Source organism: Ylistrum balloti, unplaced genomic scaffold (assembly GCF_031769215.1).
Source record: "Ylistrum balloti isolate Yb309-2 unplaced genomic scaffold, AGI_CSIRO_Ybal_v1 Utg370278, whole genome shotgun sequence".
Classification (NCBI taxonomy): Eukaryota; Metazoa; Mollusca; class Bivalvia; order Pectinida; family Pectinidae; genus Ylistrum; species Ylistrum balloti.
In genome coordinates, this window is record NW_026782214.1 from 375547 (window position 1) to 447635 (window position 72089).

Here is a 72089-nt window from a genome sequence, read left to right on the forward strand (position 1 = left end):
TGTGAAGCTTGTAAGGTTTATCGTACATGAAGACACGTAGTTTTTGATGCTGTGAAACATATTCTTTCACACAATAGGTCAACGTCATTTAACCCTTTTATATACACAGGGAAAATTATAACTGCCAAAGTTTGAATTCGCTTTCAATAATTTTAAACAATTTACTTGCAATGGTTTAATCCTTGTTATCATGAAATGGTGACTTATTTGATTAATCCTTGATATGATTTATTTTCTTTCTGAAAATAATGTTAATTACATATACGTATACTCAACAACGTACCCACTTAAGTATTATCCTCAGTATACTTGCACCTCAATTCAATATGCAGATGTTTACTTATTCTAGGACTTTTCTAAGATTCAGGAAATGGCCCTAATATAATAAGGCTAGGATAATAATAATGATAATAATAATAACAACAATAATAATCATTAGTCAGAGTGAGAACAGACAGTATAAAATCTCAAAACATCAGTAAAAAGAAAAAAAGAAAAGAAAAAAAAGACTGCAGTCCAAACATAGGATAATCCACTGTTACAATAAAAAAACAAAAACAAAAATCGTTATCCCACAAAGATATTCTTGAACTTATAGTGTTCCATACGTCACTTCCTGTATTGACCTTTCTAGTATAAACACGTGATTTCTACGTTCGTTTTGGTAGGTCTTGTTAAAAATATTGGAGAAGTGTAAACGTCGGTTCTATTGTTTTAAACAAACTACATTTCATGATTAATGTATAAGTACGGGCTTACCTCGTCAATAACATTTAAATCTAGTACTCCTAATAAGATTTCTATTTTGTTTAACACTAAAATATAGTACTTCTAATAAGATTTCTATTTTGTTTGACATTTAAATCTAGTACTCATAAAAAGATTTCTATTTTGCTTAACATTTAAATTTAGTACCTCTAAAAATATTTCTATTTTGCTTAACATTTAATTTAAAGATGAATTACTAATGTACAATATATCATGACCATTTTATATTCAAATCAATCATGATACGTTTTCTTCTAAAACATGTTTTGAATAGAAGAGTGGAATTATGAAAGAATGATAAAATACCAATAGACATGTTGGCTTATGTGCATTTCTATTGTATCTTAATTAAACCTTCACAATATCCCACTAACAATTATTTGTCGTCAAAAACTGATTATAGCATTCAGCTTCTTTGTTTTTAGCAGTCAGTTTTGTGAACATTAGGATACTTTATGAGCTTAACCTAACTTTTTCTTATCAATTAGAAAACAACAGGATGCTTTTTTGAAGTTGACATTCTTAGCAAAATAAACCATGTTGTTGATTTTCGAACACGTGCTTTTCTAGTAGTCCACATCACTCCACCCGAATTTCTATTTGTCATTTCGAACACTTCAGTGTATTTATATTTTATATCGAATAAGTTTCCATTACGAAGATCCTTCCATGATATACGATGGTCGTGATACCTGTACATTTCGTGATAGACATTTCCAACAATATTTAGTGCTCCACTTCAATACATGGTAACAATTGATTTCTTTCATCATTACCAACAGACGTAAAAACATGTGATGGGATAGGTAAAGAACGTCAATCTCAATAGGACTAGAGACGTTTCGTCTAACTGTATGTACAGATCAAACGCCATGACTTATAGCTAGTTAATACTGTGGGCGGTAGACTGTATGGTATACGCCATTCATCTCAATAAGACTTTACGACTTCTCCATAGACTCCTTGTCGGCGAAACCATAGACAAGACACTGCTATAAATCTACATGACATTTAAACGTTGGTACGATTAATTCTCGGATTTTTTGGTAGCCTCGTTATGAGGTTCGTTGACGACATTTCAACAGACTGATTTACGGCAGAGTCTAGCTCTTGCTCTGTCCTACTCCACTGGAGATACGTTTTATCACCCATTGAGGAACAAGACTGTCGACATATTCGAAGCCATTAAACCAACTCTTTTTGATAAAAAATAAAATGAAATCTCTGAAGTCTCGCGAACACTTCGTCTCAGGTGGTGCATATAGAGGAGGCACATTTTACGGTGAGGTGTCGGGTTGACTGTGTGGGTAGCGGCGCCTTTTGCGGTAGGTCCTCGGTAGGATACACACAGGACAGGATTGATAGATGTTTCTTATACGTTTGACCTTGGTAATAAACTCAAATTGTCAACAGATTACCAATAAAATATCTGATTTATAAAATATATTTCATCGCAAGAGTTCTCATGCGTTGAGAATACTCATGTTTGCCAAAATATTGAATTTCATTGCTTAAATCACACAGCTTTAATTTCCTTTGAAAAAGCGAACATGTCTGCTATGCTTCGTGAGATTACATGTTGACCAGTCAAAGCTGAATATTTCCTTTGATGTAGAAACTCTGAAACATAGCGAGTTTTGAGTTCAGTGAACGGTATTACTTAATGCATTAAACTTATGATGATAATCTCCAGAAGTCGTTAAGTCTCTTTTTCTTTGGTATGATATTTGAAGAAATACATTCTTTCCGGAGAAATAAAATATAAGCTGTCTTGGTACCATTTAGAAACTTATTTTCTTTCTCACAAATAGAATTTCCTGTGTACATGATTAGACCTGATTAATATTCAACACCAGTAATTAATATCACTTTTTAAACATGTTCTTGTATTGCTTTGATTTATAGATTACTACGTCGCGATATTTGGGCATGTTCACCTCATAAGGATCAAAAGATTGTTTTTTGCTCAAAGGTTCTGCAATGTAGTTTGTTCATCAAGCCATAATCTAATATGAAAATGGTCAAACACACAGAGAGTGGACCAAGAGAAAATATCAAGGATAACAAGATAGATTTTCCAGAAAGGTAAGATTTCCTTAATTCGTCAGCAATACCTACCAGGTAAAATATATATCTATCCAGGTACGTGATGACCGAAAATATAAAAATCTCCAGAATTGATATCCAGAATTTGAAAAATCATGACAGAGAAGTCGAAATTATCACGCATATTATACAACTAATTTGAAAGTTGTTTCCGTTGTTTGCACTCTTGTTGAAGATTCAACAATGTGTATTTGTTCCACTTCTAATTGTACTTATATGATTGACCTGCAGCAATTAAATATCGCAACAAACCGTGGACACTTTTTTAGAGAGTGGAACACGATTATATACTGGACAAAATAAGTTAAGGATCATAAATTGTGACCATAATATCTTTAAAAATTCAAATCATGTATTGCCGGTAATTGCACTCGTAGTTTCTCCAATATGTACCTAAAGTCATGTCAAAGGTGAAAGCACGTGCATCTGAAGGTCTTGCCGTTCCGCTCTAGTTAACTATGGTGGTGTGAAAAACTGACTGGTCTATTACTACAGAGGAATCTTGCAGGTTTTGATTCTGTTACTTCTAAGCTAAAAAAAAGTTGAATTTGGAAACATTTAATCAATTTGTAACGAAAACTTGAAAAACTAATCATGCGAAGACATTTAAATGATATGGAAGCCGCGCGAGCTATAGGACTCCTTCAAGCTGGTCAAACTTACGAAATGTGGCGGCACAGCTTCATGTTTCTCAGAGCGTGATTAGTAGGCTATGGAATCGCTATCAACAGACAAATAACGTCCGTCAACGCCCCAGATCTGGACGACCACGCTGTACGACAGCCCGACAGGACAGATTCATTTGCATCACGGCACGACGTCAGCGGTTTTTGAGTGCTCCTGTCTTGAATCTTCAGTTTCAGCGTGCTACAAATCTAAGGATTTCATCCCAGACAATCAGAAACAGACTCCATGCCTCTAATTTACGAGCTAGAAGACCAGCAGTCCGACCAATTTTATCCAGAGGTCATCGACAATCCAGACATCAATGGGCCACTCATCATTTGAATTGGCAATTACGTCATTGGAGAAATGTTATGTTCACAGATGAGTCTAGGTTTTGTGTTGACTTCCATGACGGTAGGAGGAGGGTATGGAGAACCCAAGGAGAGCGCTATGCAGACTGCTATGTTGTCCAGCATGATCGCTTTGGTGGTGGGTCAGTGATGGTTTGGGCAGGGATCAGTGTTGACTTCCATACAGACCTCTACATCATAGACAATGGATCTTTAACAGCTGTTCGATACAGGGACGAGATTCTACACCCTATAGTAAGGCCCATTGCAGGAGTTGTTGGCCATGATTTTATTCTGATGGATGATAATGCTCGTCCTCACCGTGCTCGTGTGGTCAACGACTATCTTCAACGTGAAGCAATCGTTCGCATGGACTGGCCAAGTCGTTCTCCTGATCTGAACCCTATCGAGCATGCTTGGGACACCTTGCAACGCCGGGTTTCAGCTCGACCTAATCCGCCACAGAACCGCCAACAGCTTATGATTGCTCTGCAAGAGGAATGGCAGCGCATCCCACAGATCAGCCACCGACGACTAATAAGGAGCATGTGCAGACGTTGCAGGGCAGTTATTGATGTCAACGGAGGTCATACTGCCTATTAAACTGCCAATTGCAGTTTGATGAGTTTTCCTTGTCTACATGATTAACTTGCTCTACTTCCTCTTACACTTTGATTTCAAGGGTGCTGTTACTCAGGGTTATCTGCTCTTGGTAGCAATTACCACAAATGAATTTGTTTTGTGTAATTAAAGACTAAAATGAATGTTCTGTCATTAAAATTTAAAATATAATCATATTATTATTTGTATGTAAAACTGCACTGTTTCAAGTTTATGATCCTTAACTTATTTTGTTCAGTATACTATGAAGTATAACGGCAGGGTCGCCTTTATAATGATATATGAAGCTCAAGGCTACGATCAACATACAAGATATTAGATTTTTTTCATTTTTCTCATGAACTGTAATCGTCTTCATCAACATACATGTAACATCTCCAATAATTCTCTTGATTCCGTCAAATTAGCGCCTCCACGTGCTTATCAAACATTTCAATTTATCAATAAGAAAGGTGAACGGCGGTACAAAATAAATGGTTGTAAACTATGCTTAAGCGTATTTCGTAGAAAATCCATCCAAACCTAGAAGAAATATACATGATCTTAATGATCGAGTATCTGGAAGACAACATCGTCATCGCGGTTGGTGTTAAGATCCCCATTGGTATATATTTGGGAACAGACTGTGTTCCTCTGTCTGCTGACTTGTTTTTGTTTTCCTATAAAGCTGAATTCATCGAAGTGCTATTGGAAACAGGTCACAAAGACCTTGCAAAGTCGTTTAATTTTACTTTCAGATATATTGATCAAACACAACAAAAATAGTGACAACTCATCACTTCGAATACTGTCAGTTAATGTGTTACAACGTCGTTGCTGACCTCTCGTACTACCAGTCCAACTGCTGCAAAGTCATGGCTTCGGAGACTGACAGTTCGAATTTATATGTAACAAATTTAGGGCTGACCTCGGTGACTTAAAGTCTATCTTCTACAGAGTCATGGCCGTCCTTAAGGTTTGAGACCCTACCTTAAACAAATTCATAGCTGACGGTCTGCTAGCTGACTTAAACCAAATTGAAAAAAAAAACAAACAAAAAACAAACAATAAAATAGAAAAACAACGGAAGCACTAATTGCAAGTTGGTAAACAAAACTTAAAATGTAAACAATCTCTACACTCTATTGCTGTTCTTTAACATATTACTCATTAGTAGAAACTAAAACAATGAAAATTCAGAAACGGTTTCGGAAAATATCAGAAAGGATAGCTGAGGATAAACAGGCTGAGGCTTGATAGGTGGAAGGGAAATAACTCTCAAACAGTCACGGTTAAAGTCGTTACATTTAGTTCCCTTTTGCTGGTAGGTTCAAGTCTCTGAATACGTTTGTCATTGCAAAAGCAATAATGGAGTTCAAGGGAAAAATCTTTGAATTTGGTTTGGTGTCAAAAATAAGCAGGGAAACTGTTCTAAGTTCATAAAAATTCGTGAATCTTCGATTTTCAATAAAACGACATCCGATTTTGCAGTTTAATGTTTTTCTTGTTACATCACTAAGAAGCTTTGAGTTATATATTTTGGACATTGTAACACAATTAACGAAGGAAGACCATTTTGACTTGTGTCCTGTCCGGGCCTACGGCACCAAATCGACAAGCTAGGAAATTCCAGACTGCCTAACCATCACACCACCAAGACATCCCCAAAAAAGGAAGTTTTGTAAGTTTTACAAATAGACAGCTGGAACTTTCTCGTCATGACCTTAGTGGCAAATTGTCTAATTACGTGATATGAACACCTGACAACAATTCTGAATTGCTTTAATGAATATTGAGACCTCGTTGGTAAGGATCCAGATCTAGACGTGCATATATACATAAACATGTTTATGTTATATGTTTGAATACTTCATTTTGTTCTTATTCATATACCAGTTATCTATTGAAATTATTACGTATCCAATTATTATATCTATATTCACCTTCTGATCTATCTGCAATGCATATCAATAGTTTGTGAATGCACTGGATTTAATCATTCATAAGTTTACATACCTTGAAGTCATTGACTCTGAAATTTAGATGCCGATTCTTACCTTTCCGGGTCGTTGTTGGTCCGGACGATTCAACTAAACGCACCCGTTTCTTGATTCATTACAGAATGCTTGAGAATGTGACGTGTAATCGATGTCACACATATTCACGTACAGCTTTACTGATATACAGTGGAAATCTGAAAAAAAAGAAAAACGATTACTCATTTAACACACGTACGGATATAAACCATAACCTAATCAATATACCGTACTTGAGAAGTAGGTGTCAAAATCAAGCAAACAGCACGAAGAAAAAAATGAAAAATCCCTTCATACCGACCCATATTTTTCAGGCAGAAATTGGAAAGGCATATATATTTTTTGTCTGATCAGAAACAGGGTAATTGAATAAAACGAGTTTCCTTAAAACTTTCAGTAAATATAATGAACAAAATATTTATCATTATTAACTTTCATTACTATGTATAACTTGTAGATAGTTACTGATTCTATAATACCTAAAAATCCACTTCTGTAAGTTGGATGTAATTTCTGTGTGACTTTAATGAGAAGTCTCATCATGATGGACTGTAAGAGACAAATATCGTGTGGGGTGTTAGACTTACATTCCTCCTCAATACCATCATTTACAACAACAGATGCTGCTAGGAGCACATTCGAAACATCCTGCTGTCGAAGAAAATAATAGTTAGATTTATGTATTGAATGGATGATCATATCACACAACCAGTTAGACAATATTTATGTATGATAGTTTACGATATCTATTAAATGAATTAACGTTTTGTTTACATATATCATTGTTTAAATTAACTAAACCTTTTAGATACAAGTTAAATAAGATATTTTTGATTACGTTTACTTAAGTAATTCCATTTAAATGATGTCAATATGACTGAAACCTCGCCTACTTTTTTTAAAGCAAAAGGTCAATTAAAGTATTTTGTATTAAATTTTACCTCTGTTACTGCATTCGTATGATACAACACTTCTCCCACGGAGAAAATGGTCTATTACTAGAGGAGCGGTATGCATCATCAGAAGATGAATCATATCCTTAGTGACAACTGCCTAGTTTTAGATCTATGTCTGACTCTGAAGATCCAGCTTGGTCACTGTAGGTCTCTGTAGGCTAATCCTGGTCACTGTAGGTCTCTGTAGGCTAATCCTGGTCACTGTAGGTCTCTGAAGGCTAATCCTGGTCACTGTAGGTCTATGAATGAAGGCTAATCCTGATCACTGCAGGTCTCTGAAGGCTAATCCTGATCACTGTAGGTCTCTGAAGGCTAATCCTGATCACTGCAGGTCTCTGTAAGCTAGCCCTGGTCACTGTAGTTCTCTGAGGGCTAATCCTGGTCGCTGTTGGGTCGTAAACCATGTCCATTAGGTGCAGAACAAAACAAAATTACTGGCTATATGGTAGCTGAATCGAATATCAGTGTCAGATGTGACTCATAGATCATTTTTCTTGATCTCCTTGTTGAATTAAAGTTCAGACACTTTTTGGATAATTCTCCTAGGTTGTCAAGGTCATTTTATAGTTCACCCATGTCCTTGTTGTCGTTGCTTGTTCCACATATCGGAGTCAAAAGCTTTTTGAAAATCTGAATACATTATCTTTGTCGTATTTCCCTCGCCCTTTTTTCTTTGTTATGTCATCAAAACCTATAATTTCGTTGGCCTATCTTTGCGGAATCCATGTTGATCATTGTCCAGCCGGTTGTTATGCTCCAAGTATCCCATAATGCTGTCCCTCTAAATTCAGTCCATAATTTTATTCTATCCTGTCAAACTAACAGGTGTAAAGTTAATCGGATTCTTTTTACCACTTTTTTTCAAAAATATCAGTAATGTTGGCTTCCCGTTATGTTTGAAAGCTTCACTTCCTCAACAAGTTTGTGAAGTATAATATTCAAGAGTTTGTATAGTATGGCTCTTTTTTCATGAAGTATTTTGTTATAATTTCCATCTGCTTCTACTTTTGATGCATCCAGTCTTGATAATTATGTCAATACTTTTTTCATCGTTGATTCTTACCTGTCTTATATTCATTTTTTGATTACTAGTTTGTGGTGTGCAAAAACACCAGCTGAAAACACCTGATTTATCACTGTCATAAGTTAAGAACCTACCATGGTCTGCCTTTGATGACGGAATGCCTATTTTTGTTTTCGTCTTCAGAAGCTTTTAGGGTTTGTCTTGGATTCGGTGGCTATCTTTTATTCCCACTGTTTAGCAGCTTGTAGTTGTACGCTAGTGGAGCGATTTCTTGCACCTTTATTGTTTACTATGGTGTTTTCAATCATGTTACCTCTGTACTTATGTCATGCCCTTCTTTTTCGCGTCAGGTTTGTATTGTTGTTTCGTTCATCCATGGCTTTTGAAGTCTTTCATACCTATTTTTGTGTACCGGTTTACATTTTATCAATATTTTGTCAACACAGTATAGGTCAATGATTCCTTTAGATCCTTTTCATTCATCTCTTCTCAGTTTCTTTTCACCCATCTCTAAACACGTATTGCATTTCCATAGTGTGTATTTGACTGCTGTTCTGCAATACAAAGATTCACATTGAACGTTAAGCTAACATGGCCATTCTTTCATATTTGCTCCAACTATCAAATCCTCCACCATTCCTTCCTCATTTGTAAATACCATTTTTACAACTGATGGTATGTTTCCATGTCTGTATCTTGTATAGTAAGTTACATGGGTTGGTGTCGATGCATTAGAGACTTTTATAAATGTATGTCCTTTTATCTAGGCCACTTGAATTATTCTTTACCAACGTCTCCGTGAATGCTACAATAGCAGAGTTTTTCATACTGATAATTGATTTCAATTCGCGCCACTTATTTCGGATGCTATCTACATTGCTGTATACAGCTCTAGATATGAAAACTGAAGATTTTTCTGTCCATTTTCTTTCCTTTTTTAAGATGGATAAAACTTGCGTCCTCGTAGGGTAGCAGAAATATTGCTTGTAAGATAGAAATTCAGTTTCGGTATAATTCAACTTTATTTGTTATAAGGGATAAATATATATAAGGGAAAAGAAAATGTGAAGGAAAATACTGTCTCAGCTGAGGTTCGATATTGTATGCAATTGGAAAATCTCGCTACCTATACTACAGTTATTGCATTGTTGATAAAGCAAGAGATGCTCCGAAGGGTATTACTTGTATTCCGAAATCCAAAATGTCTGCGCCCTTGGCACGTTGGACTTTGGTCTAAGATATGAAGTTTACCTGCGATCGTGCTATATAACGCCTGTGCTTCCTTCGATCAGTGACCACAGATGTTCCGTTTAGCCAGGATGAGCGTCGATCGCTCAATACGCCGGTTAAAGGTATATGAATGACACATTTCATACAAAAGACATTTGTTTACGTAACTGACTAGGACACCTGTATACTGCTAAGGCACTTAATAACAGTGGAAATGTCAAGTTACATCTTTTCTTTCTTGTTTATTCATCTTGATGCTATAATAGTTCAACATTTATATCAAAACGGCAAAGCCTTGAAAGAATGTAGAACTTGTAATTCCCTGCATATATGTGTACTGTTACTAATTACCGAAACCGGCAGATATATCACGCTAAAACAAGGCTTTTAATCTACATGTATTTAAAGCAAATTAAAAGTAACAAGGTTAATTTCGGGTTGATGTACATATAATGGTTAAATTGTGTATAATTATTAATTGGTTGTAAGTGATTTTCGACTGCTTTCCTATATTTTCATCTCAGAGATAATAGGCAATATTCTGTTGTCCGACCAGGGACATATAATACAGTATAATACAGTATATATAGTTGCATCTTTATATTTTACTAATTGCATTTGCTTATTACAAAATGAATATTGAATTTTAGATTAACTCTATTTTATGTTGTTTTCTCCTCTAGTCTAATTTTTCAAGGGTCAGGTTCAACAAGAATATATCAAGAGTTAGTCAAATATTGCTTCTGACTTTCGGACTATCACAAAAAAATAATACTGAAAATAAAAAGGAACATAGAATAGAGAGAGAGAAAAAAGTAACACATATGGGAATGAAAGTAACTCTATCAAGTCTGTAATTTTAAATTTGCAAACTCTCTAGTCTCAGGAAAGCTTTGTAAGGGCACCTCAGTATATAGACAGCTGACATATTTTTAGTTGTAGGAAAATGTTGTGATGATCATATGTTACATGAAGATGTTACTTTATGCTGGTAGTTTTTTCTATAATAAATGTTGCACAACTTTAGTTAGTTATCAACAATTGCATTGTTCATGTAGAGGTTAATAAAAGCAAGAGTTTAAACATTTCCTCTGTGGAAAATCTTCTTGTTCTAGGCTTCTGACATAGTTTAACTTATTTTCCGATACAGGTCCTTATGATCCTCTCCACCAGACTAGAAAAATTGTTACAGTATAAATGCAATACATAAATTGAAATTTGATATCACATTGTCCATTAAACCTGAAAGCTAGTTATATGAAATAAAAAAAAAATGTTTGGTGAATTGGTCTAGTGATATGATACATGCTGTTCACTGAACTCACTGCTGTTTTAATGATGTTCATATCATTTATTTTTTTCTAAATTTTTTAATTTGCTGTATTTGTTATGGAGTAACTTTATCTTACATATTTTACACAGTGGTTGTCATTCCTCATCAACAACATTTTTGTGAACAAAATTAGATTTCAACACAAAGGGGTCTCTGATGGACACTTTAATAGTGTAATCATACTGAAATCATATAACTAGGACATACAAAATGTAACATGTTAACCCATTCCATCACGCTATACTGACAAAGAATATGGTGGAGAGTTTAGAGTGATGGGCCACAATCAGCAATTTTAGAGCACATAGCATGACTGTAATATGTAAATGACATGGGGACTGATCTTATGAGCCTTCTTCCTTTTGCCTGACGCTCAGCTCATAAGCCAAAAGTGAGTTTCATCCAGAAGAAACATTCCATATTAAGTTGCCTCTTAAAATCCTGCCATTGGGGGCAGCAATTAGCGTTAATTAATATTCTTACTCTCTACCTGCTTTATGGTGTGTATGTATGTGTCAGTGTGATCTAAACCTCATTCTTACCCTGATCTACACATTGATAAAAAGTGAACTGGGTTCAAGGTATATAAGTATATGTAAATATGTATATGCTAAAAGATTCTGAAGGATAGCACTTTCTAATTTAGCTGTGAAATAGTCGGTATATCACTTGTTTAATATTTATCCAAAATGTATATTTATTGACCCAGGTAAGTTTTAGTACTTAGAAAATGTAGAAAACATAGAAAAGTTTAGAATTAGAAAATACATTCTTGAAGTATGATGGTGATGGGAAAGGGAGAATATAGGCAGTAATTTGTAGGATCTTTAAGGCATTTCCAGAACACTGTTTCAAAGATTTTGATGAGTTCCAGTACTAAGATATATAGGCGGGTCCCATAAGAAAAGCAGGAGTCAAGGACCCTACCCGGTAATATCTGAGTCCCAAAAATCACTGCAAGGCACTGTAGCAGTTAGAGAGATTTGTGTTGTTTCAGCATACCTGTATAGAAAAGTACACAACATCTCAGATTTCTTGAGAACGGTAACATAGGTGTCTTATAGTTCAAGACAAGTAATATCTGTATATAAAATGCATATAATATCTATGTCTCTATATCTCTGTTACTTGGTATAGACGTATTCACTTACACACCTACCATGAGGTATACAGATCATTGATATACCTGTAACTGACAGTGTTCTATATATTGACCCCAGTGTTCTATATATTGACCCCGGTGTATATCAAGCTGTATATTATGTACCTAAAGAAAGAGTGTCGCTGATATGTTGCCTGATGTAATGAACCTATTATATATGATGATAACATAAATCAGTGCATTACATCATTTTTCAAATTTTCTTACTTTATCTGATAGCAGCTATGAAATAAACAGTATCAGAAGCAATTCAAGACATCTGTTTCTGCAGCATTGTAAAGTAGTCTGCACGTAGTCAAAATATGGAACAACAACCTAAAAAAAGTTACAGTTTAGATAAACAAACAGAAAATCAAGATCTCATATAATTATAAGTCTGAAATTGAAAAGAAATTTTAACTGTTGTCAGGATCAGTTTATTTATTGTATCATTATTATTGAATATTTGAGTCCAATATAAGAAATCTCAAATGATCCTGTACTGGTAATAAATTTTACAATTTTTATAAAGAATAAAATAAAAAAACAACAATCTATTTAATACCATAAGTACTTAGTTTTAATTGGAAATATGTGTGACTGATTATCAACTTTGTCACCACTATATTTGATTTGTATGACTGTCTCATTGGAAAAATAATTCTAATTTAAAATTTGACCGTTGCAGTTAACTGTAGTTAGATTCCATAACTGGATGTATTAAGGCTCTAGAATCTGTTGTTCATTGTAAAAGGCAGTGATGGAGGTCAGCAATTTAATTAGTTCAATTGAGATATTTCCTTGTTTTACTCATTTTTGAAGTGAATATGTTTGCTTACTGTATACCTGTACATAATCCTTTTAAACATGATCAATTTAGACAGATATTGAAAAGAATAGTCATCTTCAATTCATTCTTTCAATCACTTCTAACTATTTTTCAATGTTCTGCTCTAAATCTTATGCCACCAATGCATTCTGTTAGTGTGTGACATCATATCCTTATTCAAACCTGATCTTGCAATGTATTATATGAAACATGTGTGATATACAGAAATATTACATGGGTATGTTCACTGAATAACAAGGCAATCATGTGATAAATGTATAAAATTATATGTATGTATGTATTAATTTTATCTACCGCTGCATTTTGCAACAGCTGCAATCATAGTACTTATCATTCTTTGTATTTAAGTGTTAAAGGCTTTACTGTAGGTGGAAACAAGAGTACTCTGGGAAAACCCATTTGATCAAGTGTACCTTTTCACATCTGACCATTACCAATATCAGATCATAGATATAATCAGCTGAAAGGACCTGATGTTAATATCAACTGTAATTTTCAGGTGCTCCAGACGATCCTCCATGATGGCTACGCTAGTAAAGACGCCTTACTTGCCATTCGCTGGTGTTCTGACAGTGCTACCAAAGAGGGCGTGGTCAGTATCGGGGACATAACTTTGCCTCTAAGGGCGGGGCGTGCACCTGAACTGATCCCAGTGAAGTATTTGCCTGAGAATCCACCTCAGTCAGTGCTGCGACACCTCCGATGGATCATGCAGAAGGATGCTATTGGCCAAGATGTCTTCCTCATTGGTGGGTGATATATATTGACAACCTATGCTGATTCATAGATAAACAGGTGTTTAGACAAAAATTCTCAGTCACAATACAAAATAATTGTTCCCTAATCTTTCAAAAAGTTAGACAAATGTTGCCCAATTATTCTGCTATCTTATAAGTAGATATTTGAAAACACACCTTCTTTTAAACATCTAGCTCTTACAGATCACGTGTCTTGATGAGAATGCTTGGATTAAATTTACCTCCCGCAATTGTTTGGTGAAACAGCCAGCAAATAATTAAACATCACATACTTAATTCTATATATGATATGAAAGACTAACTCAGTATGTGTTTGATAAGATACTCTACATCAGTAAATGATGCTGAAATGTTATTCATCTTGTCTTGATGCTCTGGACAACAGGGATTATGTCCCTTGGATTGTTGTAAGAGTTACAGTTAATTTTCACTATATTGGTTGTGTACATAGTGTTTGACACAAAACAAATGAAGCACATGTATGTCTATGTGTACAAATACACTTTATACACCAATGATGAACCTGTTAGATGGGACTTTAAACAATCCGTTTCTGACCACAATACAGAACACTGACGTATGTCTGTGCGACAATACCTAGGGATAGGAAGCCATGGTTAGGTAAAATCTGTAACCAACCAACAAACAAACCAAACAACAATCAACCAACCAACTAACCAATTAAAAAACCAACCAACAAACAACCCACCAACCAACTAACCAATTAAAAAACCAACCAACCAACAACACACCAACCAACTAACCAATTAAAAAACCAACCAACCAACAACACACCAACCAACTAACCAATTAAAAAACCAACCAACAAACAACACACCAACCAACTAACCAATTAAAAAACCAACCAACCAACAAACAACACACCAACCAACTAACCAATTAAAAAACCAACCAACAAACAACCCACCAACCAACTAACCAATTAAAAAACCAACCAACCAACAACACACCAACCAACTAACCAATTAAAAAACCAACCAACAAACAACCCACCAACCAACTAACCAATTAAAAAACCAACCAACCAACAACACACACCAACCAACTAACCAATTAAAAAACCAACCAACCAACAACACACCAACCAACTAACCAATTAAAAAACCAACCAACAAACAACACACCAACCAACTAACCAATTAAAAAACCAACCAACAAACAACACACCAACCAACTAACCAATTAAAAACCCAACCAACCAACAACACACCAACCAACTAACCAATTAAAAAACCAACCAACAAACAACCCACCAACCAACTAACCAATTAAAAAACCAACCAACCAACAACACACCAACCAACTAACCAATTAAAAAACCAACCAACCAACAACACACCAACCAACTAACCAATTAAAAAACCAACCAACAAACAACACACCAACCAACTAACCAATTAAAAAACCAACCAACCAACAACACACCAACCAACTAACCAATTAAAAAACCAACCAACCAACAACACACCAACCAACTAACCAATCAAACAATCTGCCAACCAATAATTTACATACTTGATATTGTTTTACATCATTAGTTTATGTTGTTGTTTGATTATCAGTTAATATGACTAAACCAATGATATTTTCATGTTATCCAACCTTGCATCTTCTTTTTTAATGGACACCATGTTGATACATGTTTAGACTAATTTCTTATTTCTGTAGATAGTGTCATTGATCAAAGTTTGTATTAAAAAAACAAATGATTTTTATTATATCATAAAGGTAAATTGAGAGAAAACCCAGAAAAGCAATCTGATTATTTCTAATCAACCACAAAGCAAAGAGTAGTGTCAATTTTATACTGCTGAACATGCTTATGTTTTTGCAGATGCATCCATCTTTGAATTTGTCAGTTTTACATGAAGGTTGTTGTTACTATTTCTTGAGAAGTACTGGATAAATCTTTCTTTTCCATATTTCATATTTATGTTCTCCTTCATCCCTACCTGTCGTACTTCTTTACATTGAGACTGAGTCATAAAACAATATAGTTGACTGGTAGCCATCTTGGATTTTGACTATTTACTTGTTTTACTTTGTGATAGCTATTTCTTGACAGGAACTGGATGGATCATGCTCAGATTTCATACGTAGGTTCCCTTTTGTCTTTGGCAGTGCACTGGCCATTTAAGACTGCTTGATTAGAAAAAAACAAAATGGCCGACAGGCAGCCATAATGAATTTGACTGTTATAGTTTGATATACCCGTATTATTGAGAAGTATTGGATCAATCTCAAATCTAAATGTAGGTTCCTAGTGGTGTGTTTTTCGTTACTTATCAGAAAATCAAAACAGATGACAAGCAGACATCTTTGATTTTGAATATGACAGTATTTTATTTGAAAGATTACTAAGGTCCTGTGTTGAGCAATGACCGTTTTTGGACTGATCGAAAGAAGGTTTTCATCTTTCAGTTTATTATCAGTTTGTTTGAGAGATACTGGATGGATCATTCTCTACTTGGATATAACGTGTAAGTGTAAATAAAAGAAAAAGAGCAGCAAAGGGTAAAAATAAAAAAAGTCAACTAGTAAGGAGTTATATGTGGTAGGGGTCATACAGTGCTGCGTGTGAGTCCTAAAACTCTGCTGGATCTCTTCTGCCAGTAAAACTTCTAGTGTGACAAGATTTTACGTGTACCAACCAAAAGAAGTATAAAACCTCTGTCTGAAAAGGTGTGACATTCTATAATCTGTCAGTCTTATAAGGTTTAACTATCTATACCAGTGAGTCTGTCAGTCCTACATGTTATAATTGTCTGTATGTTAAGAGGGAAACACTCCGTCCTACATGTTATAATTGTCTGTATGTTAAGAGGGAAACACTCCGTCCTACATGTTATAATTGTCTGTACGTTAAGAGGGAAGTACTCAGTCCTACATGTTATAATTGTCTGTATGTTAAGAGGGAAACACTCCGTCCTACATGTTATAATTGTCTGTATGTTAAGAGGGAAGTACTCAGTCCTACATGTTATAATTGTCTGTATGTTAAGAGGGAAACACTCAGTCCTACATGTTATAATTGTCTGTATGTTAAGAGGGAAGTACTCAGTCCTACATGTTATAATTGTCTGTATGTTAAGAGGGAAACACTCCGTCCTACATGTTATAATTGTCTGTATGTTAAGAGGGAAGTACTCAGTCCTACATGTTATAATTGTCTGTATGTTAAGAGGGAAGTACTCAGTCATACATGTTATAATTGTCTGTATGTTAAGAGGGAAACACTCAGTCCTACATGTTATAATTGTCTGTATGTTAAGAGGGAAGTACTCAGTCCTACATGTTATAATTGTCTGTATGTTAAGAGGGAAACACTCAGTCCTACATGTTATAATTGTCTGTATGTTAAGAGGGAAGTCCTCTGTCCTACATGTTATAATTGTCTGTATGTTAAGAGGGAAACACTCAGTCCTACATGTTGTAATTGTCTGTATGTTAAGAGGGAAGTACTCAGTCCTACATGTTATAATTGTCTGTATGTTAAGAGGGAAACACTCAGTCCTACATGTTGTAATTGTCTGTATGTTAAGAGGGAAGTACTCAGTCCTACATGTTATAATTGTCTGTATGTTAAGAGGGAAACACTCAGTCCTACATGTTGTAATTGTCTGTATGTTAAGAGGGAAACACTCCGTCCTACATGTTATAATTGTCTGTATGTTAAGAGGGAAACACTCAGTCCTACATGTTGTAATTGTCTGTATGTTAAGAGGGAAACACTCAGTCCTACATGTTATAATTGTCTGTATGTTAAGAGGGAAGTACTCAGTCCTACATGTTATAATTGTCTGTATGTTAGGAGGGAAACACTCTGTCCTACATGTTATAATTGTCTGTATGTTAAGAGGGAAACACTCCGTCCTACATGTTATAATTGTCTGTATGTTAAGAGGGAAACACTCCGTCCTACATGTTATAATTGTCTGTATGTTAAGAGGGAAACACTCAGTCCTACATGTTATAATTGTCTGTATGTTAAGAGGGAAGTACTCAGTCCTACATGTTATAATTGTCTGTATGTTAAGAGGGAAACACTCCGTCCTACATGTTATAATTGTCTGTATGTTAAGAGGGAAACACTCAGTCCTACATGTTATAATTGTCTGTCTGTTAAGAGGGAAGTACTCAGTCCTACATGTTATACTTGTCTGTATGTTAAGAGGGAAACACTCAGTCCTACATGTTGTAATTGTCTGTATGTTAAGAGGGAAACACTCAGTCCTACATGTTATAATTGTCTGTATGTTAAGAGGGAAGTACTCCGTCCTACATGTTATAATTGTCTGTATGTTAAGAGGGAAGTACTCCGTCCTACATGTTATAATTGTCTGTATGTTAAGAGGGAAACACTCAGTCCTACATGTTATAATTGTCTGTATGTTAAGAGGGAAACACTCAGTCCTACATGTTATAATTGTCTGTATGTTAAGAGGGAAACACTCAGTCCTACATGTTATAATTGTCTGTATGTTAAGAGGGAAACACTCAGTCCTACATGTTATAATTGTCTGTATGTTAAGAGGGAAGCACTCAGTCCTACATGTTATAATTGTCTGTCTGTTAAGAGGGAAGCACTCAGTCCTACATGTTATAATTGTCTGTATGTTAAGAGGGAAGCACTCAGTCCTACATGTTATAATTGTCTGTATGTTAAGAGGGAAACACTCCGTCCTACTTGTTATAATTGTCTGTATGTTAAGAGGGAAACACTCCGTCCTACATGTTATAATTGTCTGTATGTTAAGAGGGAAACACTCAGTCCTACATGTTATAATTGTCTGTATGTTAAGAGGGAAGTACTCAGTCCTACATGTTGTAATTGTCTGTATGTTAAGAGGGAAGTACTCAGTCCTACATGTTATAATTGTCTGTATGTTAAGAGGGAAGTACTCAGTCCTACATGTTATAATTGTCTGTCTGTTAAGAGGGAAGCACTCAGTCCTACTTGTTATAATTGTCTGTATGTTAAGAGGGAAACACTCCGTCCTACATGTTATAATTGTCTGTATGTTAAGAGGGAAGCACTCCGTCCTAAATGTTATAATTGTCTGTATGTTAAGAGGGAAACACTCAGTCCTACATGTTATAATTGTCTGTCTGTTAAGAGGGAAGTACTCAGTCCTACATGTTGTAATTGTCTGTATGTTAAGAGGGAAGTACTCAGTCCTACATGTTATAATTGTCTGTATGTTAAGAGGGAAGTACTCAGTCCTACATGTTATAATTGTCTGTATGTTAAGAGGGAAACACTCAGTCCTACATGTTATAATTTTCTGTATGTTAAGAGGGAAGTCCTCTGTCCTACATGTTATAATTGTCTGTATGTTAAGAGGGAAGTACTCAGTCCTACATGTTATAATTGTCTGTATGTTAAGAGGGAAACACTCCGTCCTACATGTTATAATTGTCTGTATGTTAAGAGGGAAACACTCCGTCCTACATGTTATAATTGTCTGTATGTTAAGAGGGAAACACTCCGTCCTACATGTTATAATTGTCTGTATGTTAAGAGGGAAACACTCAGTCCTACATGTTATAATTGTCTGTATGTTAAGAGGGAAGTCCTCTGTCCTACATGTTATAATTGTCTGTATGTTAGGAGGGAAACACTCAGTCCTACATGTTATAATTGTCTGTATGTTAAGAGGGAAACACTCAGTCCTACATGTTATAATTGTCTGTATGTTAAGAGGGAAGCACTCAGTCCTACTTGTTATAATTGTCTGTATGTTAAGAGGGAAGCACTCAGTCCTACATGTTATAATTGTCTGTCTGTTAAGAGGGAAGCACTCAGTCCTACTTGTTATAATTGTCTGTATGTTAAGAGGGAAGTCCTCTGTCCTACATGTTATAATTGTCTGTATGTTAAGAGGGAAGCACTCAGTCCTACATGTTATAATTGTCTGTATGTAAGAGGGAAACACTCAGTCCTACATGTTGTAATTGTCTGTATGTTGAGAGGGAAACACTCTGTCCTACATGGTATAATTGTTGTGTCAAATGTCAAATCATTCAATCCCATATAGTCTGTCTAAAGTGAAACATAGTATTGAGATATTCCCTCTGATAGACAGTCAGACAACATAGGATTGAGATATTCCCTCTGATAGACAACATAGGATTGAGATGTTCCCTCTGATAGACAGACAACATAAGATTGAGATGTTCCCTCTGATTGATATTTACACAACAAAGGATTGAGATGTTCCCTCTGATTGATATTCAGACAACATAGGATTGAGATGTTCCCTCTGATTGATATTCAGACAACATAGGATTGAGATGTTCTCTCTGATTGATATTCAGACAACATAGGATTGAGATGTTCCCTCTGATTGATATTTACACAACATAGGATTGAGATGTTCCCTCTGATTGATATTCAGACAACATAGGATTGAGATGTTCTCTCTGATAGACAGTCAGACAACAAAGGATTGAGATTTTCCCTCTGAATGATATACAGACAACATAGGATTGAGATGTTCCCTCTGATAGACAGTCAGACAACATAGGATTGAGATGTTCCCTCTGATAGACAGTCAGACAACATAGGATTGAGATGTTCCCTCTGATAGACAGTCAGACAAGATAGGATTGAGATGTTCCCTCTGATAGACACTCAGACAACATAGGATTGAGATGTTCCCTCTTACAGACAGTCAGACAACATAGGATTGAGATGTTCCCTCTGATAGACAGTCAGACATTAAAGGATTGAGATGTTCACTCTGATTGATATTCAGACAACATAGGATTGAGATGTTTCCTCTGATAGACAGTCAGACAACATAGGATTGAGATGTTCCCTCAGATTGGTATTCAGACAACATAGGATGGAGATGTTCCCTCTGATTGATATACAGACAACATAGGATTGAGATGTTCTCTCTGATAGACAGTCAGACAACATAGGATTGAGATGTTCCCCCTGATAGACACTCAGACAACATAGGATTGAGATGTTCCCTCTGATAGACACTCAGACAACATAGGATTGATATGTTTCACTATGATAGACAGTCAGACAACATAGGATTGAGATGTTCCCTGTGATAGACAGTCAGACAACATAGGATTGAGATGTTCCCTCTTACAGACAGTCAGACAACATAGGATTGAGATGTTCCCTCTTACAGACAGTCAGACAACATAGGATTGAGATGTTCCCTCTTACAGACAGTCAGACAACATAGGATTGAGATGTTCCCTCTGATAGACAGTCAGACAACATAGGATTGAGATGTTCCCTCTGATAGACAGTCAGACAACATAGGATTGAGATGTTCCCTCTGATAGACAGTCAGACAACATAGGATTGATGATGTTCCCTCTGATAGACAGTCAGACAACATAGGATTGAGATGTTCCCTCTGATTGATATTCAGACAACATAGGATTGAGATGTTCCCTCTGATTGATATTTACACAACATAGGATTGAGATGTTCCCTCTGATTGATATTTACACAACATATGATTGAGATGTTCTCTCTGATTGATATTTACACAACATATGATTGAGATGTTCCCTCTGATAGACAGTCAGACGACATAGGATTTATGATGTTCCCTCTGATAGACAGTCAGACAAGATAGGATTGAGATGTTCCCTCTGATTGATATTCAGACAACGTAGGATTGAGATGTTCCCTCTGATAGACAGTCAGACAACATAGGATTGAGATGTTCCCTCAGATTGGTATTCAGACAACATAGGATTGAGATGTTCCCTCTGATAGACAGTCAGACAACATAGGATTGAGATGTTCCCTCTGATAGACAGTCAGACAACATAGGATTGAGATGTTCTCTCTGATAGACAGTCAGACAACATAGGATTGAGATGTTCTCTCTGATAGACACTCAGACAACATAGGATTGATATGTTTCACTATGAGTTAACATCTCATTTCTGTTTTCTGACTTTCTATCAGAGGGAACATCACAATTCCGTAGATCTAGTTTATTTTTAGAAATATTGATATATGGATTTTAAACCCTTCATTGTGAAAACATCATTAAAGATTCTGAAATCCGATTTCTTAATACAGAATACTTCTTGCCTAACAACATTGTTAAGACAGATGGAGGAATAATTTCCAATTTGGAGACAGCCATTCAGGCGAGGGCATGGTACATGTTTGTAATTTGATTGCGATCCTAAAATAAGCTCTCCTAGTGAATATTGCATTCTACACCTACCATTTTGGTTTCTCCATTGCATAACTGATCCTGGAGTTTTAATGTCAATGTGATTCGGGTCCATTTTGTATTGATCTCTTACATTATACATATACACAGGGACCTAGTAACATATGTTTTTGTTATTGGAGTTTATAAGAAACGAAATATGTATTTTTTCAAAACTATACATGCACACAAGGACCTGATAATACTGTTATGTCTGTAGTATGAGTGTGTATATATACAAGTGACATAAGGAAGGCGTATTATATGTATATGAGCTGAATCTTTAATTGGAGTGACGCCTGTACCTGGCATCCGCAAGCCATATTTTGGATGTTGTAGATGCAGCATTCTACATACCTAAGGCTAGCTGCTGAAATGTCTCAAATTGAAATCAATATTTGACCTAGTGGAATTGGAAAATTCCAATCTGCATCCTCGAGGACATTGCATGCAGAGGACTTAGGTAGTCATTGGCAATGCGTGTATGGCAAGGCGGTTTGTTATGCGGCGTATGTGATGGTACATTTCCATTGTGTTGCCAGTCGATGAGTTCTTGCTGTCTCTAATCTTTATTTTTTTTCTCTTTTATTTTTTAATTTTTTTTTTGTAATTTTGATTTGAAAATACATCTTTTGGTGTAGAAAGTCATATAAATGATATGACACACTACATCCCAAAACACAAAACCCAAGAATTTACATCTACATCTTGTGTGTTAACTTCGTCTAACACATCATCCCTAAACACAAAACCAAGAATTTACACCTACATCTTGTGTGTTAACTTTGTCTATCACATCATCCCTGAACACAAAACCAATGATTTATATCTAAATATTATGTGTTAACTATGTCTAACACTGCATCCCAAAACACAAAACCAAGAATTTACACCTACATCTTGTTTGTTAACTTTGTCTAAAACATCATCCCTAAACACAAAACCAAGAATTTATACCTACATCTTGTGTGTTAACTTCGTCTAACACATCATCCCTAAACACAAAACCAAGGATTTATACCTACATCTTGTGTGTTAACTTCGTCAAACACATCATCCCTAAACACAAAACCAAGAATTTATACCTACATCTTGTGTGTTAACTTCGTCTAACACATCATCCCTAAACACAAAACCAAGGATTTATATCTAAATATTATGTGTTAACTATGTCCAAAAACATCATCCCTAAACACAAAACCAAGAATTTACACCTACATCTTGTTTGTTAACTTTGTCTAATGCATCATCCCTAAACACAAAACCAAGAATTTATACCTATCTAACACATCATCCCTAAACACAAAACCAAGGATTTATATCTAAATATTATGTGTTAACTATGTCCAAAAACATCATCCCTAAACACAAAACCAAGAATTTACACCTACATCTTGTTTGTTAACTTCGTCAAACACATCATCCCTAAACACAAAACCAAGAATTTATACCTACATCTTGTGTGTTAACTTCGTCTAACACATCATCCCTAAACACAAAACCAAGGACTTATATCTAAATATTATGTGTTAACTATGTCTAACACTGCATCCCAAAACACAAAACCAAGAATTTACACCTACATCTTGTTTGTTAACTTTGTCTAAAACATCATCCCTAAACACAAAACCAAGAATTTATACCTACATCTTGTTTGTTAACTTTGTCTAAAACATCATCCCTAAACACAAAACCAAGGATTTATATCTAAATATTATGTGTTAACTATGTCTAACACATTATCCCTAAACACAAAACCAATGATTGACACCTACATGTTGTGTGTTAACTTTGTCTAACACATCATCCCTGAACACAAAACCAATGATTGACACCTACATGTTGTGTGTTAACTTTGTCTATCACATCATCCCTAAACACAAAACCAATGATTGACACCTACATGTTGTGTGTTAACTATGTCTAAAACATCATCCCTAAACACAAAACCAATGATTGACAACTACATGTTGTGTGTTAATTTTGTCTAAAACATCATCCCTAAACACAAAACCAATGATTGACACCTACATGTTGTGTGTTAACTATGTCTAAAACATCATCCCTAAACACAAAACCAATGATTGACACCTACATGTTGTGTGTTAACTTTGTCTAAAACATCATCCCTAAACACAAAACCAATGATTGACACCTACATGTTGTGTGTTAACTTTGTCTAAAACATCATCCCTAAACACAAAACAATGATTGACACCTACATGTTGTGTGTTTACTTTGTCTAAAACATCATCCCTAAACACAAAACCAATGATTGACACCTACATGTTGTGTGTTAGCTATTCATACCTTTATTATGGAGTCATACCTGTATTTTGAGTTATAACCCTAGCCAATTCAGCATGCTAGCATAGTCTAAACCAAAAATTCAAATTTTCATTTGTATATCTCGAATGTTGACGGTGTCAAATACATATACCAAAATTTAGAGGGAAGATCTGATACCCCTTACATACAAGAATGGTTTGAGATATTTGAAAACCACCAGATGATTGATTTTATGCAGAATCGTGGCCTTGTTGTTTCCTACTCATCAATACAGAATATGCTAAATCTTAATGCATTTCCGTCAGACACACAGAGGTCTAACATATTTGGATAGTTTTTGAAAGGTACATCATCTGAGGAATAATGACAAAAACTATTTTAATTCACTGAATTCTATGTAGACCTAATTTTCTTTTGCTTTCCTGAGTACTTTTAAACCACAGAGTCAATACCACAGACTGTTCAAACAAATCAGTACAAGTAGTTTATTAAGTAATGCGCGAAATCAAGCGTCCACGAAATACCTTAATATTCGAAATCAGGACGCCGCTTATTTTCTCTAACAATAAGCAATGCATGTTTATTTATGCAAACAACATCATGCTTATTTTCAGAAAAGGCTTATTTTTGAGATCGGAGATTTAAGAGTATTATTTTGAAAATTGAGCCCAAAGAGAAAGTACCTAATATATATACAGCTTAGAATTCATCCAATGAGCTTGATTACAGGCAATGTATCCTTTATTGATACCAATATCAACAGACACAGAGAAGTTGTTCAGTGGCCGAGTGCTGGTAATTGTTCTATTACTGCCATAGTTATCATTCTGTAATCTTGTTGATGAAGCACTAAACAGAACGGAAGTCCATGAATCTTCACAGTCACCGAGCGTGTTGTGCTTCAGCTCTACTGACACAAACACACGACTGACACTGATTCTACTGTCAGATTCATTCCAGGAAAGGATTCATTTCTGTTTTCCTGGATACGAACTGTCAGTTGGATTTATTCACAACATCTGATAACTGAGTCAGAACTTCATTATCAGAGTAACTCCAGTGAACAGTAAACAAGTAAACATGTACCACTTCAATGAAAGCATAACGATGAAGGATTCAGCTGACCAACTGTACTGTACTGTAGATCTGACATTGATATATACTGTACTGTAGGTCTGACATCGTTATACACAATGTACTGAAGGTCTGACATCGTTATACACAATGTACTGTAGGTGTGACATCGTTATACACAATATACTGAAGGTCTGACATCGTTATACACACTGTACTTTAGGTCTGACATCGTTATACACAATGTACTGTAGGCGTGACATCGTTATACACAATGTACTGTAGGTGTGACATCGTTATACACAATGTATTGTAGGTGTGACATCGACATAGACACTACTCTAGGTCTGATATCGTTATACACAATGTACTGTTGGTCTGACATCGATATAGACAATGTACTGTAGGTGTGACATCGTTATACACAATGTGTTGTAGGTGTGACATCGTTATACACAATGTGTTGTAGGTGTGACATCGTTATACACAATTCACTGTAGGTCTGACATCGACATAGACACAACTCTAGGTCTGATATCGTTATACACAATGTACTGTAGGTCTGATATCGTTATACACAATGTGCTGTATGTCTGACATCGACATAGACACTACTCTAGGTCTGATATCGTTATACACAATGTGCTGTAGGTCTGACATCGACATAGACACTACTCTAGGTGTGACATCGTTATACACAACGTACTGTTGGTCTGACATCGTTATACACATTGTACTGTAGGTCTGATATCGTTATACACACTGCACTTTAGGTCCGAGGTACAAAATTGATATAGACTCTACCGTTGGCCTACAAGTACTGTGGGTCGAATATCGATATAAGCTGTTTACCGTAGATCCGAGGAGTATCACTGATATAGACTATTTCTGTGCTGTGAGTCTAACATCGATATAGACGCTGTTCTGTATGTCATACATCTTTATTAACAAGGTAACAATATCGAAATAGACAATGTATTGTAGGTCTAAGGTCGACATAGACGCTGTAATGTTAGTATAACATCGATATTGATATTGTTCTGCAGGACTGATATCGATATACATTATGTAGATACCGCACTGAAGGTCTGGCATCGATATAGCCTCGCTTCCGTAGCCTTCCTTTACTAATGGTCTAAGATCGATATAAACACTGTACCGAGCGTGTTTTAGACTCTACCGTTGGTCTAACATCGATATAGACTCGGTTCCGTAGGCCTTCCTCTACTAATGGTCTAAGATCGATATAAACACTGTACCGAGCGTGTTTTAGACTCTACCGTTGGTCTAACATCGATATAGACTCGGTTCCGTAGGCCTTCCTCTACGAATGGTCTAAGATCGATATAAACACTGTACCGAGTGTGTTTTAGACTCTACCGTTGGTCTAACATCGATATGCTTTAATTCCAATATCGATATTTACTCCTTTCAACCATAGGTCTAACATCAATATAGACAATGTGATATAAGTTTTAGATCCCTTATTGTGGTTTCAAATCGACCACCACCAGAGAATGATTTCCTTTCGACCCATTTATCCGCTACTCTATTTCCAAACACTGTACTGTACGCCCTGTTTCGATATTGGTAATTTGTTCGTAATATCTGAAAGCAAGGAACTAAAAACCATACAAGTAAACGTTTTCTGATGGGAATTAACTTGAATGCTGTTTGCAGTAATTAATGGTTAAATCGACCATTAACAACTTGACTTTTCTTATCGTTTGTCTCCTTTAGTCTTTCCGACTCTCCTTCATGTCGCAAATTATTCAGCAGGTGCCCCCTCTCTCTCCCTTTGACTAATACTTTTTCCTTCTTTCGAACTTGTTTTAGTTTGAATTATGTGTATTTTTTTCTGTAAATTTAAGATAGTGTATAGGTATCTCTGTCCGCAACGTCAGATCTTGGCACAGAATAGTTGTAAGTCATCGGCCGGAAATCAATGTCCAGGCGAGAAATGGACAGTATGGTGAACCGCCAGACCAATTAAAGATTTGTATAGGTTTACTATGTCTGTGTGAGTACAAATGTTATCGTCTGTCTCGCGCCACGCATTACCACAAATAAACGTCTTCGTTTTATCAAATATGCAAACCAATTGTTATTTCCGTGTTCTTCTTCTAATGACTGTTTTGGAATTGTTACTGTCCGTTTTCTTGCCAGTGTTTCATCATTTGTTTATCACATAAGACAATCTTCTGTTTATAATGTTTTTGTCTTCACGTATTTATTGTAATTATTTTTCAAGCGCCTCTGTCACTTATAGACCTCCCCCAATACTGTTGATTAGGAAGGCAAAAGCATGCCTGTTGGTGTTGATAAAGAAATAGAGTTCTCTTTATATTTACGCCGTGAAACTATCCGTCTGTGATGAAGGTGAGAATGAAATATCGCTTTATGTTGTTGAGGAGAGCAAGACCATCCTTTACGTTGCATTAGAGGAGCGCCATCTATGCTGTTAATGTTGTTTAAGATATATATGTTGTCGTAGAAAGAGAGACGGTCACTTTCACTGTATTGGCGAGTTTGATCTTATTTAGCTTTAAGCGAGATGTTAGTCTATGATGTTGTAGATACGAGTATGATCTGTTGAAAAGAAACCTCGATTGATGTTTTAGAGACGAGTGATCGGACTTATAGTGTGAAGATGAGAATGAACTCTTCATTAGTAGGAAGAGAAACGTAGATTTATTTTTGTAGTATTATGTGTGATTTGTTTGTGTTGCAGGAAGCGACATCTCGATTTATCTTGTAGAAGCGAATATGATATTTGTGTTTTAATATAATCTGTCCTGCTCTCTTATCATTCATAATTTTGCCTGCTTTATCTCTTTTTTTGTCCGTCTTTGCTTTTCCACACTGTCTTCTTCATATTCCCATATGCGCAATATGAATCACATTTTTCTTTAATGAATATATACTGACATCTTTTATTTTTACGTTTCTGCTAATGAGTTTTATAAATATGTACTCACAAAATTTAAACGCGCAAATTAAATGTGTTTTGATAATGATGAATTACCGCATACTTGTATGGTATACTCACAGTTGTTATTAGCTATGACTGCGTGGTATATCCTTATGTCGATGTCGATAAAACAAAACGTCAAGAAAATACCAACATGACAGCATAATCATAATTCAAAACCATATTCCATAAAACGAAGGCAGAACATGAACAAAAGATTTACACTGAGACTCTTGATAAATTACATGGAAAATTAGACCAGGTGTTGCGGAAGAGTAAGCGTCCTCTGATTTATCGACGACATAAGTTGCATGTTTCATTATGATTATCGCTTTTGTTATTCGTTGTAGGTCCTCCGGGTCCCTTGCGTCGACAGATCGCTATGATGTATCTAGAGCTGACAAAACGCGAGGGAGAATACATATCGTTATCAAGAGATACGACAGAGAGCGACCTCAAACAGAGACGCGAAATCAGGTCAGGGACGGCCTTCTATCTGGACCAGTGTGCGGTGAGAGCGGCTTTGGAAGGGCGCATTCTCATATTAGAGGGTATAGAAAAAGCAGAGAGGAACGTTCTGCCCATCCTGAACAATTTGTTGGAAAATCGTGAAATGCAACTGGATGACGGTCGCTTTCTCATGGCGGCGGACAGATATGACAAACTTTTGACTGACCATACTCAGGCGGAACTTGATCAACTTAAACTTGTTCGTGTTAGTGAGAACTTCCGTGTGCTTGCGTTAGGACATCCTGTTCCCAGGTATCAAGGTAACCCCTTGGATCCCCCTCTTAGGTCCAGATTCCAGTCACGTGACATCACCTCTCCGCCTTTCAAAGAACTGCTTGATTCATTACAGACAGATATGAAGAATGTCCCGCCACAACGTCTTTCACAGATGCTATCCTTCGCCACAGCGATCATTACAAAGGAATCATCTTCATTAGGTTTACCTGATTTTCCCATTTCTAATCTAGTCAACATTATACGGATCCTGGATTCTGTTCCTATAATGTCCTCACAAGCGTTGCTACAGATACTGTATCCATACAACACAATGCTTGGTAAGGATGGAAAGGTAGCTGTTGAAAGAATTTTACAAAAGTTTGAATTAATGGACGCCAAAAAACAGAAACATCTAAAGATCACTTCAATCAAACAAAAAGATGATGGTTCTTCTCAGGTCGTGCTCAATGAACGGTTTCCTTTGACAGTAAACAACGGTTTATTTGCTCAAAACCATAATGTAGGAGAACATCAGTTTGTGACGACAAAATATCACGAATCTCTCCTAGCTGAGCTCATGATGAGTCACACATGTAAAGACTTGTGTATCGTCGGCCCGAAGGGCAGCGGGAAAAGTGCACTAGTAGGTGAGCTGGCCTCCTTATTAGGCTATCGTATCGAACCCATAATGCTCTATCAGGACATGACGTCACGCGATCTTCTGCAGCAGCGAATCACGTTACCAAATGGTGACACGTCCTGGCGTCTATCACCCCTTGTTACCGCTGCCATAGAAGGCAGTCTGGCAGTTCTTGACGGTGTTCATCGGATAAATCAGGGGTCGTTCTCCATTCTTCACAGATTAATACACGACCGAGACCTTCAGCTGCTTGACGGATCGCGTTTACTTAGGCATGACCGATACCAAGAAATGAAGAAAGAACTGAATTTGACCGATGAGCAAATGTCAGAAAAAGGAATACTGCCTATCCACCCGTCTTTCCGGATGATTGCTTTGTCAGAGCCTCCTGTTGCGGGTAGCACTAAGCAGCAATGGATGACACCGGAATTACTAACGATGTTCTTGTTTCATAACCTACGTCCTCTGTCAAAGGCAGAGGAGTTAGAGGTCATCCATAAAGTGGTCAAAAACTCTCCAGACATGAATTCCCTGATAAGCTTTGTACACAAATTACGGACATCTACTGACCCAGCAATGGCCTCTATAGCATCATCATTATCAACCAGACAACTGATTCGCGTGGCGAAGAGAGTAGCGCAATTTCCATCCAAAGATTTGTACGGGATCGTTGAAAAAGCATGTCTGGCTAGGTTTCTGCCACAGCTACCTAAGGCAGGCCTCCATCAATCAATGGAGAATGAAGGCATTAAGCCAATTAAAAACGTCCAAACTGACAGTTTGACGCTTGATCAGTCGATTACTAGTGAAGTTAACAACGGAATGTTACGTATTGGGCATACGACAGTCCCGTTGTTTAATCCAAACAACAAGACCAAAGTCCCGGATGTATTGTTCTACGATAACCCTCAGCATTTGGGTGTTATGGAGGACATGCTGAAGGACTTCTCACTGGGCGAGAACTTGTTGCTAGTTGGCAATCAAGGTGTCGGTAAAAATAAGATCGTGGATCGTTTCCTATACTTGCTCAATCGTCCCCGTGAGTACCTTCAACTTCACAGAGACACAACCGTTCAGACCCTCACTCTACAGCCCACTGTCAAAGATGGAGTTATCGTGTACGAAGATTCTCCTCTTGTTTCTGCCGTTAAACAGGGCAACGTCCTTGTGGTTGATGAGGCAGACAAGGCACCGACTCATGTAACATGTATACTGAAAACCTTGGTGGAATCAAAGGAAATGCATCTTGCAGACGGTCGACGGATAGTTTCACCTCATTCTAGTATACCTCCTTCGGAAAATATAATCAAATGCCATCCTGACTTTAGGATGATTGTTCTTGCGAACAGACCAGGATTTCCGTTTTTAGGAAACGACTTCTTCGGGTCGATGGGTGATATATTCAGTTGTCATGCCATAGATAACCCGGATATGGAATCCGAACTAGCTATGCTCAGACAGTACGGGCCAAATGTACCAGAAACAACACTAAAAAAGCTGGTTCAGGCTTTTGGAGAACTCCGTAATATGGCAGACCAAGGATTGATAGCATATCCGTACTCTACCCGTGAAGTTGTCAACATCGTCAAACATATACAAAAATACCCAGACGAGGGACTCACAACAGTCGTCCGTAACGTGTTTGACTTTGATTCGTACAGTAATGAGCTGAAAGATACGATAGTGCAAACTATGCATAAGCACGGTATTCCGTTCGGGGCAACTGAGGCTGTGGTAAATTTGGCAAAGCAATTACCGCTACCGTCGTTCAGACTCACAGGGAAATGGGATATGCAGAGCGGACAAGGTCGTCGCAAAACTGCAATGATGAGTCTACCGGTCGAGTCGTCTAAAGTGCAGTTTCGTGGACCGATAGAGGTCGCTGTTCAGGCGACAGTGTTAGAGAAGCGAGAAGCCAGAGCTGGTATTTTCACAGAACAGGATGCCTTTTGGACGATTCCAGTGCACGAAAATAATATCATAAGTGGTGTAGCGGTTACAAAGAAAGGTAATCGATCCGAAGGAAAAAAAGACACGGACGTCATCCATATAGCTACCTCAAACCCTGTTTCCTTGTATTCTTTAAACCCGAAGTTATCCACTGTAACACATATTGATATGTACGATCTGTTTCCAACAACTTCCGGATCTTACCAACCGAGGGTCAACCTTGCCCCGAAGTCAGCCCCGTTTGACAATACCATTATTCTGCACGAGGAGGTCAGTAACGCTGTATTTCTTGTCAATTTTGAATCAGGAGAAATCGGGCGGATCAGGTCTCCTTATCTTCCGGAAACAGTAGTTGAAAAGAGACGATTTCCATCTTTCCAACAGAAGAAGGAGAAACAAAACGAGTTTCGCATGTGTCACTCACCAGTTGTTGATGGTAAAGGTACCTTAATCTTTTACAAAGTTGGTGGCGATACATTGGTGGCCATTACAGGTCCAGTATCGCATTCCGTGTCTCTGCCATTCGCAGTCGAATCTATACATCAAGTGAGTCCTAACCAATGGCTAGTCACTTCTACTGAAAACCACAACAAAAACTTAATTACGTGCACCGACGATTATGAATTCATATTGAGGTCGGTGCAAGAGGAAGGACAAGAGACAGTTGTTGACCATATGGCAACTGTGCCACTGAGCGAACAGCTTCTGAAAAGTGCAATTAAAAAGGACGTAACATCAGTTAACCGTGTCATTGTGACACCAGACACATATGCTTCAGTGCTGGTTGGATTTCCAGATGGTGATGCATCAGAGGTTTACTCGACGCCAAGAGAGTTAGTGCAAGATGACAGCATGATAGATCGAATGAGCAAACTACGGGCGCCTTACGGAGAACAGACTGACGCAGAAACACGCTATCCGATTGTTTATCTTCCTGAAAGTGGTATGGTTGTGCAGGCCCTTCCTTCATCAAAAGTTCCTTTGTCGTTGTTCCCAGACGGTAAGCGTCCGAGTAACAACAGTGGCTTTCTGGAGATCACTGATCTAGGTAACCGCACTCTGAGGTACATTCCAGTTCCAGCAGCGGGACGAGTTTCTTCCTACGCTTCTTGGATTTATCATTCTTCCAGTTCCACATTACATATGGCCCCCACTAGTAATGACGGCGTAGTCACCGTTGACGTGTCAGGTTGTGTGCGACTTTGGGAACCTGCTGTCATAAATCTAGAGCGATCTCTGCAAGAGTGGAAGAACATGATTGGTTTTACGGATGGAAAAGAACTTCAGATAACCTACGAACGCGAAAGTGGTCGCAAAGCGGATGGTCCTAAGCACGGAAAGATTGATAAGACCAACGCTCCACATGTGGGCGGTAACCAGTGGGCGGGAGGCACAGGTGGTAGCAATACTGCAGGTGAGAAACAATACAAAACATTAAGAATGCCAGATTTGACGAGTGAGAGTGGTGATATTGTTTGCTTGCATCAATTGCAGATTGTTTCAAAATGGAAAGATTGCAGTTCAAGTGACCTTGATCTCGCACCACCGACCCTTCCTGAAATTATATTTGAAATAGGTTATATATAAGTGATCTGGTACATACGAGACAAATTCGCTTGTAGCATTGTTCTGTTTACGTCGCATTCTGCCTTTTATATTTAAGATTAGATATATTGTTCACATATTTTTTCGACTTTCCTTCAAATAATTTGAAAAAGGCATCGGACCTGGTTCATATTTAGTAGTTGTTGTCTATAAAATAGTTTTTATAAAGAATATTCTATGATGTTACACGCTATAAATGATAGTTTGGTACAGCATTGAAGATGAGTTTTATTTGGTAACAGAATTGTAGAGGGATTGTCAGATTTATTTTATGCTACATGTCTACAGGCCTTGGAGGTTTAGGTGGACCTTACAGACTTGACGCCGGCCACAAAGTATACCAGGTCCCACAGGCGGAGAAAGATGCAGTTCCAGAGGAGGTCCGCCAGGCTGCACGAGAGATGGCACAGAAAGCTTTCAAAGACAGACTCCGTGAGATCAACATGAGCGAATATGACGCAGAAACTTACAACAACTTCCTGAACCACGTGCGGGGCCAGGTCCAGTCCTTAAGGGTTATTCTGGACAGTCTTCAGGCCAAAGGCAAGGAACGGCAGTGGCTTAAAAACCAAGCTTATGGCGACTTGGACGACGCGAAGCTTATAGAAGGCATCACAGGTACTCATTAAGTCACCAGTAACTAAATTATTATTTTCATCACCTCCAATTTATCGTTGGGAAAAGCAAAGTTCATGGCAACTAGTAGTTTTAAACGCACCGAAACGCACAGAACAGGTCTTCACTAACGTGCAAATGCTTGCCCTCGTCATGGAAATATGATATTACAACCTAGTAGCAATATTGTTCATCTCAATCAACTTGTATTTATGAGCATTTAAAAGATGAACTCACGAAGTACATATTGAACTAATTTCCGCATTTTTAACTTGTATAATTCTGACATGAATCATACATTCATCATCAAAATAAAATATTTCGTTTCTAAACGCGAATTAACATTTTTCTTACCATATATGGGCCACATCTACCAAAAAAGGTCTTCTCTGTCCGCTGCATTTAGTAAGATCTTCGTGCTCAAAGCGTATTTACTACTGAAATACGTTTCCTTACAATTTCCTCAATAAATCCTAGAAAGGCATTGCTATGTTTTTCTCTGAGACATGGAAGTTTATCGGTTTAGGTGAGAAATCCATTTACAAGAGGCGTGGAGAAAAGGAACCCGAGCTGGGCACACCCCAAGAGAAACCAAAACGCATGCGCCTGGTAGTTGACGTTTCCGGGAGTATGTACCGTTTCAATGGTTATGATGGCCGCTTGGAACGCGAGATGGAGGCCACGCTTATGATGATGGAGGCTTTGGATGGATACGACGAGAAAATTAAATACGACATTCTTGGACATTCTGGAGAAGACTTTAAGGTAAGCGTCATCTTAAGATATCTTTACAATAGACTTTTCCTACTGTACCTTACTACTAAGAGAGAAAGTGCCATATTCAGTAGTTATAACTGTCCTCATGATAGTTACATTTCATATTGATTAATTCAATAGCAGAATCGGTAATGACATTCTTAAGAATGATATGAATCATTAAGATATGCATGCTCAATATCATGAAATTTTCCTCTGTAAATGTCGATTTTGTCCCTCTTGATGAATGATCGTCACCATGTTGCTTTTATAGAAAAACTTTGATGAGATTGGCGACAGCTAGATTTATAACATATATTTTGTCGATCGCAGCTTACATATTGTATCACAATTACATTGTCCTCTCCATGGCCTCACCTTCGATAATATCGAGGTTTGCCCACATTCTGAACCCTCTCACGGGCATATATATGTATTTTTTCAGTACGGATTATCTCTAGTTCTCATGTATTTCGTCATCCCTCATTCGGCTGTAGATGATTATGTACATTCGTTAGATATGTAACTTCCAAATGTACGAAAAATGTTGATATAGATCGTTTCAACACATTCCATGTCTCTAAGTATGTTTTCGAGCGTTCAGAAATGCTACAAAAACTAAGGTACTTGTACAAAATCTTGTAACTCATAGAAATTTAGAAATTGAATTGTCATCTTATACTCCACAAAGTGATTGTTCACAACTTTTTCATACGTATGATTTCAGCCTGTTGTGAATTCAGTTAAAGAACAAATTAATCTTCTAATCACATATCAAATTGTTGAGGTCTCACTTTCGTCATCATTCAAGCCCGACATTTTTTTTATCGTCTTTGGTCGTCATACAGATGTCCTGCGGACTTTAAAGAGTAGCTTATTGTGTATTTGATGCAGAAGATTCGAACAGTATGCTTGTTAGCATCAATGATAGATCAATATCATATTTCATTCTAAAAATCTGAACGAAATGTTAAATCTACGCCACTTAAATTGGAGGAAATTATGTCGGGATAGGCAGGTATGATACTTTGTTAGGAGTATAGTAGGTCCTTTTCACCTGATGATCAAACCAAATGATCGTTGACCATTGTAGCCAAGAAAGGGTTGACGTGTGTCACGATTACAAATGGGCTGAGATCATCTGATGAGACGTGATGAGATAAAACATCTGCCCACTCATGCAGGGTTTTAGCGAATATATTTTCACCTTAAAATTATCTCTCAACAATAGTATACATATCACGTATTGGACCCTATTGTGTTGAATATTGTCACTCTTTAAAATCATGATACATGCTAGTCGTTATGTAATCTGTCAGCACATTAGTCCGTCGCAGATATAGCAACTCTTGATAATCGCAACAATTTTTCCAGGTACAATTAGTGAAACCTGATAAGGTTCCAGCCAACAACAAGGAACGCTTGGTGGTTCTTAAGACGATGCATGCACACTCCCAGTTTTGCCTGAGTGGTGACAACACTTTAGAGGCCACGCGTCACGCCATCAAAGGTCTAAGCGAGGAGGAAGCCGATGAACATTTTGTTATAGTCTTAAGTGACGCTAATTTTGATCGTTACAATATTTCACCTAAAAAGTTTGGAGAGATACTTCGCTCCAATGATAAGGTGAACGCCTACACGATATTTATAGGATCTCTGGAAGACCAGGCCTCCCAGTTGATAAAACATCTCCCGTCAGGGCATGCCTTTATCTGCTTGGACACCAAGGATCTCCCACAGATCTTACAACAGATTTTTACATCTACCATGCTCTCTTCAAGTTAGACTAACTGGACATCTGTAAACTAAGTGAAAGACGTAGGCGTAAGGCAGTAGAACCATGTAGTCGTCATTATTTTATTTCATTAACTTAATTTCTCTTTAATCTTAAATTAAGTGTTTAAACTTAAATTAAATAAATTATACTGACAGCGGTTACATTAGGGATATTCACAGTCATATGTACAACCCAAAATAACTAAACTATAAAATGTGATTAATTGTGGTATGTTGGACAAACTGTGTCTTTATTATTGTTAACATGTTTGTGCTTTTTTATTTGGACATAGTGTGAAACATGTGTCTTTTCCACCCCGGCAAGAAGTAATCGTGTACTCAATGGGTTGTTTGTATATATAAAGCTTCACGACGTAATCTGCTTCTTATCCAGTTTTTCGCCATGTAATATTAATGCTTATATATATCACTAATATGATATACCCTTGAGCGTTTTTCATTGGCTGCGGCAGTCAGAACTCGATTGTGATGTCATAATATGGACAATGACCTTACACAATCAAAAATTGCGCATCAAAATGGTTGCCTCCGTTTGTTTTTTGTCGTCCATTTTTTTTACTTAATCCCGGTCAAAATGTAATTATGTGATAGAAAGTATCTTTGATTTGTTTACATTTTATATTAACCAAGGCTCGCAAAAATAAAAACAGCTATGACTCGTTTCAAAAAGTTTCATGTGAAATGAAAACTTCTTTAAGATGCTATATTATTGAAACAACCCATGATAAAATGATGCATTTTTAATTATAAAATTGGTGTCGTATCCAGTAAGACACGATGTTTATAAGTTATTTTAAATTTTTTCCATTAATTTTATACTCACCAAGAGCTGATCAACGAATGCGGGTACCCATGTGATAAATATCTTTGGTGTTAAAGAAAGCGGAATACGGGTACATAAATTTTGATAGTGAAATGTAAGCAGTGTTTAAAATATCTTTTTTTCCAGTGAAAATGCTTTAACTTATTTATATCATGTTTACACAATTTGGTGATCAGTCTTTCAAATTCAGGAATCATTCAGTGTTGTAAAATAATCATCAACGAATGTAAGATGAAGTATGTTGGTAGTGTATGTAGAAAATTGCTTCTGTTTGTTGATTCTTTCACGTAAAATTTCGTGATGGAAATATAAAAAAAACACCTGCTGGCGAAGTTGTATGTGTGTTAGTGTGATAATGATAATAATAAACTTGGGCTTTTCTGATATATATATGAGGATGATCAAACAGCAAGTGTTTATTGAGATACGGTGTTTGGTTTAAATTTTAATTAACGTGATGCTGTTTATTGGTGTGATGAGCAGAATGAATGTTTAACGATTGATGATGTACTGAACTATATTGTTATACAGAAATTACATATTCAGTATATCTTAGATTTGAAAACATTTGTTTTAATATGATGTAGTTTTTTCTTTCTCGTTTTATATTTTGAACTGGTTTGAAATGTGGATGATGAAGCATCTTGTGTTTGTGAGGGTTGTCTGTGTGTGTGGAGGAGATATTGCTGTTTTTGATTGTAAAATTATTACCTTTGGTATCGTGTTGTAGAAGTACGAAGACATAGTGTAATATATAATTCTATACGAAATATATATTGGTAGTTATATTAATTCTAATATTATCCCATTTTGAGATGATGTCTCACGGGAATCGCTAACTGCAGTGCTCATCTTTTGAATTTGTAATGTAAATCAATCAGAAATTCATGGTTGCCAAATGGAAGACAATGTCCGATAGACACGGACGGATTGACCGATATACACGGACGGACTGACCGATATACACTGACTGACTGACCGATAGACACAGATAGATTGACCGATATACACGGACGGATTGACCGATATACACAGAGGGATTGACCGATAGACACGGACGGATTGACCGATATACACAGACCGATTGACCGATAGACACTGACGGATTGACCGATATACATAGAGGGATTGACCGATATACACAGACCGACTGACCGATATACAATGGCGGATTAACCGGTATACATTGACGGATTGACCGATGGACACCGACGGATTGACCAATAGACACAGACGTACGGACCGATATACACGGACGGATTGACCGATATACATTGATTGACGGATTAAGAGCGATCCCTGCATACATCACTATTTGGCTCACCTCGAAGAATGTTTTGTCTGCCACATGTTAAAACAATTCTGAAAAAAAATCAATAACATGCAATCATTTTGATTTGATGTGATGTCTTGTAAACACTTATTAGACGTGTTTCAAAGATGAATACGGTATTGCTCTGAAATAATATTTAAAAAATAAGGTTTTATACGGATTATAAGTCGAAAACGGATAAAGCTGTCTTTTATCTGGAAAATTAGATTGCGTGTGTTATTTTATACTATCCAAACCTGAAGGATTCTCTCTGGAGTTTGGTTGTCTTAGTGTAGCTATATTAGTGTCCCATAAACATCACATAGTTTAAACCTGTTTTGTTATAGTTTTGTTTATCACGAACTGAAAGGAAACACGTGAATCGCACATTTCAATTCAAATCTAAAATCAAAGAAAAATGATAAACCAAACTTGGTCGTAAGACGGTTTTGTTCATCGAAAACTCGACAGTGATGTTAAGGGCTTCATTTGGTGACCCCTTGGACGCAACTGAAAAACATCCAAATTGGTCTAAATTGAAGTAAGATATCGGATGGGAAGGAACACAATCCCCAACAATCACTGAGGACTAATCTGACGTCATTTAGCGAAGGCTATTTGATTGGCTAACAAACAGAAAAATATTTCTAAGGTCGTTGGAAATAGACATTATCTCATTCTGACCTATAAACTATATGATGCACTTTGAATTCATGGTTCAACTCTACTGTTTCTCATCTGGATTAGTGACTTTTTATTATGTGTTAAATTAAATGTCCACAAGCACAGCCTACCACCTGTGATCTAGAGAGTTTCCTATAACGAAACCAACACGGCCAGTTTACCGCCAAACTGTATGATAAACGTCACAAAATTTTAATTTGTTTTATTTATTTTTATTTTTTAATATTAATTTAATTTATCTGTTATGAATTTTCTTGCAAGATGTCGTCAAACGACAGACACATAACAAAGGGTTTAAAAAGATGGAGATAAATGAAAATTATGGGGAAATTTTACATTCGTTGCAAAAACTTATCGAAGAAATATAATTTTAACAAATCAAGATCACATTTGAGCCTCACACCATTTGATTCCCGGGTTAAGGCTCGGGAAACTTCGTTACTTTCCGTAAACAAACAAACGTATCGTGTTCTTACACGGATGCCAACGGAACTCCATTTATTCATTACAAAGCATGAGTATGATGAGATATGTTTGAATTTAATTCTAGTTTAATGTTTAGGAAACTGTAATACATCTAATGTATAAACCGCTCCAGTGAAGTTATAGAAGAAACAGGCATTTCAAAATCATAAACTGATTTAAGTGAAAAATATCGCTTTTGCAGACTTAGGCCTATGGAAAGAGAGAACACAAATCATCTTATCGAAATATCACAAGACAAGATACCTGAAGGCATTGCTAACTAGTAACACGACATGGTAAACCTTCATTTCCATGAAAGTCAGCAAGCAACTGCAAACACAAGTTACTCTATCAGACATCAAACCCGATGCCCAACTAAACGTCATTAATGTGGAGCTAACACGTTAGACATTTCAAGAATATCCGTGTCATCATCAGCGACAATTGTGATTGCCGCCATATTTTCAGCAGCGTAGTAACTTGTCATAGGTTAAACTCTCTGAACATCTGTTCTTAATATGCTATATTGTGTGTGAAAATGTTATAAATGGAATATTTGATAGTGTCTCCAGTAAAACAAATAGTGTTTACTCGTGTGCTTAATGTTTCGTACCTTTCACTTGTGCTGCGTACGCGTGAAAATACTAAACCTTGGTTATCGTGCAGTATCTTCAGGCACTATTCACCCCTACCCCACTCCTAAAAATATTCTGAAATATCTTAAACTTCGCATACTCCAGCGTTTTTCACTGTTCTTATATGCATTATGTCTTCGCATTCAGTTTATAAACTGTGACTTTCATACCACGCAGGGATTGAACATATCGAAAGACCAGGTATTGTTACAGATGAACATCGAAAATCCATACAAAACATGCCTCTAAATCCCCTAAAATAATACACTCTCTTAATTTGACCCGTCAAGGGTACAGTGCGCCAGGGATGTGAGAAGACAACATAATAGTCTGATCGCTTATTTATTCACTTCTGATACATTTGTTTTGTATTTAGTAGGAAAAAATTATAAGCCACGATCTGCATTGTATGTTTGCGCCCATGGTACACTAACTTGAACATCATTCAGCGTAGGAAATAATCTCGGATTTCAGCCTTCGTATTAGCCAATCAAAAGACAGGAAACATTAGAAATTGATTCTGCTATGAGTTGCCTCTGACGAAATGTAATTTCGTGTTCTGCAGACACTTTTGATTAATTTTGGATCCATAACTAATATTTTCATAGCTCGACAGTCTGTTAAAACATACGTTCAGTGTCCACATATAGCAGTGCACAGAAATGGAATATGTATAAGGGTTCAAATCCATGGTAGTGGGGTATTCTGTCTAACTAAGGATTCCTCACTGAACACACATGCTTCGTACACTTAATTTTAAAAATCTATTAAAAAGGCCCTAGCATTAAAAAAACGTTCTTTTGTTAGAGTATACTTGCTTCCCACCACTATATTTCGTGTTTATATCTGTAGCTGTTGTGCCCTAAGCATAACATTACATACATGCACAGTATGGTGTCCTTTGTAACTACAGTTCCCCGAGACGTACATCGAAGTTTGGCCTTTTGTCATCATTAGTGCCAAATGCCAAAGTTGAAGCGTTTAATCAACATTCATCTTAATATGTAAGATAAACTTGTAAGTAAAGTGCTTCTATAATTGTGATTCATATCAATTGTTTGTTAAAATGTAGACTTCCTTGCTGCAAAAGGTTACGGAAGTGCTGGAGATGACACTTCAGGTCAGGACACAATTCAGTTAAACACAATATGTAAATGACCACAACCGACTGTTTTAAGTGGCCAAAGTCGTGGTCGAGTGGCGGCCACGTGACGTCTGTTACAGTGACGTCAGCCACACGCGTTTCTCTAATGAGCTGTCATAACCGACGGAAGACTCGGCGTCTGATACGGTACAGAACGACGGATTTGATTACGAAGTAATTACCTCGTATTAATACGAGATATCCTAGAGTGACGTAAGTGTCGCATATGAAGTAATGCCGGTGGCCGTACAGCGTTCATTAGGAAAATTACACATATGGCGGTCAATGAAAAAAAATATTTATCGGTCTGAACGGAAAGTATATGTAATCGATAGCGAGGCTGAATAGGGACGGTTCAGTAATTAAAATATCTTTTAATTGGTTCTGATGCTCATGATATCAGGTATAATTTAGCCAAGAGCAATGAATGAATAGACGACATAACTGGGGACCAATTACTTAAACTCACGTCAGCTATTTGGAGTAATGCTTAGTTCGACTAATTTGGTGGTGTGTACGAACATGACCAGAGATGCATGTTCTCGAACACTGAAAATGTCACAACAAAATATATTATCTAAAACAGGACACCACCACAAGGGAGAACCTCGTTTGAGAATGCGTTTTTTTTCCCGCGCGGTATTTATATCGACATTTTTATCTGCTACTCACTAGGACTCTTTTAATTATCTCAACCTAGATTTGACCAATATTTATTGTTCTATGAGTCAGTTTATTAACGAGCTAGAAAATTTGGTTTGATGAATTATTTCTTCCGCTGTTGATCTTTTGTTTTATCGTTAGCGACGGTGTTGTTTAAAATTAGATTTATTATTCAAATGTCTTTTTTTTCTCATATCACACAAAATGTGATTATTATCGCTTATTGATGTGTAAAAAAGTAGAGTTATCTGATAATGCTAAGCATGATGCTTAATTAGGCAAATGAGACACAAGTATTCAAAATGTATTTAAAAGAGCATAGCGTAGCACATTCTAGCAAAGATTTTTATTAGTACTGTACACAACCCCGTCTCTTACACTGTGTCACTGGGCTGTGTACAGTACATCACCCCGTCTCCTACACTGTGTCACTGGGCTGTGTACAGTACATAACCCCGTCTCCTACACTGTGTCACTGGGCTGTGTACAGTTCATAACCCCGTCTCCTACACAGTGTTACTGAGCTGTGAACAGTACATATACACAACCCCGTCTCCTACACTGTGTCACTGGGCTGTGTACAGTACATAACCCCGTCTCCTACACTGTGTCACTGGGCTGTGTACAGTACATAACCCCGTCTCCTACACTGTGTCACTGGGCTGTGTACAGTACATATACATAACCCCGTCTCCTACACTGTGTCACTGGGTTGTGTACAGTACATATACATAACCCTGTATCCTACACTGAGTCACTGGGCTGTGTACAGTTCATATACACAACCCCGTCTCCTACACTGTGTCACAGGGCTGTGTACAGTACATAACCCCGTCCCATACACTGAGTCACTGGGCTGTGTACAGTACATATACATAACCCCCGTCTCCTACACTGTGTCATTGGGCTGTGTACGGTACATATACATAACCCCGTCTCCTACACTGTGTCACTGGGCTGTGTACAGTACACAACCCTGTCTCCTACACTGTGTAACTGGGCTGTGTACAATACATAACCCCGTCTCCTACACTGAGTCAATGGGCAGTGTACAGTACATAACCCCGTCTCCTACACTGTGTCACCTGGCTGTGTACAGTACATAACCACGTCTCCTACACTGAGTCACTGGGCTGTGTACAGTAAACAACCCTGTCTCCTACACTGTGTAACTGGGCTGTTTACAATACATAACCCCGTCTCCTACACTGAGTCACTGGGCTGTGTACAGTTCATATACATAACCCCGTCTCCTACACTGTCACTGGGCTGTGTACAGTACACAACCCCGTCTCCTACACTGTATAACTGGGCTGTGTACAATACATACATAACCCCGTCTCCTACACTGAGTCACTGGGCTGTGTACAGTACACAACCCCGTCTCCTACACTGTGTCACTGGGCTATGTACAGTACATAACCCCGTCTCCTACACTGAGTCACTGGGCTGTGTACAGTACATATACATAACCCCGTCTCCTACACTGTGTCACTGGGCTGTGTACAGTACATAACCCCGTCTCCTACACTGTGTCACTGGGCTGTGTACAGTACATATACACAACCCCGTCTCCTACACTGTGTCACTGGGCTGTGTACAGTACATAACCACTTCTCCTACACTGTGTCACTGGGCTGTGTACAGTACATAACCCCGTCTCCTACACTGTGTCACTGAACTGTGTACAGTACATATACACAACCCCGTCTCCTACACTGTGTCACTGGGCTGTGTACAGTACATAACCCCGTCTCCTACACTGTGTCACTGGGCTGTGTACAGTACAAAACCCCGTCTCCAACACTGTGTCACTGGGCTGTGTACAGTACATATACACAACCCCGTCTCCTACACTGTGTCACTGGGCTGTGTACGATACATAACCCCGTCTCCAACACTGTGTCACTGGGCTGTGTACAGTACAAAACCCCGTCTCCAACACTGTGTCACTGGGCTGTGTACAGTACATAACCACTTCTCCTACACTGTGTCACTGGGCTGTGTACAGTACATAACCACTTCTCCTACACTGTGTCACTGGGCTGTGTACAGTACATAACCACTTCTCCTACACTGTGTCACTGGGCTGTGTACAGTACATAACCACTTCTCCTACACTGTGTCACTGGACTGTGTACAGTACATATACATAACCCCGTCTCCTACACTGTGTCACTGGACTGTGTACAGTACATAACCCCGTCTCCTACACTGTGTCACTGGGCTGTGTACAGTTCATATACACAACCCCGTCTCCTACACTGTGTCACTGGACTGTGTACAGTACATAACCCCGTCTCCTACACTGTGTCACTGGGCTGTGTACAGTACATAACCACTTCTCCTACACTGTGTCACTGGACTGTGTACAGTACATATACATAACCCCGTCTCCTACACTGTGTCACTGGACTGTGTACAGTACATAACCCCGTCTCCTACACTGTGTCACTGGGCTGTGTACAGTACATAACCACTTCTCCTACACTGTGTCACTGGACTGTGTACAGTACATATACATAACCCCGTCTCCTACACTGTGTCACTGGACTGTGTACAGTACATAACCACTTCTCCTACACTGTGTCACTGGGCTGTGTACAGTACATATAGATAACTCCGTCTCCTACACTGTGTCACTGGGCTGTGTACAGTACATAACCCCGTCTCCTACACTGTGTCACTGGGCTGTGTACAGTACATATAGATAACTCCGTCTCCTACACTGTGTCACTGGGCTGTGTACAGTACATAACCACTTCTCCTACACTGTGTCACTGGGCTGTGTACAGTACATAACCACTTCTCCTACACTGTGTCACTGAACTGTGTACAGTACATAACCCCGTCTCCTACACTGTGTCACTGGGCTGTGTACAGTACATAACCACTTCTCCTACACTGTGTCACTGGGCTGTGTACAGTACCTCACCCCTTCTCCTACACTGTGTCACTGGGCTGTGTACAGTACATAACCACTTCTCCTACACTGTGTCACTGGGCTGTGTACAGTACATAACCCCGTCTCCTACACTGTGTCACTGGGCTGTGTACAGTACATAACCACTTCTCCTACACTGTGTCACTGGACTGTGTACAGTACATATACATAACCCCGTCTCCTACACTGTGTCACTGGACTGTGTACAGTACATAACCCCGTCTCCTACACTGTGTCACTGGGCTGTGTACAGTACATAACCACTTCTCCTACACTGTGTCACTGGGCTGTGTACAGTACATAACCCCGTCTCCTACACTGTGTCACTGGGCTGTGTACAGTACATAACCACTTCTCCTACACTGTGTCACTGGACTGTGTACAGTACATATACATAACCCCGTCTCCTACACTGTGTCACTGGACTGTGTACAGTACATAACCCCGTCTCCTACACTGTGTCACTGGGCTGTGTACAGTACATAACCACTTCTCCTACACTGTGTCACTGGACTGTGTACAGTACATATACATAACCCCGTCTCCTACACTGTGTCACTGGACTGTGTACAGTACATAACCCCGTCTCCTACACTGTGTCACTGGGCTGTGTACAGTACATAACCACTTCTCCTACACTGTGTCACTGGGCTGTGTACAGTACATATACATAACCCCGTCTCCTACACTGTGTCACTGGACTGTGTACAGTACATAACCCCGTCTCCTACACGGTGTCACTGGGCTGTGTACAGTACATAACCCCGTCTCCTACACAGTGTTACTGAGCTTTGATCAGTACATATACACAACCCCGTCTCCTACACTGTGTCACTGGGCTGTGTACAGTACATAACCCCGTCTCCTACACTGTGTCACTTGTTTGTGTACAGTACATAACCCCGTCTCCTACACTCTGCTGTGTACATTACATATATGCAAGTATGTCTACTCTATGTACATAACATCACTGTAGATAGCATCACTGGGGTGTGTACAGTACATTAAACCCATCTCCTATAGTGTGTAAATGTGCTACATTCGATTTGAGTTATGTCTTTTCGGCTTCTGTGTTGACAATATATCTCTGATAGTAAAGTCACTGTTTATATATAAAATTACTTACCAAGGTACATTGACAATGAATTGATATATGTCCAAATACAGGTAGATTGTCATTGCAGTGACGAATATTTTAAAAACAATAATTAACAAAGCTTAGTTCTGTGCTTGCCGAAGTAAGCAAACGTTGTTCTCTCCTTAATAAATATACTGACACAATTTTGATACGTATCAGATAAATCGTAGCAGTGCTTTCTTTCGCAGACGAATTGATTTTGTACACCTTAAAACCAACTACTAAAGGAGAGAAATTATCAGTGCCTATATATTGATACTCACATTATACGAGCTGAGAAACATTTTCAAACCTATGGTCAGTCTATATATAGCGATACAAAATCCTTCTACTGTTAAGCGGATTTCAGGTACAGATATAGAAAGTGTAGCAGACCTCTATTTTTTACAAAGAGAAAAATAGGATCTGGAAATACAAGGCTTCCCAGACCGCATATAGACATCGTGTACTTTATCACGGCTACATTTCCCAGTATATTTACATTTTTTTCTAGTACAAGGTGACATCTTATCGCCTCTCTCAGAGAAAACACACTTTAAGTTTACGATTCAACAAATTTTAACGGGAGCGCATGCAGAATGTTTTATAGCAAGAATCTGTGTACTGCCCCAGGTTAGGTTTGCAACCAATAACGTCACATAGAGAGTTAATGTGTTTAATTTTAACAAACCAAAATGCCAACGGTTTTTAAAACGGACATTAATTTAATTCACACTCGATGAAACTAAAGCAACATGAACGAAAGAAATATTTACAAGGAAATCGTTGAAACAGTTGTATATTCACAAGAAGAATATCAGGTGTTCCGGAAGTATCAGCGTTTTCTGCTTTTGATCAATCCTAGTAAATAATGCGTGACTTTTAATGAGAATAAGGTTTACAGTCAAACCACCAAACACACCAATGAGCATTGGAATCCTCGAATTCATTTTAGTGTATTTTTTGTTTGTTTTTCTTTTCTTCTTTTTTTTTGTTAATGTTTTTAGTGAAATTAAATTACTGGAGTGACACGTCTAGGATAACCTAATTGTCACACCTTTTAAAGCTGACCGGATAACAGTTAACGTGTTTTCCATGAAGCTTGGAAGTTCTGTCGTGTTTTAATTTACAGCTCAACGAAAAAACAGATGTGAGGCTTTTGTTGAGTGCATGCAACTGACATATCAAATACGAGTTGAGGGATTTCATCTAAAAGCAATGCATATTAACAACAAACATTCATTACATAAAGGATTATATAGTATTAACATATTTTATTTGCATCAAATAGAGACAATGGGGTTAGGCACACGTTATCAAACTTATACTCAGCCCTTTCCCAATATTATGTGCACAAGAGAAAGAGAGAAATATGTAGATCTCAGGAAAGAAATGTGATAGTGAATTAGAATAAAAACTTATTGATATTTTTAATATACTGTTGGGTGGATTGAATAATAAATTTCATTTTCTCGTTTAAACAACTCATCATTTCTTAATAGTAAAATGTGCAAGCATAACGGGATAAAATCATTAAACTCATGACACAAATTTCAAGTGTTCATCAGCGTAATTATTACATAAAAAAAGAAATAAAAACATCTTCAACAGGATGTAAACACTGGTCATTTTTACAACTATTCAAATAAACATGACACAAATCTTGACTTAAGGTACTAGACCCATTTATATTATATTTTCGGTCACCAATATGATAGTAGAAAGGAATTATTTGTATATCTCTAAAGTTACGAAAAGATATTTCAAAGTCTGAATATTTTGTCTGATTTTATTGTCCAACTGGTTCCATTTGTCGGATTGTAAATTGAGACAAGCTTGATAGTCGCAAACGGTAATTAGGTATAGATTGTTGGCATGTTATATGTCTGAGACTGGAGGTGGAAGAAAGTTTATAAGGTAGTCAGAGTCAGATTCTAGATTGTTGCTGTTTTTTTTTTTTTTTAAAGCTGCAATTTTTATCTAGATCGTCAATGTGAAATTGGTTCTGATCCAATTTTGGAACATCAAGAAGCTCTGCTGGTGTATGAGGTAATCCTCTGATCACACCAGCAGTGTCTAGTTGTCAAAGGCTTTGCTGTTGTGTTGATTGGTATAAATTATTCTTTATATCACATGGTAAAAAAAAATGATGCCATTTTTTCACATATCGGTTGCTATCAAGTCATGGATTTTTTTTACGTCTAATTGAAAGCGAAGGGAAAGGAAGGCGACATATTCAAAATTTAAAAAAAAAAAGTCAAAACTAAACCGCTGTTGTCAGTTTTTCCACGCCATCAAACACATATAGATATAGCATTCATTGATTAATGAACTTTGGCATTTACATACATGTATATTGAGGTGTTTTGAGATTTTTTTTTCAAATTGTAAAATTAATTTATTTATTTAACGAGTTTGAGGTAAGCTATTACGGTCTTTCGGACTTTCAGCGGACGACAGTGTAGGTCATGTGCAGGCTGCTGTGTCGGTCGTTTTTGTAATTAATCTAAATAGCTACAGCACGGTAAGAGCTACATTGAAGAACAAACCCCGTAAACGTAAACCTTCTGGGAGACAAAAAGTGCTTGTTTAAGGATTTTATTTGGAACATATTCCTGTTATGGAGCCTCCGTCTACAATACACAGAATCGTTAATCTGCCAAACAAATGCATAGCTTTAGTACAGCGGTGTTCTGTGCGTTATTGGTAAGCTCACCGGCGTGCTATGTACAAAGTAACTCGCCTGTTTCCGTTCGCTGATCATTCCCAATACCTGCCTAATTTTCCCGATGGACATCTTCTATTTCATTCTTGAAATTGCCAATTACCTACATTGTGTATAGCAATTCCTTCCGAATTGTCGGTTATTCATCCGTCCAAAAACCGTAAAACAAAACATTTCATCTCATCTGGGTATGTTCAGGGACCTGGTATTCTGCAGATGAACGATATGTCTACGATTTTTTTATTCCAAAAACTAGCAATTATTGTAAAGTGCGCCTAAATTACTGACTGATTGCCGGGGCTCGTCTGCTTTATCCCAGGCTTAGATTGACGAGCAGATCGACGGCTTGTAGATTAGGAAAATACTCGAAATTAAGAAGAACGGTGTCAAACTGTCAACCACGTGATATAGGTTAGTATTAACCGCTGATCGACAGGGGATAATTGTGTAGGATATACTACCAGCTGTGGGTAGACAGGAGGAGTCATTTAACGATAGAATCTTTATTTACATAGCAGAACTTTTCTCTTAACAGTACAAATATATGACACTGGTGTTATCCGAAAGTGACAAAGGACGCTAGTCCGTACCGGAATAGCCTTCCGGAACAACCGGTATTGTTTTCCTTGTACAAAAATCTCCATGTAATTTTTTTTGTTTAAATTTGGATTATATTGACATGTTCGTATTTTCTGTGATGTTTCCATGGTAACACCTTCGTGAATTGCTCTCATTATTAGAAATAAAAAAAGAAAAAAAAAACTGTTTCGGAACTAAAACAGCTGCTGTCTTGTTAGACAACACTGGCGACTAAACCAGTCACCATTTTTTTCTCTTTACGGTCAAATGTAGTGCGTCATATCTATCTTATAGGGATATGATAAATGACTAGTAGAGGATAGCATCACATTATCAAATAAAATAATGTGAGAATAATTCTGTAGGATGTGACATATTTTATAAAACGCTGATCTACTTAAGTCATCTGGCAAGTCGAGGAGAGCACAATACATTCTTTATTGTGGTACAATAACATATTTGAAGTAGTATAAACTAATCATGCTCTGCGTTTTCCAAATATATAAACTTGTCAATGTGCAGTCTTTATATCCTAGCTCTATTTCGATTTTTTTTTTTTTTTTTTTGTAAATTATTCTATGTATCTCTCTAGAAATAGCAATGAAACTGAATGATGGACACGATGACCTACTACAGTGACTAATTTGCGTCGACAAAGCTTAAAACCTCTTTTACTAGAAGATTGCTGGTACTTAAGTGGGAGCTTTACAACGACCATCAGTGCCATCGATAGACGAAGTCATTCTCCCACCTTTTTAATGATCATTGTTGTATCAACACGATCAAGCAAACCTTTGTTTCACAAACAAAAAAAGTCGTTGGCAGTATTGACGTTAATGAATACAAATAATTTGACCCTCTATAACCGCTGTGGTGTAGTGATAAAACCTAAACATGTAGATTTTTAAGGAAAAACAATCGACAAAAGTTTTTCATGTCATTACCGGCCATTGAGAATCTATATGGTAACCACTTTCCTATCCATCATCAGACTTAGAGATAAAGACTCATTTTCTTTAAGAAAGCCTATGTTATCGTATTGTTTTTACGTGTTTGTTGTACCTCTACATCAGCCATAACGTACAAATAATATATGTCCCTTGCTTAATTTCAGTCTCATCAACATTTTTTAATTTCACTTTATGTGTTTTGTAAAGTCTTACCTTATCGCTAAAACAACCATAGGCTATTAAATGCATGAAAATCTATAAATCTGTTCATATTTTAGATGCTTTGAATAAAAAAATTTAAAATAAATAAAATGTTTATATCATTACGGCGTTATAAGAAATATTCAACAGATCGAGAACAAGGACAATAGCGATGCATTGAAAATAACCTATTTTTTAGACTGCAAGAATTAAGATTGCTACCAACGCGTTAGCTAGGAAACAAGTTTGAACTAGGTTCACATTATGGTATATGAGAAGTAAAGCAAAACGAACCCTGTCCTTTTCCGTGTCATATCTAGCGATGGTCTGATTGGGTGCTATAAACGATTCGACACAGATTGGCAAAATTAATCAGAAATGCTATGTAAATAGATATATATAGTAAGTACTATTATTGGACACACCGATCCTTACACTTATCTGTGTGTTTTCCTGCTTATTGTCATATTACTATTATATTGGAACTAATTATCACTGCCAGTATGTCTTATCTCCCAATACATAGATATACCCCTAAAACTGTCGGTTGTCATGGACAATAGATTGCATTTCTTGAATTTAATATCCACATCCAAACAGTATAATTATGAAGAACGGTGGTCTGCACGCTCTTTAAAGATAAATATCGCTACAATCTCGGGCAGGTGTAGTTTTGGATCAGCTTAAAGGAAGATGAAGACGAAACCGATCAAGAAAAACCTTGTAAAAACTAAGCTGGTTAATGAAACATTGGAGCGGATTGTATACCTGTAGACACGATCGATATACTATCGAATATTGGAACTTTCATTGATCGATCGGGATATATATGGTTCAATAATGATTCCCGATATTATATATCTGATTGTGGACAAAAATGTTGTATACATCAAATTACACAACTTTATTTATTTTATTAAGGTCAGTTTAAATAGGTTTATATATAAAAGGATACCAGGATGTCCTCATCGACACTCGACAAAAAAAAAAAAAAAATGAAACTAACAAATAAATAGTCACGTGAGAGAACAAAAGTTATAACCATGTGATCAAATTGTATTTGACCATTTCCTTCAAGATTATACGATAAGTTCTGTTATTGGTGCTTACTACGTTGTAGGTGAATGCTACGTCTGAAATCTGATCTATACTAGCCTGTCACAGAATATACTCAGGTACTCGACTTTGATAAAAATTCATACAATTTTGAAAATTTACATAATATTGGAATCATATAGTGTATAAAACTCAGTATCGATATTCAAACTTTCGATTTTTTAGAATTTTTGTTTCGTGCAACGTTTCCACACATTAAGCACCTAAAATCATTGACCAATCATATCCGGATACAAATATATGATGTTTTGTTTCATGTTGTTTCTACATTAACATTCTCATTGCTATTACCATTCTCCGTTGTGCCTGTTATACATTTAGGGGATTGTATGCTTGTTTTTATGGATATGGTCGCGTCTCGTGTTAAAACCAAAATTCATAATTTAATCTCCAATATATGCTTAAAATAAGCACACTATCCCAATTCTAAAAGAATTTGGGTTTAAAAACATTTTTATTATAGCAATATCAACAAAGTTCAACAAAAAAGAAAATTTTCACAGTTTTGTTTGTAACGGTAACTCACATGTTCTTAGCCAATCAAAACTCTCCTTTCAACCATTGATGACATTTTCCAGTAAAGTTGTCGATATACTCGAGTCAGGATGAAGGTCGATACGTATGTGGTATATACCACTAGTGGTATATGACCTTACAGTGTTTTCATTGGTTAAGAAGTTGAACTTCGATGGAAAGGGCATTAAACACATCCGCGGAAGTTAAAACCCCCTATATGCCAATAAGTGTTTCACGATTGGTTTTTTAACAATTTCATTTTTATGTGTATTTGACAAATTCATTTATTACTTGATATGATTTTTAATGAATGATAATATTTACAGGTATTTCTGAAATTGTCAATTTTGCATATTATTACGTCCCGCCTGATGCACATAAATTGTTTTCTTCATCGTGGTAGAAACATATTTCATAATGTATTTCAAAACAGATCACAAAGACCTTACATAGTCATGTAATTTCTCTTTCAGATATATTGACGATGTCTTATCTTTTAATACGAGGACCGTTATCGACCACATCCATCGTATATACTCAGATAACTTGGAAATAAAGGACATGACCAACTCTTCTACATCAGCTGTTAATCTTGATCTTTTACTACAACGAAACCAACATGGGCATCTTTCCACCAAGCTGTATGATAAACGTCATTATTTTAATTTCCCTATTTTGAATTTTCCATTTCTGGATAGCAACAATCCTGCTTCCCCAACATACATGTTTGGTGCTTACATATCGCAACTGGTTCGATATTCAGGTTTTCGTTATCGTATACCTTGTTCTCATAACTTACCTTGAATGACCAGGGTTCACGTGGCGGATGTCGTCGATGAAGCAGAAGACGATTATTTTCTGGAACACCTGGTCTTATTATCCCTGCTCTTGCATGACTCTCTGTGTTAATATTTCCTTCGTTTAAACGTGTAGATTGCTCTAGTTTTATTGATTATTAGTTTGGATAACGATTTTGTTGAAATGTTTTTTTCTTGTTTATATATATATATATTCGTGTTTTTTCGTCCTTAGTCATTTTTAAAAAAAGTTTCGTAAAACACACGCTGAAGCTCATGTTTGTTTGTTACATTGTAACTAACTGGAGCGAAAGAAACACCATTTACATCAATCACTGGCTGTGTACCCTGTATGGATCTAATTCTTTTGATTTGAAAGGTGTTTTTCTTTGTGCCTATTGTAAAATCTTTCCGACACGCATCAGAATATTTAACATTAAAAAAAAAGAGTTTTAAACAAAACATTTGCACTTTGATTAGAATGGATCGTAAGCTGTACCAGGATAATGGTTCAATACGCATAATCATGATACTTTCAAGTGTAAAAGCTGCAGAAGAATCAGGAGAATGACAAGCTTTCGGCACAATACGTATGTCCGCCCCCGTCAGCGACGGTTCGATCATCCGCCCACGTCAGCGAGCGCATTAAATGATGTCAGCAGCCTGAAAAAGTATCATCCCCCTCACATCCATTTACATAATGGAAGTCGTGAATACCTTCTAAAATGAGCCACTTCATTGTAGACTTCGCCATCTATAGTCATCAGTATTGAGAAAGTTCCTCATCAACAATCATTTGTTTTACGGTTGCCGCCAGTTCTCCGTCGCTTGAGCAGTAATTGGTATTGATTTATAACACCCGATGGGTTACGAATGCATTCATCCGATCAGATGCAGGTTTATATAATGTAAACTTTGCGTAAAGGAATTCGGTAGAGGAAGCAATTGTTCATGTTTTATTGTGGTGGTTTAATGCTCTTAAAACACTAATGAACAACAATATTGAAAGGAGGTCAGGTATTTCACAGAATTCTTCTGAAAACTTTTCCACATAACCAGCCATTTTTATCGCATCTATATTCAAGTGCATGTTGTGTCCAAAGTAAAATAAGTGAAATATGATATATATATAATTTTGTTTCGTACTTCGGAGTGTTACCTGGCTATTATTTTTTAATCAAAATGTCCGCAAAATATTTAACTCTCTTTCTATATACTTAATTATATAAAAGCAATATAGATGCTGCCTGCAAATACGAATTCGGTGAAGAAAAATATTTTCTCGACTATAGAAGTTGCCGTTCCTCTGCCTAAGACACGTTAATAATGTTAGATAGTAGAATGAACGCTAATAATATCTCTGTTGTTTCCACAACAAATTCACAGGACTTTTCGGCTGTTGTGTAGTACACTTAAACCGAAAGTAATCTGACAAGGTGGCGATGGAATTGTAGTGAAACAGATCAAATTGACGCACTTGCAAGCGTAAGCAATGTACTACCCCATGAAAGTCTCTTTGGTTACACTTCATAGATATACAAGACCTCCTGTATTCCTTCGTCCTTGTTTTATACCGACCCGTTACGATGTACACAGATGACTTTCATGACTTATCGCTTGAAAAGATTGTATCCACTTCTTTCGAATTGTTCCAGTCAATGATATGATTGACTCACGCACATCTACATCAAGATTGATGTCAATATACTTTTGATTCAAACTCAAATTCATAAATAAACTTAAACTCAATGTTTAAAAAAAGATTTACAAGAAGCCGTGCAAAAGTGAAAGGAAAATCGGACCAGGTGGTCCGAAAAGGTAAGCGTCTTTACCTGTCATGGTAACTTGACCAATCTAAGATTGTACAAATACAGACGTACATACAGTAGAATTAATTGGATAAGACTGTTTCATAAAGCTCTTTCGTCCTTCAAGAGCTTGTCTGTGATGCCTAAGAGCCTAAATAGAAAATAGTTAAAAAAAACAAATGTAAAACTTTCATGCTTGCAATGAAAAACGCTAACAACAACAGAACCACCAGACATATCAACCAGCATCGAGCAAGGGAAGATAATCTAGCTTCTAATGTCACCATTTGATCTTGAAACCTACATCAGCCTTGACACATCCAACTATTAAGTTGTCAAATGTCCACATATCGCAAGGAAATCTTAATATTTGGAATCGTTGAAGATCAACCCAAATGTGACATGCGAATCCAGGCATAAGTATAAAGGTTTGGAATGGACATTTATGATTCAATAAAGTTTACAATATAAGAAGTTGACCAAAAACCCTTTTTGCTATATGAAGTTAACTTAATTGAAAATCAGCTAATGGATACTTGTTACATAAGATACATTTTTATACGTTGTATAAATGGCGTCTACTGCCATATTGATGCTTTCAACCTTTACAAGATTGCTCGATTCAATTAATCTTTTATGTTTCTGATATTGAAAAAAACCAAACAAACAAAAAAACAAAAAACAAAAAACAAAAAACAAAAACAAGAAAAGAAAAAACAAACAGCGGACGATGCTGTCATTTACCCCCAAATGTTTACACAGCTTTATTATCACATGGGATCCGAAACTACATAAATACGGAGAGCACACCTATGAGTGATGAAGAAACAATGAATCATTACCATCAAATTAACTAAATAAATAAACAAAGAATGTTGGACATTCTGACTTTGTGGTCGGAGTGGCATTTCGACCTAAGTAGGAGTACTCAAGGAGGATAAGGCTTTATATAGTCGATTACCATCGAGTTAGAATAGCCATCGTGCCTGATCAATACACGTGGACTTATCTCGTCGAGGGGGTGATATCGGAATCGACAGAAACATCAAACGCTAAGAAATGCTCATATCTATTTTATCATTTTTGTTTGCCTAAATGTATTTGTCTTTTTGCTGGTGCAGACCGCTCGGCGAGGAAAATTTCTCTTTCCTGAGGTCGATTGAGCGTGAGACCAGTAAACCTGTGGTTCCGGGTTCGATTCGTAGCGTTGGCAATGAAACAAAGGTCTTAGTTACCTTAAATCAAGTTGTAATGACTTTCTACATGTAAATCAAAACCTTTTGTGTCCCGAGTTACGTAGTATCGGATCATATTGATGCCTTATTGATACCTAGAATTGTTACTCTTACAGTATACCTGATTTTTCAGTTAAAGGATTCGATATTGCACATCAGTCACCTCTACCGACAGTTCACGTGTGGAAGTAAGGAGTAGTGAACTTTTTTTTTTTTATATAAAATTCATAACATTATTATAAAGAGAATGACCACCGTGTCGTCGATATTTCTTTCATAAATATGACATTCAAGTGGAGGTCCTGGGCCGAGATGAGTTTTTATAACGGCGAAGCCCGCGCGGTATGTGTTTCAGACCTTGTACTGATAGCAATACTGCCCCACTATCTGCTCTGACAGTTCATGGTTTGTTTTATTCTCAAGTTTGTGTTTGTTGATTTGATTCTATTTTTAAATCCTGTCTCCAGAAATGGAGCAGTTCATCTACGATTTCTTATTTATAAACTCTCGAGACAAAATCGTTGTTCTGATTTACAACACACTTTCCCCTTGAAAAACTTCTTGCAGGAATGCTTTGTTGTCAGTAAAATATTCTGACAGCGCTGCACGTATGTGAATATATGAGACAAAAGTGCTGTTGCTCTACTGTAAATTGTAAGAGTTAGATGAGCATAATATCATCATACAATAACACGATGGCGTCACCACGGCCGTTAAGATATATGTTCGACCAAATGTCTCCTGATGACGGCAGTGTTTCCCTTTCAATGGAGGAATAGGACTCTACAAACAACAGCAAATTGACTTGGAAATAAGACAACAACTACTAAGTGGCTCCAATATGGCGTTTAAAGTCCATACCAGCATTTGGACATCAATGCATTTTTTTCTAATTTGTCCTGTATGATAGAAGTAAAACGTCAACACAAATAGTGTCCCTTGTTTGTCTACGTTTTGATGTCACAGCAAAAAACTGATTTCAAACAAGTATATGACTTCTGTGAAAGATGAAGAAACTGACAGAATGTTAATTGCCAACCTGCAGTCTTGTAACTGTTGCTACTAAACATCTCAGTAACTATTGAATACTGTCCGATAAACTTTTCGGTACTATGACCTATTGCCAGTCGACAAAGAATGAATATCGATTGCCTTCGAAAATAACGCAATGTTTGTATTATGTCTATTCAAATGTAAACACTTTAATGTATCATGTGTTGATTTCTTCTATTCAGGTTCTATTTGTGTAGTTAAAATTCAAAGTAATTGTAGCAGAGGCCATTGTTTATTTCAGTGTTCCAAATAGGATTCGAACCCAGGACCCCGGTGTACTAGTCTGACGCTGCAGTTCTCTTTTAGCCGAGCGGTATATTGCGGGTAGTATTGCTACCAGGGTTATATACTCCACCTTCAAATGGCTGTTACTTTATAGAAATACGACTATGAAGTGCCTCATGCTGTCAGGCATGCATTGCTTTAACCTATAAAACATCATAGTTTATTTTAGTTGATGGACTTCTCGTAAATTCCTAATCAGTCTCGCATAACTTTAATTATTTGATCGTAAACCAATGTGATTTGTTTTATGTGATCAAAAAGCAGACCTATGAACAATTCATGTAAATCATGAATGAAATAGGGCCTACAACAAGGAAATCTATAGTGAGTATAGGGATACCTAGAACAAGGAAATCTTCAGTGAGTGTAGGGATACCTAGAACAAGGAAATCTACAGTGAGTGTAGGGATACCTAGAACAAGGAAATCTATAGTGAGTGTAGGGATACCTACAACAAGGAAATCTATAGTGAGTGTAGGGATACCTACAACAAGGAAATCTATAGTGAGTGTAGGGATACCTACAACAAGGAAATCTATAGTGAGTGTAGGTATACCTACAACAAGGAAATCTATAGTGAGTGTAGGGATACCTAGAACAAGGAAATCTATAGTGAGTGTAGGGATACCTACAACAAGGAAATCTATAGTGAGTGTAGGGATACCTACAACAAGGAAATCTACAGTGAGTGTAGGGATACCTAGAACAAGGAAATCTACAGTGAGTGTAGGGATACCTACAACAAGGAAATCTACAGTGAGTGTAGGGATACCTAGAACAAGGAAATCTACAGTGAGTGTAGGGATACCTACAACAAGGAAATCTACAGTGAGTGTAGGGATACCTAGAACAAGGAAATCTACAATGAGTGTAGGGATACCTAGAACAAGGAAATCTATAGTGAGTGTAGGGATACCTAGAATGGTCTACAGTCTGCTGTTCCCACAACACCTGTAGTTTTACCCTACCTCAGCCAAATCTATGTCATATTTTCAAAATGCTTAACAATAACAAAACTACTAGGCTATTCATAACATTTAATACACCGACATTTACATTACGCTCTCATACTTCTAGGAATCTTTAGTGATGGTAAGGGCCTAGATCGTTGATGACAAGGAGATGATTGTGGTTAATTTAAATTGGTCCAGATAAACGTCAAAATTCATTAGGAAGATGCAACAACCTCATGCATGTGTAGTATTAATAGATGAACTTGTTTATATTTTGAATCACCATGCTTATATTTAAATCAATTAAAACACAAGCTGCAGGTTACGTCAACCCTCTAAAAATCCACCAATGGGTCGACCACAGTAGAGTCAAATAGTGAATTTAACTACATCATAATAGAGCTATTTCGTCATTGTAGAGCACACCAGTGATGCCAAGGACCATGGCTACTGAAACCTAGAAGGCGACCAGGGAAAATAAAGATTGGTATCTATAAAATGAATACACATAGGAACGTCGTGATACCATTAAAATGAATTAAAATATAGCATGTAGGTTACCAGCAAAGTCTACATTCTATCTCAGTGGTTTGGAAAATGGACACGTACATAAATAAAACCTCGCAATCAGGAAATTGGAAAATAAAAGTACATGACTACCCAAAAGAATGAAAATTAAAAATACGAAATTGTCAGAAAAGGGTAGTAATAACTGATGTTGAAATTGGCACAGAATTGTTAAGGGGACATGTATCTAATTTCAAAGTTCTTTGGAAGGTGGGTGATATTTTGGGGGGTCCGAAATTGATTTCTGATTGATGGCATGCTGTGGATAACGAAATACATACACATGTGCCATTTGCGGACCTTCAGAGTTGCCAGAGTCGGAAAAAATCCACAATATTTAAACAAATTTCAGCATGTCTGTAACTTTCTCGAGTCAACTATGTAGTTATATCAAACCACCAATAACGTTTCGGGAATGCAAGTGGGAATTGGGCTCATATTATGGTTTTTCTTTGAAAAAAAAGGCAACGCCAACTCAATGTCTACCACAATGCCACATTAATAAGGTTTTGCTAAAAAGAAAAAACGATGTTATCCAGTAGGCAGACCCTGTCAAATAGGTCACATGATGTGGATGAGCGTTGGGCAGCAGGAGACGATAGAACAATAAGTTTTAGCCGAGAGGGAGCTGCTGTCAGTATCCACCAGGAGCTTGTAGCTGCCGTGAATACTAACGACGATAGACAAAGAGCGAGGGAGACGTTGGGCAGTAGCTTAGCTCTATAGGGACCTCCCAGGGATATCAGACACACGGCTCGGCGGTCTCCCACAGGACGCAGGGATAGCTCCAGACAGCGACAGGTAAGTCTTATTTATTATATTGTCATCTCATAGGTAATCATAACACAGGTGTAAAAACATATCACTTTATAGTCACGTTTGGGGTAGAAAAAATCATCTGTCATGTGAAGGTGAAAACAACGTATTGTTTGATTGAACTTGATAACATGTGAATCTATTTCATGACTTAATGTACTATATTTTAATTAAAAGTAATGCAATAAAAACCTAGTTTCTGTTTTTGTAACATAACGATGTTCATTTTTTATTTTTTTAACAATTACATCATGAACGTTCTTTGAAAACATCAGGCAAATTTGAAACGGAATGAGAACAAAAAATGTAACAAAAAAGATTTACCAATTATCTCTTTCACACTAAGGGCTTTATGTTAAAGACAAACTAATATACTTCGTAGCGAAAATTGCCTATATGTGTATAAAATATTGTATTGCATTATACAGTTAATGTTCCATTATAATATGAACGTTTATATTATATGTACATAAAGTGAACAACTACAAATATATTAAAAGTCCAAACAATGGAAACTGTTTTGCATTTTTGCTGTTTTTTTCAACACATACAGAGGTTTTTGCATTTTTTGCAAAAAGTTTTTACTTTCCTTGAATACGATGGTTAGTTTATCTTCCACACGATGTTTTATCACAGAAATCTTTTTATTTACTGTATATTAACACATGATCACAACAGTATTTTTCTACCAACTTTAATATTGTCTTCAATAGGTGTCCTTCTACGAGTGCCAGTAAGAAACAATGTTGTTGTTTTACCTTAAGAAATATATCTTTACCGGAACGTTTTGTTTCTCTTAAACACAACATACTATAACAACGATATACTGCTTTAACTCGAAATGATATATCTTATTTAACACCTTATGATATTATGGTGATGATTTAACACGCTATTTTATCACAGCGATGTGTTGCTACACTATAATATTCTGTATTTACGGCGAGTTTTGTATTTCTTTAACAAAAATGAATGTCCAAAGTGTCGTTTTTGTGCCGCATGATACATTTCATTTGTCATGCTATTAGTATTATCATACTAAAGAGATTTTTTTTACTCAAATAAGATTTCTTGTCAGTAGAAATTTTGTTTTTATATCAGCCATGTTTTGTCTTAATTTAAACATTTCGCAACGTTACTTCAGATTAAAGTGTTATATTTGTTTGTTTCTCAGTCTTTAGAAATCACATTAGATGCGACTGTTAATTATTGTCTGATTCTGATAACGTTTATTTACTAGTTGTTCTGAAGCTGATTTCAATAGTTCCTTTTAATATTATTTCTTTTCGTTGAAACAACATTAACTTGGAAAATACATTACATACACAAAATTTACTGAACACTCTAATACTTGGCATTATATTGCTTGGATGAAGGAAGCAATGACCGTTGGCTTGATATTGTCAGTAAATTATGATTTTTGCAACTTTTATCACTGTTTTTAATTTTTATGGAATCTTGTTTTTCATCTTCACGTCTGGTTATCAAACTGAAGATAAACGCTTTATTGATGTTATACAAAATAGAATTGACACTTTTTGATAAAAAAGAAACAAAAGTTAAGTTACGTTGTCTTTAATATTTATGCCAAGTTCATAGAGAAGGACTGGATAAGGCTGTTGACATCAAACTACATCAAGCACATTATTTACTCACTGGATACACCTCGCTAAATATGAATTGTATTTTCTCTTTATAAAGCCTAACGAGCTCTTCAAATTTTCAATCTTAATCTAATTTTTCCGTTTGACGATGGTTTTATGGTTGGAGATCGGCATAATTCATGAAAAATATATAATTTGAGAAGCATATCTCCGCTCAGAAACGAAACATAAAAAAGCATTGTACAAACGACAAAGGCGAATAGCATTTTCTGATTCAAATTATGAGTAAGATACAGAACAGAAAACTAATGAAGTAAACTGCGTTATACAGCTATTTTGACCCTCAAAGACTCGTCAATGATTCTTAGGACCTGGATTATGAAGCCATGGGGGGGTGACCCAAGAAAATCCAAAATTAGATTGAGTAATTAGTATGTATCTGATAATTCTTAAAGAACGTCAAGGCCATAGGCACATGTTTTGAAAAGGTTGAATTGTGGTATGCAGTATTATAAAAAAAAAAATATCATTTCTTTCTTTGGAAACCTCATTTTCACTTGTCTTTTTGTCCTTCTTTATGTAGGTTCCTATTTTGCACATTTATTTAATGTGTATTTTGGTATTGTTTCTCCCTCCTTAATTTGTTCTTAAAGCTGATGTTCACGTGCATTTTGTTTGTGTGTTAAATAATATGGATATATTGATGTTGTACGTCAGAGACTTTTCGTAGGATGAAATTCTCCACTGGGTTGTTAGACAGATTCGGATTCAGTTGTTCAAGGTCAATGCCCTTATGATGGATTACTCTTTGTCGTTAATTATTGACAAACAACTCCCAGAAAAAAAATAAACGTTTTCCGAAACCAAAGTCATATTTAATTGGATTTTTGTTGACGTGAACGTCACAGTTCTCATATTCATTTCCATCAATAAGTTGATAAAAAAAAAAAAACAAAACAAAACAAAACGTGGGAACGAATTGTTAGAGATCCGCAGTCACTTGTTTATGGAGATCATGGAAACGATTTTTCGTTTAAAGCACCTATTTATTATGATCTCTTGTACGTACATTTGAGGCAATAAGGATTATTTAAACACATCACTGAAGACAGCATTTGCTTTGAAGTCGATTCATACAAATTAGAATGCTGACTTGGAATAGAGGAATATATACAGAGTATTTCAAAAGAAACGCAGATGGATATTGTTTTTTAACATCAATAAAAAATTAGATACAGAAGAGTCAGATTATGAAATAAATGCCATCATATAGCTGTTCTGGCCTTCGAGTACAGTTCAGTAATGTTTAGGGCCTAAACTGTTGCAACAATAAGACTTAGAAAAAAATTAGAAGGGGGATACATTAAACCATAAATAACAATATTGATCATTTCTTCATGTTTAATGATTTCATATTTAGAAGTGTCATTATATGAATTTATTCAAACGTATTTTACGAATTCATTTTGAAAGAGTGACATGAATCTCGGAACACGATTAAAGATTTCAGAATAGCGTCAAGGACACGAGTATATTTAGAAGTGTCGTTATAGGGATTTATTCAATTCATTGCCCATAAAAACCATGACGCTTACACTGTATCAGTTATACATAATTTGAATTACGTCAGCATCACTGAAACATTCATGTATTACCCTGCAATGAATACATGACGCAGAATCGAAAGAAGAAAAATGTATGTGATAGAATTAAAACGAGAACACATTGGGACTAATAGAACACACGAGGAGGTCAAAATAAGAAAAGTTACACACAAAAAAACCCAATAATTTCTATGCAAGTTTAATGTACAATATACAGTATTGAATTTAATTAAGTATGAACTTTACTGTAAATGTACCTGTCTATCTGCATCAGTACAAATTATTAAAACTTGATCAATGTATAAAATATTAGCTTTACCATCATAAACTATAATAACTTGATAAATATATATAGCAATTTTTCAACCATCATAAGATATAATAACTTGATAAATGTATATAGTAGTAACTATACCATCATAAGCTATGATAACTTTGATTAATTTCTTTACAAAAGACCCAAACGTAAAGGGCAACTTTGAATTCAAACTTCTATATATTTGTTTTAAATACAGCAAGGCCAAAAAGTACTTAAACTGTGTCTCAAATCTGGTCCATCCTTCTATGACGCTTGAGTGATGCTAAAGGACTAAATTTTGAAGCCTTACCGGCGACGAAGGAAAATTAATTGTGATCGAAATAACTGCCAAAATCTAAATGAAAAGACGCAGTAGCCCTATAGTTCAATAGTTTTTCATTCTGAACCGTGTTATTATCCGAATGAACGGCAAACCTCGGGGACTATACGTCCACCAACAATGTCTACCATCTGTACGTTGGAAGATGGTACAATAGACATACATTAAACAGCACCCTAAAATACTAATGTAGAGTTAGATGCAGTAGAGATAAACAATGATATTGAGTCCATCTTGCAACAATTTAACAAACGTAAGATTTAATGAACGCCACTAGAAAAAAACGTTTATGTGGAGCCAAACTTGGTGTCTCGAAAGGGTATTTCTTCTCCGCTTCATTCACTGCCTTCGTCAATTAAAGAAGTCCTTATTTTCCACTAATCACTACTCCCGATGTATGGATCAACAGACAACGGCAGTATTTCTACCTTGACACACGAAGTAAGAATAAAGATAAGTCAACAGATCGACTAACAACATTTAAAATGAAATTTTGCTAAAAAAAGAAGCGGAAAAAACCGTCTCCTGTGTGAATGACAAATGTAAGTAGACGGTGAGGCATACGTTGTTGGGCAAGTTCATTAGGCGCTCAACCACAATATGTCAACTACAAATAAGAGTTTGAATACAATAACTGCATCCCATAAAACATCACACAACAAAGTATTAGTTATGTTAGACAGACAATCCACGTATATAGACAAGATTCGTAGGCCTGTTTAACCTTCCTTAAATACACCCATAGACAGTATAAATCAAGTCCTATTGTCCACTATATCATGTGCAGAGTGCAAGTTCTCGAATGCGATAACGTATCTTTTGTAGTAATTTGACAACGTCGGGTTGTATAATGTCAGAACATCAAACAAGTGATTTTTCCTCTATGAATCAGAGCCTAAACATATTGTGCCTCTATACAGATATTTATTGCCAACCGAGCTGTTTACCAAAGCTAGAGAATCTTCCCGTGATTTGCCAGTAATAGTGTTTTAGACTTCTCCATATTTGTGTGTATATTTTTATATGACTATAAAAACGTCGATTCAGCATAAAGTATATTCGTCTGTTAAATTCACAGGGAAGTACGTGACCTTTTACCATTGCACCCTTGAAAATGAAAGATGCCAACACTCATATTTATTGTCTACAGAAATTTGAAGAACAAATATATGAGATTTTTGATTTTAAAATAATGAAAGTCCGAAATTATAATTTCAGATTTAATTATATTTTTGATTTTTCATATTGGAAAAAAATAAGGCAATCTATTGGTTATATCAATTATGGGAGCCGTAAATAAAAGGTCATATTTGGACATGTGTACGATACACAATTATAAAATATTCAGAACGTTATCATGTAAATCTTGTTTGTAAAGTTTTTAAATAAAGAAGCCGTTTGCCATTGCTTATCCAGTTGGTTCTGATTACATCCTCTCTATTATTTGCATTTAACTGCATGCCTAACGGCTATATATCTAGGGATCCCATTGCAAAATATCATCGAAGTTTCCCGAAAACTTGCATGTCTGGCATAAAACTTTCAATGTTTAAGCATTCCACAAGGATATACAGTATCAGAGCCAAGAGTGAAATGAATTGCGTGTTTAACTGATATATGTGACTAGTGTTGATATCATAATACATATTTGGACAAAACAATGCTAAAAGTGATCATAGAGGGCGAACTGTGTCTCGGTATTCTCTGTAACAGCGTAAACTTCACCGTAAATAGTCAACATGACGTCATCAATAAGTCTCACCTGCCCAGACTCACGTAACACCTTAATGTAATGGGAAAATACGATTAGAAAAAAAAAGACAATGCACGCATTGTGGTTCTTTCTTAAGATCAAATGTCGGTAGCCATTGTCAGAAAAAATCATCGATTCTCTTTGTGGTCTTTTTTTAGCTACTTCGTATGTGAATGTTTTCTTTCACCTAGCCAATATCACGTACGTTACTTGTCTCCACCCCCGAGGTCAGTCCATCTCAGCAGGTGTCGGATGGCCCGACGGGCAGGGACTGTATCACACAGAGTTGATAATGAATCGGCGAGTCTGCTATTTCGGAGTGACGTTTTGCTATAACCGATTACAACTGTTATGATGTAAGTCATATTTCACTGTAGTTTATTTATGGTTGTGAAAGAAATCTTCCCTCAGAGAGTAGTGCTTAAAGTAAAACGGTTCTTAGTCAGAATAACAAAAAAAAAAAAAAAAAAAAAAACACACACTTTTCACACTTTGTGTTTTCGACAACGACTTTCCATATAAGACGATGCAATTTGATATCAAGTTAAATTAAAGTTCTTGATCTATTCAAATCTCTTTTTTCACAGTTCTTACTTCATAATATCAAGGCTTTGTTCCTTTTATTACGATATCCGTGCAAGAGGTGGCTACCTAACAAAATTTTAACACAGGAAAAATCTTAATGAAAATATCTAAAGTTTTACGGTCGTCAAAGAGATCTCATTTGGAAATACAATATTTCATTTTGCGATTTGAAATTGGATGTGTTTGATGCTCGTTAATTTTCCTGTTGGTAACGTTGTTGTATATGTTGTTCTTATCTAAAAACGTGTATTACTTACTTTGATTGACTATAATTCACATGGCGGATGTCGTCGAAGAAACAGAATACGCTTATTCCTCAGGAACACCTTGTCATATTCTCCTTGTACTTTTTCAAGAGTCTCAATGTAAATCTAACTTTTGTTCAAATGTTGCTAAGGTTTTATTGAGTTTGAGTTTGGATTTTGAATATGTTGACATGTTAGTACTTGTTTTTAAAGCTACATGAATGTGTTATTCTAAAGATGCAAAATCGGATATGAAACATAGGTAAAATAATTTAAAAAACAATTAAAAACACAGAATCTCGAACTCAGCTGTTATGATTATTTCAAACATAAAAAGAATACAAGTTTATTACTCTTTAGCAACTATGGTAATTATATGACATGGCTTTTAACCAATTCACGTCAGTATTCAACATACGTGGTGATTTCTGTAAATTGAGAAAAAGTGTCAAAGAAAGTGCAATCATCTCAATTGGAACATGAAAGCCGATAAAACGAGGATAAAATATATAAAAAAAGGCATCAAACATGTAAAACTTTGAAGTACACAACGAGATTGATCCGTGCTTGTAAGTACTTTTACTTCTGAACATTCGCTATGCTGAACTGCTAAATTTTCCAAAATGAAGACATCTCTGCCTGGTCTGAAATTCATCGTCCAGTTGGAACATCATTTCTTCTAACACAATCGTAAGAACTAACAGCAATTCACTCTTTCAAACATTTTCAAACGTTTGTCTACGTTTAAATGATTCAGTTCCTCTTCAAAAGTCTGACTTTGGATAGAATGCAGTATACCCAATTTTATAATTTTATGAGTACATTTACATACATATTCAAAGCAGAGGTGTTTCCTTGTTAATGCTTCTGTTGAATTAGTGATTCCAAAGCGTTCAATGTAACCTACACAAGATCAAATAAATACAGAAGACAGATACAGAGTAAGACTTAATTGTTCTGATCTGGTAACAGAAGACAGATACATAGTAAGACTAGTTGTTTTTATCTGGTAACAGAAGACAGATACATAGTAAGACTAGTTGTTTTTATCTGGTAACAGAAGACAGATACATAGTAAGACTAGTTGTTTTTATCTGGTAACAGAAGACAGATACATAGTAAGACTAGTTGTTTTTATCTGGTAACAGAAGACAGATACATAGTAAGACTAGTTGTTTTTATCTGGTAACAGAAGACAGATACATAGTAAGACTAGTTGTTTTTATCTGGTAACAGAAGACAGATACAGAGTAAGACTAAATTGTTTCGATCTGATAACAGAAGACAGATACAGAATAAGACTAGGTTGTTTTAACCTTGTCACGTCATGTCCTCTATTCCTCATTTAAGAACATTACATTGGATTGACCAAGATTTACATGGCGGAAGTCATAGCAGAAGTGATGAGGCAGAAGACGTCTACTCTTACAAAACACTTGGTCTTATTTTCAATGTAATTTTGCAGGAGTCTCTGTGTTAATCTTTATATGTTCATGTTTTACCCCAGTTTGATTGAATGTGAGTTTAAATGATGATTACATTGACATGTTGGTATTTTCTTGTTTTTTTTATTGACTTATGCTGCCCTTTACTTAAAAAATATTGAAATTATGTTCGAAGTGTTTTTCTACAACACGATTAAATTCACCGAACTATCCGAAACTGATAACGTGTTATATATAAAACAACTTAAATATTCTTGACATGACGATTCCACAATTGAAGAAACTCTTAACTACTAATGAGTTTGTTTTATTTGCAGACGTATAAAACAAGATGCAGACGTGGATATATTGGACAGTAGTGGTAACCTTGGTTATCCTCCAACAGACCATGGCCACTACCTTGACCAACCTGTTCAACAATGGCGTCCTCAAAGGTTTGGAAAAGTTACGTAAGCGACAAGAACATGGTCCAGAAGCTGCCGCCTCCTTTCCTTCCGTCAACCAGGTATGCAAGACTCGATCTGGCACCAATATTCCCCATCGTTTGTCAGATATGTACAACGATTCATGCCCATCTTTCCATCAGTTAATCCTATGCAACAGTAGGACATATCTTTATTTTCATGTTTTCTTGCACACCTAGCTGTTCCCGTGGTTCACCTTTAACTACACTGCTTTTATTCACGCACCATCAATCGTAATTCTGACTTTAAAACCTTCAGTAATAAAATCACGCCATATAGACATCATTACTTATTTACAAATATTACAGAAAGGTAATATTTACATGTGTATTTTTTTACATAACTGTTATGTCAGTGCAACATAATTTTGTCTTCGGCAATATGATGTTCCGACCATAGTAACATATGATGTACGAACCTGTCATTTTTTGTTCCAGATTTGCTTCGGTCTTGATCAGCTGGAAGGTGAATATTGGTTACTATGATTTAGTTCTATATAACACAATGAAAGACTGAATACCCTTTGAAGTACGTTCTTCAATTCTCAGCTTCATTTTCCATATGTAGTCAATAGGCAGTCAACCATACAATTCCATAACCTCTCAACATTCCTAAGCAAATTGTATAGAGATCAATTAATGCTGTTTTATGATTAAGATTTTCGAGAGGATTTGCACATATCGCATCGGTATTGAAATGTATACTGAAAGGTAAAAGAAACGCAATTAGGAATTTCCATGTCATATACGGGAAATAGAAAAGGGTTTTAGAATGTAATTATGGTGTAACTGGAAGATAGTTGACCACTCTGTCATCTACGAGAATTTCATTCGTGTACGTTAAGTAAACCTTCCAAATTTGACGTTGATTCAAGAGTAGCCGCATCAAAATGAAGTGCGTTCTGGACCCATCAATATCGTGTGTGTCCCCCGCGAGCTGCAGTAACTGCACGAACTCTTTTGTGCATTGAACTGATCGGGGTATTAACCCTTTCTCAGTGGTATACGATTCCATTCCTCATCCAGCGCCAACTGAGCGACGTTGATTGGAGGATTCGGCCTACGTCTTATCCTTCTGTCCAACTCGTCCCATAAATGTTCTATTGGGGAGAGGTCAGGGCCAGTCTAGGGTGGGGACATTGTTTGCTGCGAGATAACCACGGCATACCCTCGCTACATGCGGCCGAGCGTTGTCCTGCTGAAACGTTAGTTGACGCTGCTGTACTAGAGGAACAACATGCGGCGCTAGGACTTGATCTCTATAGCAGACGGCCGTGAGATTTCCCTGAATAACGACCAGAGGAGTCTTGATACCATGCGCAATCCCTCCCCATACCATGACCGATCCTCCTCCAAAGCGGTCATTATCTATCACGCAAGCATCTGAATAGCGCTCGTGGGTACGTCTATAGACACGACGTCAGCCGTCTGCCATGTAAAGCGAAAACCTGAACTCATCTGAGAACAGGACCCTTCTCCAACGTTGCATTGGGAAGCGTTTTACGGAATTTGCGTTCAGCCATTGCATTAAGCTGTGGTCCAACATATGGCCGCCTCGGTCTTAGACCGAAGGAACGCAGTCGAGTACGCACTGTCTTTGGATCAATTGGGACATGATGACGCCCAATTGTGTTCCTTGCTGTTTCCGTGGCCGTCAGAAAGCTATTGTGTAGGTGCGAAAGTCGCATTGCCCTATCCTGCCGACGCGTCGTCACACGAGGGCGACCGCTTCGGGAACGGTCTGCAACCCTTCCGGTGGCATATAGTCTTTGGATGAGACGGTAAATGTTCGATGGATGAACTCCAAATTGATTAGCGACCTGATTTTGTGGGGTACCTTGAATAAGAAGTGCAATGGCACGACCCCTGTCAACTTCGGACAGTCGTGGCATTTTTACGGTGAGCTGTTTATGCGTAAAATGTGGGAAATCAAGACGGATATGTCTGAAGATTCGCACACACAGGTTTTGAACCAATCCTTTATACGGGGTTCGAGATATCGTGCTTTTGTCTCATATTCTTTTGTACACGCGGCGTGCGCAGTTTAGTTATGCATCAGTGATTTTAATACGGTACCATAGGGACCTAACTCAAATGCACACATTTGTCAAGTTTCAAGGGTGTACGTCAAGGATCTAATTTACAATATTAACTTTCTGCTATTTGTGTTTCTTTTTCCTCTCAATGTATATGAATGATGAGTATACAGAATGTGTTTAACATGTAGCAGCATTCTATCATTTCTGAGATACATGTTTCATACCTCAGTCGGTGTTCCCATAAGCCAATGTCTGTATGTAGTATATCGTCTCCCCTCAAAATAAGACACACAATAATAACAATCACTGAACACAGTAAAGAAAGACAACTCTTACGTAAGACCTCGATATTGATTTAATCGTAAATTTCAACATATTTCAAACGTCTCGATTTGTTTATCAAACCTTAGTGTAACATCTGTATATTGAGAATTGTTTAGAATTACTGCAGAGGCTTAATTTCAGTACTTACGAGAAAAAGTTACCAATAAGAGACTACATGGGAGTATATACATTAGATTTCTGAAACAGACTTTCATTGTAATCTGTCGTCAAGAATGATGTAATTTTTACAATAATGTGTTCGATAAATCGCTTTTTTCCCGTCCCCAGCATACAAGGATCAGTTTTCTACCTTTATCGACCACAATAATGACGGCAAAGCCTCCTTTGAGGAAATAAAACGCTATCTCAAGAAGTACAACAATAAGGTCACTGACGACCAGGTCAGGAGCTTCCTCCTCCGGCGGGATACCAATGGTAAGTGTGTACTAATAACATTAAGGTTACTGACGACCAGGTCAGGAGCTTCCTCCTCCGGAGGGATCCCAATGGTAAGTGTGTACAAATAACAATAAGGTCACTGACGACCAGGTCAGGAGCTTCCTCATCCGGCGGGATACCAATGGTAAGTGTGTACAAATAACAATAAGGTTACTGGCGACCAGGTCAGGAGCTTCCTCCTCCGGAGGGATACCAATGGTAAGTGTGTACAAATAACAATAAGGTTACTGACGACCAGGTCAGGAGCTTCCTCATCCGGCGGGATACCAATGGTAAGTGTGTACAAATAACAATAAGGTCACTGACGACCAGATCAGGAGCATCCTCCTCCGGCGGGACACCAACGTTAAGTTTGAACAAATAACAAAAAAGGCATCGATGATCCAGTCAGGAGCTTCCTCCGGTTTAATACTAAAAGCAAGCTTTAGCTAGTAGCAAGAGTAAGGTTACTGGTGGTCAGGTCCGGAGCTTTCTCCTTGATAAGATACGAACGGTAAGAAACAGTGAAACAAGAATAAGATCCATGCTTCCTCCTCCGATGTGATACCATCGGTAAGTATTACTTGTGAAGACGATAATATCATTGATAGTGGGATATCAACGGTAAGCGATTACTAGTGAAGGTGTTAAGTTCACTGAAGGTCAGGTTAATGTGCTTTCCAACCCAGTGGGATTCAAACGATATGTGTCTACATGTTAAGACGATAAAGTTTCTCCGTCCGTTTATTCGATGAGATCTGTCTTCTGTCCAGGTATCTATGAATTTAGTTAACAGCCATTTATGCATTAGTACTAGCCATTAGGTCGAAAGTCAAAGGGGAGTTGCTAAATTTTGGATATTTTCTATGATGACCATATTACTGTGACATTGTTAACCAAAGCTTGGTTGGAATTCAAATAACTGACCAAAAGTCAAGATCACAAGGTCAAATGTTAAAACCAATAGGTGCAAACGGTCAAGGTCAAATTCTGAAGTTTTTTATTGATGAACATTTTATTGTGACGCAATGGAGCAAAGTTTGTCACAATTAAAGAAAAAGGGTTATGAGTTTGACCTTTGGGCTTGAGTCCAAAGA

The 72089-nt window shown here is 36.8% G+C and overlaps 2 protein-coding genes across 2 annotated transcripts in view; both read left to right on the top strand.

Moving 5' to 3' along the window:
* The first annotated feature begins 9807 nt into the window (after positions 1 to 9807).
* On the top strand, positions 9808 to 36655 carry LOC132552770 (von Willebrand factor A domain-containing protein 8-like). The gene is made up of 6 exons (XM_060216959.1): positions 9808 to 9858; positions 13560 to 13809; positions 28728 to 33107; positions 33587 to 33916; positions 34440 to 34678; positions 36044 to 36655. The coding sequence occupies exons 1-6, from the start codon at positions 9808 to 9810 to the stop codon at positions 36452 to 36454; spliced, it is 5661 nt and encodes a 1886-aa protein (XP_060072942.1). The 3' UTR covers positions 36455 to 36655.
* A 31404-nt stretch (positions 36656 to 68059) lies between these two features.
* Positions 68060 to 72089, top strand: part of LOC132552768 (uncharacterized) — a 4689-nt gene continuing 659 nt past the window's right edge. The window contains exons 1-3 of the mRNA XM_060216956.1: positions 68060 to 68233; positions 68630 to 68657; positions 70843 to 70989. Of these exons, the coding sequence (XP_060072939.1) occupies positions 68060 to 68233; positions 68630 to 68657; positions 70843 to 70989 (349 nt within the window). The remainder of the gene's footprint in view (positions 68234 to 68629; positions 68658 to 70842; positions 70990 to 72089) is intronic.

Coding starts and splice junctions, on each gene's coding strand:
- LOC132552770 (XM_060216959.1), top strand. CDS start 9,808: ATGTTCCGTTTAGCCAGGATGAGCGTCGATCGCTCAATACGCCGGTTA. Junction 33,917..34,439: donor GCTTATAGAAGGCATCACAG/GTACTCATTAAG, acceptor TTATCGGTTTAG/GTGAGAAATCCATTTACAAG. Junction 34,679..36,043: donor ATTCTGGAGAAGACTTTAAG/GTAAGCGTCATC, acceptor CAATTTTTCCAG/GTACAATTAGTGAAACCTGA.